The sequence below is a fragment of the Sciurus carolinensis genome, chromosome 3 (genome assembly GCF_902686445.1).
Source record: "Sciurus carolinensis chromosome 3, mSciCar1.2, whole genome shotgun sequence".
NCBI lineage: Eukaryota > Metazoa > Chordata > Mammalia > Rodentia > Sciuridae > Sciurus > Sciurus carolinensis.
In genome coordinates this window covers 40,006,900-40,077,112 of record NC_062215.1, presented here as the reverse complement: position 1 = coordinate 40,077,112, position 70,213 = coordinate 40,006,900, and the positions used below count along the sequence as shown (strand labels likewise).

The window sequence follows — 70,213 nt, the reverse complement described above, 5'->3', positions numbered from 1 at the left end:
CCCTTCTTTTCTACTTTTGAAAGACATTTTTTCTAGGTATAAAATTTGAGATTGCCAGTGGTTTTCCTTTTAGCATTTTAAGGGTGTCACTCTTTTATCTTTGACTTGCGTAATTTCAGATAAGACACATGCTATATAAATCCTATCTTTGGTCCCCTGTAATGTGTGCCTTTTTAAAAAAAACAATCTTACTATTTCAACAGTTTGAATATAGTGTGTCTAGGAAATCTTTGTTTTGGTTAAGTTTGTTTTATTTTGCTCAGGGTTCTCTGAGATTTTCTCTGAGATTTTTGTAGCTTGGTGTTCTTCTTTTTTAAAAGAAAAATGTAAGTCTTCATCTCTTCCATCTGTTTGATATTGTTCCAAAGCTCTGGTGCCCTATTATTTTGTTTTTATTCTTTTTTCTTCTTGTGATTCAGTTTGGATAATTTCCAGCAACCTTCAAGTTCGATGCTTCTTTCTTCAGCTGTGTTGAGTCTACTCGTGGGTCCATCAAAGTCATACACTGTTTTCTTTCTTGCCAAAGTTTTTCTTCTACATTTCCATTTTCCCCCTGGTAGTTTCTCTCTGCTGAAATTCCTCTTCTATTCATGAATGCCATTCACCAGAGTCCACTATTGATTTGTCTCTTGACAATAGGTTGTTTTTGCTTGCTCTTTTATCTTGTAGTTTTTGATTGAATGCCAGAGATTTAGAAGAGCAAAGATTGATGAAGTACTTATGCCCAGAAATGTGCATGTCTTTCCTTCTGCAGTCCATTACTGTGAGGGGTTGAGTCATCTAGTCATGAATCCAGCTGGGTTTGGATTTTGATATCACTGTTTACTTTCAGTGCACCACTGGCTTCAAGTTCCCCTGGTGCTATTGTGCTCTTGGGTGACAATGCAGGTCACAATATACCTGTTCCACCTTGGTTTTATGCTTTTCCACGAAACTCTGCTACAAAGTGGGTCCTCTCCATATTTCTGGCCCTCCCTCAGTGGTAGATCACTGTTAATTATCATGAGTGTGGGGGAAGTGGGGCTTGTCTATGATCCTGTTTCCAGTCTCAGTCTGAGGCAGGCCCTATGCTCTTGGGCCTAGAGATTGAAGCTTTTTCATTGATGCTTCTTCTCTGAGGAGTAGCCCTCTCATGAAGTGGGACAGTCTCCTGCCTCCCAACTGCAGTGGAGGCTAGTTGCTTTTCCTTTCCACCAACCTCAGTCAGTCTTCACATATGTGGTAAGGCCAGCAGGGTTTGCTGCCTCGACCCCAAATTTATGCCTTTTGTTTTCAGGGAAGATGAGTCTGGGTGAGCTTTGTGTGTTTCCTGCCATGGTGGCTGCTCCCCTTCCCAGGCCTGCATCCAAGGATATCTCTGGTCTCCGACTCCATGTGTGTGAGGACCCAGTGGAGGTCTATGGAGGAGAGCCTGCAGTGGGTGTGAACTGCCCTGTGCTATGATTTGGAAGTCCCCCACTCCCCCAGGACTCCCTGTGTTGAAATTGATCCCCACTGGGAGGTGTTACAATGATGGAGACTTGACCCAACTCTTGTGTTTAGAGGTGTGGCCTTTGGGAGTTGATCACAATGGCATCAGGTCATTAGGAGACCCCGTGACTGAATCCTGGTGGCTTTATAAGAGACCAGAAAAGACACACGTCTCTTGCTGTGTTATGCCCTGTGCTGCCTCAGGGCTCTGCCAGGAAGACCATCGCCACATTCAAACCCTGAAACCTCCAGAACTGTGAGATAAATAAAAACCTCTTAAAAAATAAAAAATAAAAAACTCTGTTCTTTAAAAATGAACCCAGGACAGACATATCCTGCCGAGTTCCACACTCAGACTGCCCTTCACTCACCTCTGGCAGTCTTTACATTTTCCACATTTTATAGATGAAGAAATTGAGTCTGGAGAGTTGAAGTAGCTTGCCAACGACACCCTCCACTAGGACTGGAGCTCAGGCAGCTGGGCTCTTTATTGTGTAGTCGCTGGCTTCCACTGCAGAGGTTAAAATGAAATCTTGACATGAGAGAGGCTGGAATCTTCTATTTTAACATGCGGTGATTAAGTCTATGACCTGACAGAAGAATCCACATGAACACACTGGCATGGAAAGCATGACGAATTCCAGCTGGAAACCAGGCAGTGAGCCCACTGGCTCCTGGTGAGTAAGACTGTGACACAGAGGCACAGCTGACACCATCCCTCCCACAAGCAGCCAACATTCCACTCTTAGAACCGACTCAATGAGTAGACTGAAGTGAACTCCCCAGGGTGCCCAAAGGACCCTTATTTCCCATCTTTACGGCCAGGCGTGTGTTTTACCTGGAATGTCCAACCTTGATGGCACAAGTGCACACCATGTTCTGCAGGCCTCTTCTCCAAGGTGGTCACATTGAAGAGCCTTCAACCATCCTGGCCCTGGCTCCCTGCCTTCGCTTCACCTGCCTTCATGTCTCCATAGCATAGTACAAGCCCACTTGTATCTGCCCTACAAGACTGTACTCTCTACAACGTGGACAGGTCTTTGGCTTTTGTCACTCCCACATGTCAAACATGTGTGCCATTAAATAGTTGTTGAATGAAAGAACTAAGTGTCAGACTGGATCATTTGTCATTTTAGAACTTTCAGTTTTAACAGTCCACAAAAATATGACTTCCAGAGATTCAAGATGGCAAACTAAAGGGAGGTGCATTCCTTATTGCCCCACAACTCTGGTTTCAAGCAAAAGAAAATCTGTTTCTCTGTGAGGCAGTCTTTGCTGCTCATTGATCCCCTGCTGTTTACCCCATTTCTCCACCTGCATCTGCCAGCATATCGACTACTTTTGAGTGCAGATTGCTCACTGACTGCTGCCTATCATCCACCATTTGCCTGTTTGCCTGCCTCTTGCCTGCCCATTGCCTGCCTTTCACCTACCCATCACCCACTGCCCGAGGTCCACCTGCCGATCATCCACCAGTAGCCTGCAGACTGCCCACAGACCCAGAGTGGATTGCCAGCTGCCTGCTGTTGCCTGCAAGTCCACTGTCACAGTACCTGCAGGTTTGGAAACACGTGGCTGCTGTGACTTTGGGACAACAGCCAGGACTTGCAGGACCCCCCAGCTCAACCAACAGCACCCTATACATACTTGGCACCCATGCTCTGTGCTGCAGCTCTCCATTTGCTAACACATTTGGAAGCCAGTACAGCCATCTCGGATTATCCGGGAAGTGGAAGCTGCCATCTTTAGGTGGGGCCAATCCCATCCTGAGACCCCTGCTGGAGACTGGAAACTCATTGTTAGGTACCTCTCATGCATCAGGCTACTGAAGACTGGGAGGTTTGAACAGTAGATGACTGTTATAGTGTAGATTTTTTTTTCTTTTTCAAAAATTTTAAGTTTTTCTTTATTTTTCTCACTGTATTTTCCTTTTGTTTACCTGTTTCCTCAGAGTCTCTTTCTCCCTTTTCTCATACTAACAACCAACTTCTTTGATTCTGCTTTCACTCTTCCTACGATCTAGTACTTCTATATACTCTTTTCTTATCCCATTAACAGTTTCATCCTACACCCCTCCCCATCCTTTTTCTCCACCACTAGAAACTGTAGACCTAGATAATAATTGAACTTACCCTCTCTGTTTATTATGACAATATTGTTAAGGTCTTCACAGGGGCTATTTGATTTAGGGCTGCAAATTATCTGTAATGGCTGCTGCTAATATTGATCTCCCCCTTAAAGAAGAGGTTTTGGAAACCTGCAGGGTCAATATAAACCTGTAGGGGGGAAACTGCAATACCCCAGATCTGCACTGTTAGAGGGGAAGATACATGAACAACATGAAAAAACAAGGGAAAAAAGTGTTCCAAACAAACCTAGATTCTATATCAATAGAATCCAATGACAGCATGGTAGAAGAAATGTGAGAAAAGGAGTTCAAAATATACTTAATTAAAATGATTCACAAAGCAAAGGATGAGATAAAGAGCAAATGCAGGCAATGAACGTTCACTCCAATAAACAGTTGAAAGACCAATTGCAGGAAGCTAAAGATCATTTCAACAAAGAGATAGAGATTCTGAAAACAAACAAACCAACAGAAATCCTTGAAATGAAGGAAACAATAAACCAAATAAACTCAATGGAAAGCATCTCCAACAGACTGGAAGACAGAAACTCAGACAATGAAGACAAAATATTTAATCTTTAAAATAAAGCTGACCAAACAGAGAAGATGGTAAGAAATCATGAACGGAAGCTCCAAGAACTAGGGGACATCATGAAAAGACCAAATTTAAGAATTATTGGGATTGAGGAAGGCACAGAGATACAAACCAAAGAAATGAACAACCTATTCAATGAAATAGTATAAGAAAATTTCCCAAACCTAAAGAATGAAATGGAAAATCAACTACAAGAGGCTTACAGAACAGCAAATGCACAAAATTACAACAGGTCTACACCAAGGCACATTATAATGAAAATGCCTAACATCCAAAATAAAGGTAGAATTTTAAAGGCTGTAAGAGAAAAACATCAGATTACATAGAGGGGGAAACCAAGATGGATATCAGCAGATTTCTCAGCCTAGACCCTAAAAGCTAGAAGGGTCTGGAACAACACATTTCAAGCTCTGAAAGAACATGATTGCCAACCAAGAATCTTATACCCAGTAAAACTAACCTTCAGATTTTAAGATGAAATAAAATCCTTCCATAATAAACAAAAGTTAAAAGAATTTACAAATAGAAAACTTGCATTATAGAACATTCTCAGCAAAATACTCCATGAGGAGGAAATGAAAAACAACAATGTAGGTCAGCAAAGGGAAGAACTACCCTAAAGGGAAACCCAATCAAAGGAGAAACCAAGTCAAGTTAAAAACCGAAAATAAGCCAAAATGACCAGGAATACAAATCGTATCTCTATAATAACTCTGAATGTTAATGGCCTAAACTCATCAATCAAAAGACATAGACTGGCAGATTGGATTAAAAAGAAAGACCCAACAATATGCTGCCTTCAAGAGACTCATCTCATAGAAAAAGACATTCACAGACTAAAGGTGAAAGGTTGGGAAAAAACATACCACACACATGGACTCAGTAAAAAGGTAGGGGTTTCCATCCTTATATCAGATAAAGTGAACTTCAAGTCAAAGTTAGAAGGGATAAAGAAGGGCATTTCATACCACTTAAGGGAATCATAAATCAGGAAGACATAGGATCATAAATATTTATGTACCAAACAACAGCACATCCATGTACATCAAAAAAATCCTTCTTAATTCCAGGAATCAAACAGAGCACAACACAATAATTCCAGGTGACTTTAACACACACTGTCAGAATGCATGAGAAAATGCTTTCCCCTCCAGAGTCCTATCAATAGAGTATGTTAGCTAACTTTGGATTTTTGCCAATGGAAAGAGAGAAAATGGTCTTTCATCTGAAGTTTTAATTTAATTTCTCTTTTTTAATGAGTGAAGGTAACTATCTTGTTTACTAATAGTATATTTTATTTCCTTTTTCTATGTTTGGAACGGATTATGATTTTATCAATTTACATGTTAGGAAGGATAGCTCTTTGTGATATGAGCTGTAAATATCTCCTTTAGTTGTCTCTTTAAAAAGTTTGTGATGCTTCTTTCCATAATAAATTGATTTTTATATAACAAAAAGTGCCAGTGAAATAATTTATGACTTGGGGATTTTTGACTCTTAGGTAGTTCTTGCTAACTCCAGATATGTAAAGAAAAATTTTTCAAGTTTTCTTATTATTTAATGGTTTGTTATTTAAAAAATATCTTTGGTACATAGGGAATTTATCATGGTATATGAGGTAAGGCAGAGATATTACTTTACTTATTCCTATAACATTTATTGACTACTTGTCCAGTGATTTGAGATGATGTCCTCTTTATACATTCAATTTCTAGATGTATCCGAATGTATTTACTTCTGGGTATTCTGTTTTTCTAATAGATCAGCATGATACTCTTAAATTATTTAGACTTTTAAAAATGCCTTATTGCGTTTTAGTGCTGTTTCCACTTGTATGTTTATTTTTTTCACTAAATTTAGCATCAGGTGATACAGTTTAAAGTTATTAAGTTTCCATTGAGATTTTGTTAAATTTATAAATTTACACAATAATATGATCCTTCTATTTGCAGAAAGTTATTTTTTTTTGCCTTCAGTGGTATTTTAATTTTTAACTGGCCTTACATTTTTATTGACAAACATATTAATATATTTTTTACTGTTATGAAATCTTTTCTTCCATTAAATCTTCAAAAGATTGAATATATGTAAACTGATTTTCGTATGTTGGTTTTGTACTTGATAATCTAATTGAGCTATCTTACTGTTTGTAATAGCTGTTAATATCTCAAACCTTATATATATATATGTGTGTGTGTGTGTGTGTATATATATATATATATATAGTTAGTTTTGCTGGGTGTATATATATATATACACATATATATGTACATATATACATATACATATATATCTTCAAATCTGAAGGTTTGTTTTGCTTTTGTACTTGATAATCTAATTGAGCTATCTTACTGTTTGTAATAGCTGTTAATAAAATATCTCAAACCTAATATATATATATATATGTGTGTGTGTGTATATATACATATATATATATGGTTAGTTTTGCTGGGTGTATATATATATATATATATACATATAAATGTACATATATACATATACATATATATACTAATCTTCAAATCTGAAGGTTAGTTTTGCTGGGTGTGTATATATATATATATACATATATATATGTACATATACATATACATATATATACATATATATGTATATATACATATATATATACACCCAGCAAAACTAACCTTCAGATTTGAAGATGAAATAAAATCCTTCCATGATAAACAAAAGTAAAAAGAATTTACAAATAGAAAACTTGCACTACAGAACATTCTCAGCAAAATATTCCATGAGGAGGAAATGAAAAACAACAATGTATACACACACACATAGACACACACACACACACACACACACACACACACACACATATGTATATATATATATATATATATATGACTTCCTCTCTGCTCTGGTTTAGTGTATCTCCAAAAGATCATATGCTGGAAACCTGGTTCCCAGTCAGCAGTATGGAGAGGTGGAGCCTCTGGGAGGAGCCTGGATCAGTGGACTCACAGGTTCTGGCAGGAGTGGCTTTGTTAGGAAAGTGTGTCCTCTCTACCATGCTTGCAACATGTCACCTCAGGATGCCTCCCACCACATTAAGATGCAGCGGGAAGCTGCTCACCAGATGCTGGCACCATGTTTTTAAACTTCTCAGACTTCAGAATCATGAGACATATATCCATTCTTCATGAATGTCAGAAAATGGACTAAGACACCTTGCTGGCTCCTACTTTAAACCACTTATGGTTTATGTGTACCACCAAGGAGGGACAGGGAGAAAACAATCTTCAAGATCATCAAAGGTCAGAGTTGGGGGAATTTCCCAATCATTCCTGGTAGCCTTCCCCTCTTCTCATTTTATAGATGAGGGACTGGGGGCTTCGGAGAGGAATTGCTAGTTCAGGGCACACTGTCAGAATGCTAGAGCCCCAGACCCCTCTCCCATCCTGGATGAGAAGTGCTTTCTCCACTACAGTGACTACTTTCTGTGGGTGACAAAACTGGGGTGGGAATGGGGTCACATGGGGCTTAAAAACAGTATTAGCATTCACAAATTTGTTGCATGGAGAATATTGTCTCAAGTGAGGTCCCAGGTCCTGAAGTACAGTGGGTGTAATTTCAGGGGGATGTGTGCACACTTGGAGGAATCCGTGTTCTCCCCGATGAACTTGTCCAGATCGGGGTTTCAGGTTTATTCTGGTCTAAGTTGGACCTCAGGATCTACGCAACACAGGATTCAACCTTGTGCCTGATCCTTTGACCCTCTGTGGATCAGTGGAAAGGATGCAGCCCTCACCTCTCCTGGGAGAATGTTCCTTTGCAGGTGAACATTTTACACCTTCTTAACTTTTTCCCACTGGTTTTTCATCTCAGAGGTGCCAAGAACCCAGTTTTACTAGTCTGTCAGTCCTTTAACTGAGCTAGTCCTTTTACAGCAGCAAGTGATCCAACCTGTCTTGAGCGCACAGTTCCTGCTTCCCCATTGTCTTGAAGTGGCTGAGTGTGGAGTCTATGAGGGTTCAGGTGGTCTTTCCTCTTGACCCCAGACTCTTGGGCCTCAGCACTCATCAGGATCCCCACTGTCCCCAGGCTTTTGCTTGTGCTGTCCTCTATATGAAAGCCCCCTCCTGCTCAACTGTCACTTCCTTGGCTGGGATCCCAAAGCACTAAATGTCAGGGAACTTACGAGTTGACGTATCATCCTTGTGACAGACAGCAAGAAAAGGGGATGTTTTACCTAGGTATGTCTGCAGATAGGAAGAATTTAAGGATTTATATGAGGGTTTAAGATACATTCATTGTTCAGGGCTCAGACCAGTTTCCAGCCTCCCAGGAAAAATGGAGCTGGCTTGTGAGATTGGTCAAGTCACTCTGGTCTTTGGGACAGAGAAAGCCAGGGGAGAGGTGGGATCCTATACCAACTCAGGGATGATTCTAAAGGACAGCGATGAAGGGAAACCCTCCCAGGGAGCAGGTCTTAAGAGCAGTCAGTCTTTCTGGTTACCCACTTTGCAGCAACAACAGAGCCCACAGTGCTGACCTGCATCCATCCACAGGAACTGCTAATAGCCTGACTGGTGGCAAGGACTTGGGAGAAACAGGACTGAAAGATAAGTGACAAGATCTGGATGGACAGACCTCTCAAAATGGACAGACTATGAAGATGTCTATATCCATGTTCCCTTTGTCCTCTTTGGTGGGAACACAGAGAATTCCTAAAGGGACACTTAAATGGCATGCCTGTGGGTGTGACCCACCTCTTCCCTCAGTCCTGTACTTGCTCAGGGGGCCTGTGAACATGGCCACTGCAGAGATGAAGGCCCAGCAGGCTCAACATCACGTGCTCACCCTCATCAAGGCCCACCAGGTGGCACTCCTGCCCAAGGCACCTCATCTGCCCAAAACAGTTGCCAATTCTGGGCCCAGCATCATTTCCAAGGACTCAGCCAGGCCTCTTTCAACATGAAGGGGTTGTTTGTCTTCACCAGAGTAGTCATGATCTAGGTATGAATTTGCTTGCTCTGCATTGGTACCTCCACCCTATCTCAGCACCCCACCAATAACTGCTCTCTGGTCAAAGTCCCTGATTCACAGCAGAGGATATGCAGCAACAGGTGCACATCTGTGGGACTTACCTGCTCTTCACACACCCATCTGGAAGTGGCTGGGCTTTCAGAGAACTCAGTAATGGTGAAGGGCTGGGGCTGTGTTGCAGGGAAATTTGGTGCTTTAACTAGAAACCATTATATGATTCTGACCCCCCCCCCCCCTCCCCAGCCAGCACAAGGGTCTGAGAATCAAGGTGTGAATGTGAAACTGCTTCTTAAATACACCCAGCTGGGCTGGGGGTGTGGCTCAGTGGCATTCAGTGGCAGAGTACTTGCACAAGGCCCTGGTTTTCAGCCCCCACGCTACAAAAAACAAAAATCTGACCGGTCACAAAGCCATGGCTGCATTTCTCCTCCGCTTATACATGAAGCTTTCTCTTCCTGGGGACAGCCTGCTACCAATGTACCTTCTTATGCCACAACCAGGTCAGCTAATCACACCCTGGCATGATTCGTACTTGAAGGTCCTCAGGTGACTCTCATGCACACCAGTCTGAGGGCATATGGCTGTTCTGAATCCTCCATGTTGTTTTCCTTCCCATGAAAGAAGAAAAGAGGGTTAAACAACAGTGGGTTAAGGAAGTGGAGCACAGGGACTTTTTAGGGTCCAGCACAACCCAGGGGCCAGGACACTTCCTGCTGCTATTCCCACTCTGCGGTTCACAATTCTTGCCACCCTGTGTTAGTAAGAGGAGAACAAGCCAGACTGCAGAATAAAATGTAGCTTTATTATGACATAGGAAAGACTACAAGCCATCAGGGAGAAGAGAGTCAAATAGCCCCTCAAAATGACAGGGAAAAGGCAGGTGTAAACATCTTGGTAATAAAATCTCCAACCACAACACAATCATTGGAATTTTTTTCTTACAATTTTTGTTTTCAAAGTTATAGTAAATGAAACAAGTCACTTGAATTGTCAAAAGAACTGCGATTTTACACAAGTAAAAGCATACACACCAAGCCAAAATACAATAGCACTCAGGTATATATGTCTCAGGGATGCTGCTACAAGAGGGAAGTCCAGGGGCTGTCCTAGTGCCCAGCAGGAGGGGAGCCCGGGCCTAGCCCCAGGCTGCTGCCTTGTGTGAGGAGTCCCTGACAGAGGGAGGCTGTCCACACGATCCTCAGGCCATCCCATGCCTCCAGCACTTCACACGGCTCAAAAACATTGCCTTCATATTTCTGAAGAGGGTGAGTTCATTTGTCTTACTATGAAGCACTGAAATGACAACCAGTATCTCAGAAATACAGGCTCTTTCTAGCACACTGGTTGACTGTGTATAAGGGGGTGTCACCCAATGAGTCCCCTTCATGGTAAGATGCACTTTGTGACAATCTGCACACCTCCCTACACAAGGTGGTCAACTAGGAAATGGTAAAACCATTCTGCTGACCTAACAGCCAGGGGAGGGGGGGGCTATAAGAAGTGATTTCTAAACCCATCAAATAAATATGCTGCTCCTCACAAAATAAATTCACATGAGCACATCAATGCTGAGGACCCAATGCTGAGGGTCCTGGCAGAGGGCAAGGCCCAACAGGAACTCAGTGTCCATGGGGCCACAGGTACAGAGCTAAGTGCTTAGAATGCCAAAGCCTTGGGGAAGGAGGGAATCAATCTGAACACAAAAGTCTCAAATAATGCTTACAAAAAGGAGCATAGTTCTATCTTTCTCCCCAGTTCTATATTCTTAGTGTGGTGACACAAGTGAGGCGTATGTCACGATGGAGGAAGCAGATTCAGCCCAACCAGAGGTGACCAGCCAGAAAGTCCAGCTGACTCACCTGCTTGCTTCACACCTGCATCTGGACACCCCACAAATCAGGGTGCTGAGGCTCCCAGTTCAGACTCCTACAGGTTGACTTCAGTTCAGTCTCTTTTCCAAAAGATTTGTTCCTGATTAAAAGACAAAAATCTGCTCCCAAGATCATCTTCATAGCACAGTACATAGAACCTGGCCACCTGGGGCTGTGCCTGAGAATCTGGGCCCATCCACGTTTTTCCAATAATGCTTATTTAACACATGTGTTATTTAACACATGCTTCAACTTATACTCTTCAAGCACAGAAACATGACAGACAATGAATTGGGAAGTGTTCAGAAACTGCACCACTGAGGCTTGGCCATACCTGCCGACTCTGTGGCACATGATCGTGTTTCCTGGGTTCTGGTGTTTCTACATTGATTAAGCAGCAGCTTCTCAGTTCAGGTCCCCTACCTGCCTTTGTGTGGCCTGTCAACTGTGAGAAGTTTTCTCATTTTTGAATAGTTTAAAAAAAAAATTTTTTTTTCTTGACACACGAAAGTCGTACAAAATTCAAATTTCAGGGCCCATAAATAAAGGACTACTGGAACACAGCCAAACTAACTGTTCACATATTATCTACAGCAGAGGCCCTACAGTCCACACAGCCTCAAATTCTCACTACTCAGCTCTTTATGAGAAGATACTTGCTAGCCCTGAGACTGCTCATTCCCTTCTCCCCAACACAAGGACCCCACAGTCCATGCAGACAGTGCTCCAGGACAGCTGGAGAGTTGGCCATTCACAAACTAGATTCGAACAATGCTTCCGTCCCCAGGTCCCCAGGTTGTAATTTCTCAAAAATGGACTAACAATCTAAGTTTGGGTTTGAATAGGTAGATACATGCAAGATATCTTACAAGGAACTTCCTCAACCAGCTCTGCGACAACCTCAATCACAAAAGCATTTCATTCTCACTACAACTGAAACCACAGCAAGTGTAGAGAGGAGGCACATGGTCTCCACTAGAGGCCGCTCAGCTTCAAATCCAACACCAGACACCAAGCGGCCCTGCACAGGCAGCAAGACTGAAGATCAGGAAGAAAAATGGGAGGAAAGGGACCATGGAACCACTGAACAATGCTCCATTTACTCCAAAGATCAAGACACTGAATCATGAGCTGCAGCCCAGTTCTCCCCTACTGACTCTGCCTGCTGTGAACCACAGAAGGGGAGAGAGTAGCAGGGCAGGGTAGGGAGGGGTGCAACAGAAACAGCACCAATTAAAAAGCAAGACTCACTCTTGAGAATAAAGAAATGGTCTAGATTTCAGTATAAACTCGACAGTCATTCACTTTACTATTATTACATTTATGAAATTCACCATTGTGGAAAAAGAGAAAAGGGAAGGGGAATAAGAAAATGTCTATTTCTAGAAAACTGAGAGAACATCTGAGCTGATGCTTCCACATGCAGTTGATGCTAAATTATCTGCAGAACAGACGTGCTTGGAACCCGCGCAAATACCCTCAGGTCCATGGGCTCTGGGGCTGCTTTATAGCTGCAGAAAAAAGGGGAGGACGGGAGCTCACACTCTACGCATTTAAAACTACAACCCAATAAAGGCGCTCGCAAGCCCTCTGTCCTTGCACACCATCTTTGCCTACAACTTTGATGGACCCATTATTTTCAAACGGGTGGGCACCTTTTTAAACTGTGTGCATGGTATGACAAAATGAAGCACCAGGCAGAGGCAACTCCATGCCATGAGAACGCCCCCAACCACAAATCTCCTAAAGTTTTGAGGAACACAGGAGAGATGCTAGTGATGGATCCCCTCAGCTCCTTTCCCAGGGCACACGTCCTGAGGCCTATGCTCCAGCAGTTCATGTCCACTCTGACACCTCGGCTCCAGGTGCAGAGGAATCCGTGTGCGGGCTCATCTATACAGGAGGGGTGCCATGGTGGTGTGATGTCAGGGAAGCTGGGGATCTTCTGGTGAGGCTTGCCAACTCCTTGCCCTCCTTTTTTCTGACCAGCTATGGATGAGGTTACTCATATTCCAGGAACTGTTTGTGGTAGAACAGTAGGTATCTGAGGAGGTAGAAAGAACACAGGCTTTATTCCAATTGCATGTATAAAGGCATTCAAATCAAACAGCCCACCCAGACAAAAATATGTGCATGTGGCCCTCTGCATGCATCTGACTTCTTGGTTGGTTTTGGTTTTTCAGTCCTCAGGGAGGACAGTCCCTTGCTGCACTGATCTGTTCCAATCAATGCAGCCTGACCACACCCTGCATGCCAGGGAGTCACTGCAGACTCACCCAATGCCTGCAGCCCTTTGACACTGTCTCTCCTGTCCTTGAAGAACACTGCCCTCATGGGAGGCCTACTGCTGCTATGAACGCCATGACAGGTGTAGCCTGACTCCTGCAATGCTCTCAAGGTTGCACTTTAATAACACATAAGCCCTTGTCTGAAAAACTCTGCTGCTCTGAGCTCATGTTCAACCCTGAAGGAGTTCCTGGCAGCTGGGTCAGCCTCATCCGTGGGCCAAGAATCCTGCTGCCCATTCAGGGATAAGGATCTAGGGAAGTTCAAGATAAAAAGAGGGGTCCCCTCAGTCACTGAAGGGGCAAAAGTTTTCTGTGCCCAAAGGAACAAATCCAGCAGAGGAGAGAGGAACTGATAAAGAACTGATTTGCCCAGATTACAGTGTGGGTGCTCCGTGAGTTAAACGACTCTCTATCCTCTCCCACAACCCAGCTAGGTAGGTGGCATCCTACTTGGAATGAGCCCTCATTACCTCAGCAACTAAAGGTGAACATCGAGTGTCACTCGAGGCACTAGAAACAGATATGGCTTTGGACCCAAATGACAAGAGGGGCAGAATGGGGTGGGACTGCAACCACGAGGCCTCCAGCCCCACACAGGGGCTACGCACCCTTCACTGTCCAGCACGTCCTTGATGCTGGCCTTGGTGATGATGGCATCGTCACACTTAAACCACTGATCTTTGTGCTGACGGATGAAGCTGGTGTAGTGGCCACTCTCCAAGGTCCCTTGATGGTTAACGACAGCAAACAAAGAGTACCTAATAGAGGGAGGAGTGGGGAAGACAATGGCTGACTAATAGCACCTCTGTTGGAAAGCACACAGCCCTGACAGGCCCAGGTGGCCACTGATCTGACCAAACCTAACAACAATTGCAGAGGGAGAGGGAGCTAGCTGAGTCTGCCTTCCAGCCCTCCCCAGCTCTCACCAGGGTGCAGTGAATTCCTGGAATCACACTTAGCAGAAATGGTGATAATCAGTGGGGAAGTAATGGTACTCACTCTACTTGTGCCACCTTTCTATAGTACCAACAGCAGGAAGAACAGAGCCCCTTAGACCTGAATGAAGTCAAGAAGCCTGGGCAGGGGACAGCCTCCAGCTGGAGGAGCATTCAGGTAAGAAATAGCCTTTGCTAACAGAGGTAAAAGGAAGCAGACCAGGAAGCAATTAGGCCATAGGAAAAGTGACTTCTGCTGATACTATTCCCCATGTGCCCACCCTGCCAAGGGAGGCAGGGAGACCCCTGCAGAAGGTCCAAGAAGCCCCACAAGCCATGAAGTACCACGTACTTGTTGTCGTTGTTGAGACTGTCCATGGGCTGCTGGTACTGCCCATTCATCCTGCTTTCTTTACTGTAACAAAGAGCAGCAAAACTCAGCATCACTGAAAATAATTCACCAAAGAGACATGAGGTTCTAACAATCACCAACACTGAGAACAGTTAAGTGGATGCTGCCAGAGGGTGCACTTCACATGCTGTAGGTGGAGACTATCCTCATGCTGTAGTGTGGGAAATGGGACTCAAGCTGGAGGCTAAGACACCCAGGAGCCCAGCAGCATACCTCCTGGCCGCTCGGCCTCCTACAGCCTCCACAGAGGGTACACAGTAGGCACTCTCTCTCAAGTAGATCCCCCAGGAGCTCCCTAGTGGGCTTTATGACTTTGTAATGAGCCATCCTCCCACTGACTCAGTGTTAAGTTAGACCCATCACCAGCTGCCTCAGCTGCTTCCGCAAAAAGAACAGAGACTGTTTACCCCTCCACCAGCACTTTGGTAAAATGGGAAGGGGGCCTACTGGAAATGAGAACTCTCATGTTTTGTTTAATGCATTCACCCACCAAATGCTAGCAGAAGCTTTAAGATCTCTGAGACCCTGGTATCAGCAACCATTTCATCACCTCCCTGGACACAGAAAATCAAGGTTATGACGACTCATTTTCCCAGAGTGGACTGTCGATACAGAGCTATCATTCTGACAAACTCATTTTATTTGGGACAGTGACCTATGGACCACAAGGACAGAGCCACCAAAAGAAAGGACACAGGAAGATGTTAATAACTAACAACAGATAATTTGCTTGAGATGGTCCAGTGAGTTGAACTATAAACCCTAAAAAAAAAGGTTCACCTCCCAATTCTTAGAACCTGTGAACATGACCTTGTTTATAAATAAAGGTCTTTGCAGATATCATTAAGGTTGTCCAGCCTGGATTATCTGGGTGGGCCCTAACCTTAATGATCAGTGTCTTTATGAGAGAGAAGTTGAGGGATTTCAGACAGACTCAGGAGAAGACCCTGAGAACGGAAACCAGTGGTGGTGTGGCCACAAAAGGACCTGGAGCCACCAGAAGCTAGAAGAGATGAGGAATGGAACCTTACCAGATTTTCAAAAATGGGCCCTCTCAAACCCCCTGATTTCTGGTCTCCAGAACCATGAGAAAATAAATTTCTATCACTGAAAGCCACCAAGTTTGTGGATGATTAAGTTTATGAAAAGTTAGATTTTTATTAATTGTGACAAACAGCATTCTAGAAAGGTGCTATATAACCACCCCAACAGGACAAGGTGACTCCTACCTGGAGGCCATGAAGGGTGTCATGTCCAGCTCCAGGGGAAAGGACACATATGTGGTGATCTTCCGCCTCAGTTTGGCCGAGTGCTCAAATCGCTATAGAAATGGAGGAGGGAGAGGGAACAACAAGGAGACTAAGTGACAGTTGGCTTGTGAGTTCGTGAGGGCTCCTTCCTCTGGGCATTCCATCTTACTTTCTGAATTGCCTTTGGTCACATCTAGGGCTTACAGATTCAACAACACAATGCTAGTCCACACACATCTGATTTATGAAGTTCACGTCAAGTCTGGAAATGATGACAACGCTCCATGATAAACACCAGCGGTACAAGAAAGTGATCTCAGGACAAACCCAGATTTTTGTTACAATCAAAAACCTCTTTCAGTAGCAGAAGGAAGCACTCACACCCTCTTGCTCCTTTGGCTTGCCTACTTACTGGCTCCAATTACAAAATGCCACTGAGCCTGACACTGGACTGCTTTCTGGAAAACTCACTTTGAGATGAAAGCAGGCCACAATGGGCAGCTTCTTCATGGTGAGCTGCTTGGTCGACTCCTGGTAGCTGTGGCACCCACTGCATTTGATCTTGGCACTGCTTCCCAAGTGCTCTGGTCTGGTAAATCTACAAGACATTTAAAAAATGTTTTTAGCTGGGCATGGTAGTGCACACCTGTAATCTCAGCAACTCCAGAGGCTGAAGCAGGAAGATCACAAATTCAAGGCCAGCTTGGCAACTTCCTGTCTCAAAATAAAAAGGGCTAGGTAGTTCATGTGCAGGGCCCTGGGTTCAATCCCCAATACAGGGGGAAGACGAGTTTTTAGGGAAAAAATGAAGGATAATGGACAGGAAAGGAAGAACAAAGGGATGTTTTATCACTACTGGTGTGCTAAGACTTGCTACAGAAAAATTTAAAGCATAAAATGTCTATCTGAGAAGTAATTCACACAAGTTAAGGTTGTTTACCATTTCACAATGAAAAAAACATGAAACTTTTTACATCATCTTCTCTCCAAACTTTTATATTATTGGAATTTATGACTAAATTAAGTTATAAAGACTCTTTTGGAAAAATGTTTTTGGTTATTTCTTTGCTTGTCTTCTAAAAGCTGATACTCCATTTTACTATTGGGACCTATCAATCCAACAAAGTTGATGCGTTTAAAAAATTTTTAAATATAACTTTGATCCTGCTTTGTAGCAAGATGAATCATAAAACTGTGCCCTTCTTTGTCTAAGGCATGCTTCACCTTAGCAAGGACTCTTCTGCAGTGACCTCTAATTAATGAAGAGCATCCTAAGTCTTACCACTTGCCTAAACCAATGAAGTAGAAAAAGGACACATTTTAAAATGGCTATTAAGTGCAAAACACCACAGATGTTTTAATCGCTTGCAGCAAAGGTCACATACATGGGAAGTGGGACCAGCTGTTAGTTCATGCTATGGTGCATGCTACTGGTTATAGAAAGTGAGGGAGCATCATGTTCTGCTCTTTGGCTCTCAAGTTTGTTTACTGGGTTGGGGTGGAGTGGGAGATCAGAGGTTTGTCATACAGACATGCTATCATGCGAAGCCAGGAGACAGAAATACTAAAAAGTTTTAAAAAGGGCCAACCAGTGCAAGCTCCTGGGCATCTGCAGCCATCTACAGGATAATGCTGCACATTCTCTCTATTCTCTACTCTGGATGGCAGAGAGAAAATACTATCCTCATCTGGCCCTGATATTTAGAGCTTTCTTCTGACCAGTTACTGCTTCTAAAGCAGCTTTCCACATGGAACATGTGGTTTTCCCTGCCCAAATGCCATGGCTGCCTTACCTCCGCAGGCAGTCCGTGAGTGTTGTGGTACCTGATGCATGGCTCTCCCCGTTCACCACGCTGCCCTCGCTACCTGGGCTCAGGGGCCAGAATGGGGTGGAGGAGCCAGGCAGATCCAAGCTGATGTCCCAGAAGGGGTCTATGGTGGTGGAAACTCCACTGCAGAAAAGATGGAAACACAACAAGAGGACTGAGGTCCACTGCAGTTTCTGAGGCTTCTGTGCTTTTTTCGTGGTACACCAACATTGCACTTTTGTTCCAAGAATGCCTGAGGGTGGGTGCTCAAGCAGGAGCATTTGCACCTATGTGGCCTGGGCTCCCAAGGTGACCCAAGGAAGAGACATGCATAAAGCCAGTAAAGCAAGGGATACTCCTAAGTTTCTAAACCTGGGAGAGTACCACCTTAATTTAGTTTTTTTTTTTTTTAAGACTAAACTTTCTGAGTTCTAGGTTCATAGGTTCTGAATCCCCAGGTCTATCTTGGCTGCATGTGGGAACTGGAGCAGCATCATTACCCAGAAACTGGTTACTGCCGCCCTGGGTAGTAACAGAGACAACCTGCCACACACCCACCACACACCCACCACACACACACACATCACACTGAACGTACACTGGCCAGGCTGAGCAGCCCATGCAGAATGTAAGATGTTGGATTTAGCAAGTCCAGCTCCTGCTTGGAGATTTAATTTATAGTATTAAAAAAGGGAACCTCATGGGCTGGGGTTGTGGCTCAGTGGTAGAGTGCCTGCCTAGCACGTGTGAGGCACTGGGTTTGATTCTTAGCACTACACATAAATAAATTAAAATTAAATTAAATTTTTTGAAAAAGGGAAACTCAGAATGGGATATTTGCTCAAGATATTTAAACAGAATATAAATATGAAACAATCCCCCACTAATAGAATTTGATAGTTAAGGGTCAGTGAGAAACTCCACAATGCTCAGAGGCAAGGTCCAAAACAACCTCTGCTATTTAAGAGAAAACTGTATCTGTGATACCAAGCTACAGAGACCCTTTTCCAGGACTCCATATGGACAATCCACTGTGGGCTCTCAACAACCATAGTAGATTGTGACCAGGGCTTTAGAAAACTGTACTGGAATAAAAACACCAGTGTGCACTGAGGGTGAGTGCAGGCCCTCTGATTTAACTGCCAAGTGATTCTCATTCAGGTTCTGAGGCCTGAAGTGCTAAGCAGTTAAGTAAGTGTAACTACACCTGGCAAGAGACAGTCACTACCTTGGAGCAAATAGAAATGGGAACCATGATGAAATAATTAGATCAACACATGGGATTAGGAGTCTGCCAGGGTGATCAAGCCATTCCTGAAGGGGGCTGTTTTATTTGGTTCCAGATGTCAAAGAAATGTGGGGGATAATTCTTAAGAACAACCTGTTGGATTGAACAGTGAAGAAAAACACTGACAGTCACATGTCCCACAAGGACCCCAGCCCGACAGGTTTTCTTCCATAGCCTCTGGTACTCAGTGTCACAGTCTTTAGTGACTCTGCTTTAGTGTTAGTGTTTACTTAAAAAACTCTTCAACGTAATGGTTCTGCTGCCCAGGACATGCGCTAAGACCTCAGTATGGCCCATGCAGATTCTGATGCAGCAGTTGACTGTCTGGCTGAGAGCTGCACTTACTGGCAGACCTGGCATGTGACATCGGACTGCAGTCCGCCTGTGAAGATCTGGTCGATGATGCAGTTGCAGTGGTTAGGGTTGTTGGCCTTCTTCCCGTTGTCATCACCTGAGGACAGAGAACAGCTTTGTGATCAGCATCTGTGCACCTCCAGGACAGCAGACACCAAGTTTCCACATCTATCCAGCAGAGACAGGAGGAAAACAGGAGTGCTGACACTCTAAAAGGTATGTGAAGACATTTGTGATTTCAACAGACTTGACAAAGGGGCCCATCACTGTTTTAACTGATGAGAGATCTAAGCACCTGATTTTCAATGCTCTTTGTTTCCTATCCTCTACAAAAGATCTCCTTAGCAGCTCTGTCAGCAACAAAGTGTCTGACACCTAACAGCTTGGTAGGGTTATTGATTGTTTTTCATGTGCAGAATAATCAAATAAATATTTTTCTAGAGAGGAAGTCCCCAACCCATTTTCCCTCATCAGTTCTATACTTCCAAACTCCTATACTTCCGAACTCCTGTGTCTTCCCTTTTGTTCAGTATGCAATCTACAAGCAAATACAAAATTTAAGTAGCAGAGTACAAGATATATTTGAAATGTATATTCTATCTAACTTTCATTCAGTTAAACAAGGGGGATAGTGATGTAGTCATTTTTACATAGATTATGTGTCAAAAAAGTAGAATTAGCAGGCCGTATAGCTCATCTCATAGAGTGCCTGTCTATCATGCTGGAGGCCCGGGTTCGAGTCCCCAGCACTCTGGGTTTGTGGAAATTACAAACAAAAGATACCAAAAAAGTAGAATTATTACAGAAGAATGGCCAGTCTTCTTAGAGTCATCCAGAATTAAGATTACAGAAAAACACTTCCCAAAAGAACCTCAAATTCACAAGGTAAAATGTTACAAGGGGTGGGAAGATATACATATACAGGAAGATGTAAAGAAAGATGAGCTGGAAGATGACCCAGAGGTGACAAAAACTTATGAACAACACACAACCAAGTGTATCGAGGGCCCACAACCTGTATGTCAAAAAAACTCTGATAACTACCTTTGTTTGTTTGTTTTGTTTTGCAGTGCTGGGGATGAAACCCAGAGCTTCACACATGTCAGGCAAGCACTATATACTGAGCCACATCCCTGCCCATGACTTCATTTTTAATGAGAAGGGCTGACATTTCTTTGCAGGCATTTTTAATGGAGTTAGGTCAGAAGCAGAAAACAATGGTGTCAGTTTTTGGTTCTATAAACATTTTAATAGCAATGCATTTTCAAACAACTTTTAATAGAGATTTCTCTTATGGAGATTCTTAATTACTTTCATAAGATGCTTGCAGTAATAATTTAATAATCTTTCACAGTGGCTCTTTCCTGTTTGTGTGGCATACATTATTTGAGAACACCCAATAAAACCTAAGCTATTCAGCAAACTTCATTTGATTCTTAGGTAAGCACTGTAAGTGTGTATGCTTTTAGTGGAAAAAAATTTTAAGTACCAACAAAACAGAACCAAAAGTCACAGCTGATCCGAACGAGTCATCTAACGTCAAGTGTAGGGGCTCTGAACTGGTGCCACAGGCTCTACGGTTACATTGGTGTGAGGTGCCACCACCCCTGAGCACAGCCTCAAGAGACTGAAAGGCACTAGCAAAGCAAGCTGCTTGTTCTTTAAAAGACACCAATTAAAGAGAAAAGCAGCTGGGAAGGTACCACCTACAACTTAGCTGCAGGGGCCCAAGAGCCCAACGGGAAGCAAGTATCTATCTCCTTATCATAGCAGTATCTTCAGAGGTGAGATCTGAACCTGCACCCTCCCTCAGACCTACTAAACCAAACGCCAGCAACGTTAAGAAGCCCTAGATCCAAAGACCCATATCCACGCTTCACTGCAACCTGTAGGCCCTTTGAACTGGGAACTCCACCAGAACCAGAAAATCTGTGATGAAAAAGGGAGGGAACCAATTGTGGTTCAAGCTATCCCACCATTCCATCGGAATCTCCACTTCCAACCCTAGGAGCCACTGTGCCCTCTCCCACTTCAACCATCAAAACCCACACATGCCCAAGAACCTGAGAGGGAGCACCATGCACGAGGCCAGGCTGTGGGACTATGTTAAGGCAGAAGCCATGTTCCATTAAAATCCCAAGAGAGAGTTTAAAGTAAAAGACCTTTGGTAAGAATCAAAAGAGGATTGCAATCACAGTCTGGGATGCACCAAAAGGTGAACAGGCTTGGTCCCCTGATCCCAGCGCTCTATTATAGAGCAGTAAATCATTTGCTCTGGGGTGTTCCCATGGGAGAGGGATGGTTCTAATCATCAGTCATATTCAGAAGCTTCAGACATGATAACCCAGAGGAACCATAGAGCAGCCACAACATGCCAAGGTCTCCAAGGAAGGTCCAATTAGGAAGATCCAACTGAGGGCTGAGATTTCACTGTTCATGATGATGGGTTGTACAGGACACCCACCATGCTGTTGCATCTCCAATAATGCCAAAGACATATGAAACTATTTCCTCTTCTTCTAAAAATAAACTACAAGGAACCTTCTTTAAGAAAATATGACCATATACAGTCTATGCAGCATACGGTGGAGTGTTCCCCCAGTTTTGGATGTGCATGCACTCATCCTCTCTTTGCTCCCTCTTGAAGGAAAACGCCTGTCCTGACCCCAGGAAAGGCGCCAGGGGACAGGGTGCAGTGCCAGTCCCACCTTTGCAGTGCCGGTGGAGGACATCCAGGGCAGCGATGAGGAACTCGTGCGCATCCTGCTGCTCGTAGCCTGCCAGGTGGCGTGCGTGGGTCCACACCAGGTGTAGCAGCTTGTACGGGATGTGAGGGGACCGGTGCCCAGAGTAAAACTGCTCAGTGAGAAGTAAAAGTGAAAAACTTGTGGGAATACACACTGGACTTGAGCGTACAACAAAATAAAAGTATTTAACAGTTGTCTAGGACGGGTAATGTCTAGCTGAAAGGGCCAGGGATGTAAGTCAGTAGTAAAGCAACACTGACTTCAATCGCTGGTACAAAGGAAAAAAAAAAAAAAAAAAAAAAAAGACTTTATCTGTCCAATGTTAGCTTATACAAACCAAACCTCAGGTCCAGGTTTCTGCTGACATGAGCATTTCAAATCTTACCATCTGACCTACTGTGAGCTTTGCTTAGAATACATGTACAATATACCTTTCTTATAATTCTGAACAAAATGACATTGTAACCAATATACCATTATTAATGATAGACTAGGGTAGGTGTAGCTTGATGGTAGTGCTTGCCTGGCATGCACAAGGCCCTGGGTTCCATCCCTAGCACCACAAAAAACAAGTAAATAAAAAAGTCACAAAATTAGCTTTGTTCTTTCAGATTCAGAAGAGTTTACACACTCAGGAGTTCCTTCATTTGACAGTAACCGGCCGTTGTTTACACAGCAGCAGTATAAAGTGGACAAGGAAGCAAGACTGTTCAATTCTTCAACAGGCTTAGGGTTTACACTTGTAAGATGTTGAGAGGTAGACAGCTGCTGTAAGGAAGAGATGCTAGTACTGGTTGAGCATCCCTTAAACTGAAAAGATGAAATCCAAAATACTCTATAACCTGGAACTTTAGAGTGCATGGTACATTTTGGATTTTTGGATTAGTTAAGATCAATTAGTAAGGTCTATGCAAACATAATCCAAAACACCCTGAGATCTGACACACTTGAGGTCCCAATCATTTTGTATTCTGGTCTCCAACAATTTAAGTCTATTCAATAATATAATCCCCACAGATACCAGTATGTTGCAGGAGTTAGAAATGGGTTAGGCTAGGTCTATGGCTATACCACTATAAACGCACTGATTTCACCTGATCTCAAAACTAAGCAGGGTCAAGCCTGAGTACTTCAATAAGATAAATGGGTTATACTAGGATAGAAATTGGCAACCTTTTTATGAAAAGAGCCCAACAGGGAGTAACTTCAGCTGTGCAGCCTACATAGTCTCCACTCAGCTACTTAACTCTGAGGCTGGGCTCACATATTGTCAGTGGCTGACAATATGTGAGCCAGTGGGTGTAGCCATGTTCTGACAAAATAGCAAGATGACTGATAAAAGCAAGGAAGGCTGGGCCTGCCTGCTCCTGTGAGACCTGTAGGGTAAGCATCTGCCCCATTTTTAAGCTGGGGTAACTGAACCTGGTCTGCGACCCCAGCCCAGACATGTATTGACCCTGGGGCCAGAGTTCTGTCTTGCATTCTAATCTCCAGTTAGACCCAGACATGGACGGGCACACCATGAGGGCAGCTAATCAGATCAAGGGAACAGAGCCACACTTGCAGAGCAGAGGCTCACAAAGAAAGGAGGCCTTTGATGAAGCACATCTGGAAGGCTATGGCAACAGGAAACCCACTTCCCTTGAGAACGAACCAATAAAGAGTCAGCACATGTCTCCAGGCCTTCCTGAGATCCAGGGTGGAAAGAATATAAATGTGAACTGCCAGTGTTTACGGAGATGAATGTCTTCTACCAGCTGATTCTGCCACGCCCCTTGCAAGGGCTCCTTTTCTCATCCTGGGTCAGTAATGTGTCTCCAAAGACCATACCCAAAGCCTCTTACCTAGCAATCTCTTTTGGAAAAAGTGTCTTCCATAGTTTAAGCACATATTAAATATTTACTCACTATATAGGGTTCTGAAAATTTACCTTCCCTTATCATGGTCAATCCTATTTTATTTTCTTTAAAAGGCAAAAGAAAGCAGTTACAAAATATTCCACAGAATAATATTGCAGAAGTTGGCAGCACTCACCTCCTGGAATAGTGAGGACATCTCACATACCAGGCAGGAGCTGGGACTCTGCATCTCACACCGGTGCCTGTCAGACAGGAAGAAGTCACGCAGGAGTGGCGTGTGGGTCAGAGCCTGGACAATGCAGTTCATGAAGCACGTGTTTCCAAGGTTGATTAGCCCTCGCAGACCTGAACAGGAAGTCAGAGAGAGTGGGAGCTACTTGTGCACTCAGCCATGGGTAGGGTACTGCCACAACCTGGAGGCTGCATGATCACTTTCTTTTATTAATTCATTCAAGAAGAAAAGATCAAGAAGAAATGTAATACATTTCTCATTTTTATATGAACTGTGTTGAGAAACGTTCACCACCATTAATGCCCTCTTTCTCTTCGGCCATTATGTTTTAAAACCATTACCCAAATGTGTTTTCTATAAAAAACACGCTGGAACAGAGTCCCCCAAAAAACAAAATGCTTTTAAAAAATGTTCTAAAACATATTTTTTCACTTCTTAGAATACTTGGTGTACACCCTCACATACAGCCAGCCACGTCACTTCTCTCCCTGAAGATCAACCTGGTTAATAAACACTTGGGTTCCTTTACACATGCAAACTCTTAAAAGGTGGGAACCATCTCCACTCATTCCTCTGTACCCCAAGCCCTTGGCAGTCCCTGCAGAGAACAGGTGCTGGAGACCTGGATGTTGATCAGGTCAATCAATGACATGCAGTTTAAGCAGGGCTTAAGCAGATTCCTGTTGCATTATGTAATCTTGAGGAAGAAACCTAAGAGTGGAAATAGACTGCTGCTTCTGCATGATGTCCACCACCCACCTATGGTGCAGTTAGAGGTGATTTTTCTCCTTTTAGGGTTGTGTTTCAGCAGTTCCAGCTCCCTTTTGGTTGGTTCCCAGGTTGAAAACTTCTCTCCAGCACCTAAGCAGATGAAAGACAATTCCAAGTGCTGTTGGATTAATTTTCATCAAGAACGTTTATAAATAAAAGTTGAGGGGTTCTGTACTATTTATCAGGCTGTATTTCAAAGAGGGGCATCCCTAATATCAGGGCTTTCTAACACCCTACTGTACAGGTGGGTGACTGGCTTGCTTATAGGGGCTTCTCTTTGGTGGTGGCGGGGGGAGGTTTGTGAATACACATTTCTTGCAAAACGGCCTATTGAAGCCACCCCCATATGAATGCAAGATGATTCTTTTTTAAAATGCCTCCAATTCCTGAGTACAGAAATGGCAGTATCAATCTCACTCAGTTCCTGGGTACTTCTCCGACTATGACCAAGTTCTGCCTTTGACAGACGGGAGGGAACCACAGGATTTAGAGACAAAGCAGGTAGGTAGATTTAGGCAAAACCCAACCTTGCATCTTCCAAGCCTTCCGCTGTTCCTCTTTGGCAATTATTTCCATGTCTTTGTCATAGATGTAGTCTTGACACAAAAAGCAATAAATACCTCCATATGTGAGATCGATGGCTGCAGAGGAAGAAGGGTAGAGACAGGAAATTCAATTTATTATGAAAGGCAATGCTTCAGGACTCAAGCATATAAGTCAAGTTTCTTAGACAATGTGTGACATTGACAATAAGGGCAAAATTTCACTGACTGATATTTTAGGTTCATAAAGATTCCTGGCCACCTGACAGGGAACAATGCTTTAATACATTGAGAATTCCTGGTCCTATCATGAAAAGGAGAGCAAGAGATGTGTGCTGTTTCTTTGTTCTATTCTCTAAGAACAGAAGTGAAAGTTTCTAACCAGACAAGCCTAACTTCTAGGCCAGAGCTGTCTCCTGGGCAAGGATTTTGTGCACTTTCTCAACAGCACCATCTGGAAAACAGGACCAATACCTGGGTTCTTAATCACTTTATTCTAAGGACAAAGTCCTTTGAGTACCTGGAAGGCACTTTCTGAACTCAATAATTAAATAAAAAAAAAAAAAAAAACAGGGTGTGTGCACAGGCTTAATTCATTAAGCATTATCAGATGTACAGAGGTAAGGTAACAATAAAAAGCACAGATTTAGAATAACTTGGATCAATCCTAGCTCTGCCACTTACTAGTTACAAACCTTTCATAAATTACTCAACTTCTTTGCGTCTCTTTGGTAACATGGTGATAGTAGAGTAGGTAGTATATCTCTTAGGTTTGTGTGATTATCAAATCAGGACATTTAAGTACATCTCCTGATAAATAGTAATATCTTTAAAAACAGATTTTACAATACACTGGTCCCTCAGCATCTATGGAGGATTAGTTACAAGACACCCTTGGATATTAAAATCTGTAGGTGCTCAGGTCCCTTATGTAAAATGGTGTAGTGTTTGCATATAACCTACACACATCCTCCTCTATACTCCAGATCATCTCTAGATTACTTAAAATACCTAACTACATGTAATGCTATGTAAATGATTATTATATTGCATAGTTTAGGACATAATGACCAGTGGGAGAGTCTGCATGTATAGAGTACGGACACAATCTCCTCCCCAATCCCAAGTATTTTCTATTGTAGTTGGTTGAAACCATGGATACAGAACTGCAGAGGGAAGGTCAATTTTCATTAATGTCTTAAGTTACTATGACTCAGATTAATACTCTGGTGAATCTTCAAATTCCTCTAAAGTATTAAAACAGCAATTTAAGAATACCATGGCTACTCTTCGCCCCTCTCAAAAACCTGATAAAATCTCAAAAAACTATTGTGAAGTCCTCAAAAGAGAAGCTACAGAGAGCTCACATGGCTGCCCTTTGACACTACATACTTATCAGCAGTATACTTCCTGGTGTGTGGACACTGAAATAAAATCTTGTGAAAAACCAGTTTACTTACAATAAGGACAATGCGAACTGTCAGGAGGGCAGAGACATTCAACAATGTACCAAGCATATAGGTGAAGAAAAATACTAGTCTAGGGAAGGCGTGTCATTATTTTGGTGTTTGTCCAAGTCCTAGATCATGCCCTTTCTCAAGATACTGTTAGACAGCAATGGCACTGTATAAAACTGACAGACAGTCAACAAGGGTGCCAAGACCATCTGGGGGAAGAATATAGCCTCTTTAGAAAATAGTGCTGTGATAGTGTGATGTTCACACACAAATGAAGTTAGATCCCTACCTCGTACCACATGCAAAAATTAACTCATAATGGACCACAGACCAAAACATAAAAATAAAAACTCTCAGAAGATAACACAGAGATAAATCTTTATGAGCTGAGATTTGACAATGGATCCTTAGATTTGAGACCAAAAGTATGAGCAACAGAAAGCCAGATATGATAGAACTCACCTGAAATCCCAAAAATAGGCAGCCAGATATGATAGAACACACCTGAAATCCCAACAACTTAGGATGCTGAGGCAGGAGGATTCCATTTGAGGCTGGCCTCAGCAACTTAGTGAGACCACGTCTTAAAATCAAATAGACAGGTAGGGTCAGGCGGGTGGTGCATACATATAATCCCAGTGACTTGGGAGACTGAGGTAGGAGAAGTACAAGTTTGAGACCAGCCTCACCAAATTATCCAGGCCTTAAACTATTTAGCAAGACCTTGTCTCAAAATAAATAAGAGGTTGAGGTTGTGGCTGGGTTTGATTCTCAGCACCACATACAAAAAAATGAACAGAATTAACATCATCAATTAATTAAGCATCAACAATTAAAAAAAATTAAAATAAAAAATAAAAAGGGCTAGGAATGAAGCTCAGTGACCAAACACTCCTGGATTCAATCTCTGGTACCAAAAAAAAAAAAAAAAAAAAAGTCAATTCCAGTAAAGGAAAGGAAAAATAGGGAAAATTGACTTCATCAAAACATCAAAATTAAAACTTTGCCACGCCTGGTGGTGCACACCTATAATCCCAGTCACGCAGGAGTTAAGGCAGGAGGATTCCAAATTCAAAGCCAGCCTCAGCAACTTAGTGAGGCCCTGATCAACAAAGCAAGATCCTGTCTCTAAATAAAATGTAAAAAGGGGGAGGAGATGTGGCTTAGTGATTAAGAGCCCCTGAATTCAATCTCTGGTACCAAAAACAAAAACAAAAACAAAAACTTTATACATTAAAGCACATCATCAAGAAAATGAAAAGACAACCTAAAGAATGGGAGAAAAAGAGGCTGGGATGGTGGTTCAGTGATAGAGCGTTTGCCTAGCATGTATGAGGCACTGGGTTCGGTTCTCAGTGCCACATATAAATAAAAAAAAATTAAGATTCATCAACGACTAATAAAAATATTTTTAAAAAATTTTAAAAAATGGGAGAAAATATTCATGAATCATATATCCATCCAGAATAGACTGACATATAAAATATTAGGAACAAAAAGAATCCCATTAGAATATTGGCAAAAGGACTCAAACTAGTATTTCTCCAAATATACACAAATGATCCAAAAGGTATATGAAAAAAAACATGTTCAACAGCATTGGTGATTAATAAAATGCAAACTGGGCTGGGGAAGAGTGCTTGCCTTGCATGCCCAAACCCCTAGGTTCAGTCTCTGGGACTGCAAAAGAAGAAAAAAGAAAAAAAAAATGCTTATCAAAGTCACAAGAGATATTACTTCATATCTACTATGATAGCTATTTTAAAAAAGAAAAGAGGAAAAAAATGTTGGCTGATGAGGATGCACAGAAACTGGAATCCTCATACATTGCTGGTGGGAGTATAAAATGATGTAGACACCACAGCAAAGTTTGGTGGTTTAGCAAAAGTCAAAACATAAAATTAATAAATGACTCAGCTGTTGCATTTCTAGGTTTATATATAAAGAAAAATGAAAACATATGTTCACCTCAAATTACACACACATGTTCATGGCAGAATTATTCGATAAGAGCTTAAAAGTGATGGGCTGGGGCTATAGCTCAGTTGGTAGAGTGCTTGCCTTGCATGCACAAGACCCTGGGGTTCAATCCCCAGCACCACCACCAACAAAAAAAAGTTTATCATCTGATGAATGGAGAAGGAAAATGTGGTATATACACAATGGAGTATTATTCAGCCATACAAAGGAATGAAATGGTAACACACACTACAACTTGGATGAGTTCTGAAAATACCCTGAGACAGAAGTCAGACACAAAAAGTTACATACTATATAATTCCATTCACAAGAAGAAAAACTCAGGACAGTTAAATCCTTGAGAGCAGATCAGAAGCTGCGGAACTGGAGGTGAGAAAGAGATTACTTAATGGACATGAAGTGTTCTGAGGAGTGAAAAAATTTTGAAATTCAGAGGTGGTGGAAGTATACAACACATTACATATACTATGAATTGAACATTTTAAAATGGTTAACTTTATGTTGTGTGAATTTCACTTCAACATAAAAATTAAAAATAAAAAAAACCTAAAGCAATACCTACAGTCAGTAGTTACTTGGGAGAAGAAATTCATAGTCAAAAGTATTCTAAACACAAACCCTTGGACTGCTCCCGGGTCTAAAGCTGATGTGCAGGTGTCTGGCTACCTAAAACCGACCAGGGCCTCTCCTGTAGAGATGGTGTCTGCTTTTGTCTTTATAATCAATTCACTTGGGAACTCTCAAGCCAGCAGTGCTCAGGCACTCAAGAAGGGCCTCAAGGAGAGGGAATAACCATTAACTCGGAAATGAGCTGACCCCACCTCCCACTCCATACTCACCATTCTTTTTGGGCAAATGACATAACTTCTAATGTGCACAAAGCTAAAGGTGTTATTTTTAGCCCTTTGAGACTCATACAGGCAAAATGCAAGCGCCCTTTTAATTCAAACCAAAGATCTTCAATGAAACTAAAAGGTATGAAAACAAACTGCTCTAAATTACCTGTGTTCCTGCCTCTTACCTGGAATTCAAAAGCCTGAAATGTATGCCAGCACAGGAGACTACACCAAATTAAAGTTCTTTCTTAAGTGTGTGCTTTTTCACATTACCTTAAAGCAATATTATAGGGCAGCCGGACATAGAAAGTAGAGCCTTTCACTAGACCCTTCTTGTCCCACATATTCTTCTCTATCCTTCCCAAGGCCTTTGACAATGACCCTATGGCTTCTAACATTCTATCTATAAGAGTATAAGCCGCAGTGTTCAGGTCTCCCTGCTGCTCCAATTAAAAACTGGACACCCCATGGAGTAATACTGAGATTCCTTTCTAAGGATCCACTTCAGGAGGCACTCTAATGTATTACTGAATATTCCTGAGGATTCAGAAGGACTTGCCCACAAGGAAATCAATCTTGTTCCTCATACACCATGAGGTTGCTCAATTGAATTTCCCTTGAACATTCTGCAAAACACCCTCCATGAAATGAAAACCAAATACTATCAGTCTAGGAAGTTGTTCTGGGACAAGGGAAGGAGCAGCATAGAATCCGTCTGTCCTCAACAGGGAAAGACTGGGAGTTTACACTTATTCATGCAGATTACACTTCACAACTTTCCTTTCCTGCTCTCCCCTCCCTCTCCCTGCACACTTGCAGGATGCTTTCCCATGCTCCAGGCCATTCTCTCAAGGAACAGCAAGCCAACCCCACTAATTCACTCAAGTGTGGCCATCTGAGGAGGACTATAATTTAGGCATCAGAGCAAACCAAACAGGTTTCCCCCATTAATGTGGGAAAAGGGGAAAGAAAAAGTAGTGGAGGAAGGGACAAGGAACTTTTTGCTAAAGAAAGCATGTAGGCTTTGCAGTCTGACAAGTCTGTACTCAAAGGCTGGTACTGCCATGTCTCAGTTCTGTAACTTGAACAAGTTCCTCCACCCTTCTTTACTCAGCCCATGTTACCAGCTGTTCAGCAGAGTATCTATTTTTTTCCCTGTAAGGCACCCAGCACAGCACATGGTTCATCAGTGGACAAGTAATGATGCTGTTGAGTCTGCAAGGCCGTCTAGGTGGCACAGCATTGGGCTAAAACTCACCTGTACCTGGTCACTGAACTGTCTAAACTTAACAAGGCACACAGAAAAAAAAAAAGCACATGTTCATCCAGCAACTGTCTTTTATGCTCCACAGCTTTTGTTTTTTGCTACTGGGAATTGAACTCAGAAGCACTCAACCACTGAGCCACATCCCCAGTCCTATTTTGTATTTTTTACTTAGAGACAGGGTCTCACTGAGTTGCTTAGCACCCTGCCGTTGCAGAGGTTGGCAATCCTGCCTCAGCCTCCTGAGCCGCTGGGACTACAGGAGTGGACCACCACTCTGCACCTGCCCAGCTTTTTTTATCATGTTACACTATAAGAATAATCTTTTGGGGGCAATAACACTCATTTTCAGATACTGAAGAGTTCTGAATTAAAACCATCAGTCTCCCACTGGGCATGCCTGCAATCCCAGAAACTTAGGAGGGTGAGGTTGGAGGATTATGAGTGCAAGGCCAGCCTTGGCAACCTAGCAAGACCCTGTCTCAAAAAATAAAAAGGAGTGGGGATACAGATCAGTGGTAAAGTACCTCTGGGTTCAATTCCCAGTACCAAAACAGAAACAAAAAAAAAAACCTTCAATTTCCTATCACTCTCACAACTTTCAGCCTGTGGGAATTTGGTCACATGGCTTGTTTCTTCTTGTTTTAATGAGATATCATTCATAAACCATATAATTCATTCAAAGTGCAGTCTTCCCCTATATCCACAGGAAACTGGTTCCAGAATCTCCTGTGGATGCCAAAACCCTGGGTGCTCAAATTCCTTACATAAAATGATGTAGCATTTGCATATAACCTAGGCACATCTTCCCATTTACTTAAAGTTATCTCTAGATTACTTATTATACCCAATTCAATGTAAATATCATGAAGAGTGTAATTCAGTGACATTAATTATGTTCATAATGTTGTATACCATCACTATAGTTTCAAAACTTTTTCATTGTCTCAAACAAAAACTGTAACCTAAGTATTAACTTCTTACCCCATAATCATCAACTGATGCAGAGAAAATAACTGACAAAATTCAGTACCCTTCCATAATAAAAACAATGAATAAACTAGGAGTAGAAGGCAAATTTCTCAATATGATAAAGGACATATGAAAAACACACAGCTAAAATGACACTCAGTGGTGACAAACTGCAAGCTTTTCCTCTAAGACCAGGAACAAGACAAAAATGCCTTTTGTGCCACTGCTGTTCAACACAATACTGCAAGGACTAGCCAAGGCAATCGGGCAAGGAATGGAAATAAAAGGCAGTCAGACTGGAAAGAAAGTACTGTTTGCAGATGACATGATATTTTATGCAGAAAACTTTAAAAAGTCTACCCTTTCCTGAGGAAATAGTCCACAAAAACTAATAATTCAGCAAAGCTGCAGGTTACAAAAACCAACACACAAAAACCAACTGAATTTCTATGTAATAACTATGAACGATATGAAGAGGAAATCAAGAAAATAATTTCCACTTACATTAGCATCAAAGCTAGTAAAACACTTCAGAATACACTTAATCAAGAAGTGTTATCATACACTAAAACCCACAAAACATTGCTAAAAGTTAAGAAAAAAATGAAACAACCCATGTTCATAAACTGGAAGACCTAATGTTAAGATGACAATACTAGTCAGGTGTGTACACCTGCCAATAGTGCTAACTACTCAGGAGGCTAAGGCAAGAGAACTGCTTGACCTCAGGAGTTCAAGGCCAGCCTGGACAACATAATGACACCATCTCAACAATAAAAGGGGGAAAAAATGACAATTCTACCAAGTGATCTATAGATTCAATGAAATCTCTACTACAGTCTCAAAGATATTTTTGCAGGAAGAGACAATTCATTTAAAACTCAAGTGGAATCTCAAAAGACCCCAAACACCTAAACAACAGTGAAAAAGAACAAAGTTGGAGGACACGTTTCCTGATTTCAAAATTTACTACACAAAGCTACAGTAATCAAAATTGTGTGACACTGATTAAAGACAGACATACAGACCAATGGAATAGAGCACCCAGAAATAAACCCTCATGTATACAGTCAAGTGATTTTTCAAGAGGGCATCAAGATCTTTTGGACGAAAGCAAAGTCTTCTCAATAAATGGTGCTAGAAAAACCATGTCCCTAACTAACATACAAGAGTAAAACTTTATCTAACACCGTATATAAAAATTAAGTCAAAACCAATCAAAGACCATCAAAGTCACTGAGTATAAAATTTAAATTGTAGGGCTGGGGCTGGGGCTCAGTGGTAGAGCAGTTGCCTAGCATGTGTGATGCCCTGGGTTCGATCTTCAGCACTGCAAACAAATAAATAAATAAAGGTTCATTGACAACTACAAAAATTTTTTAAAAAGTTAAATTATAAATTACTTAGAAAAAAACAAAAGGGGAAACCTTCATAACTTTGGATTCGACAATGATTTCTTGGACAAGACACTGAAAGTACAAGCAACAAAAGAAAAAAATGGATTTGGCCAGATTTTTAAGTTCTGTATTATCAAAATTTAAATCCAAAGCACTGAGTCCTTTTTTCTTCACATAAATGTTGATACTGCAAGAGACTGAAAAAATAGGTTTCAGAACCAATAATATTTTCTTCTACAAAAAAATGAAGACTGATGGCTGGAGTTGTGGCTCAGTGGCAGAGTCTTTGCCTAGCATGTGTGAGATACTGGGTTGGATCCTCAGTACCATATAAAAATAAATAAAGGTCCATCAACAACTAAAAAAAATATTTTTTAAAAAATGGAGACTGAGGGGTTGGGGTTATGGCTCAGTGGTGGAGCACTTGCCTAGCATATGTGAGGCACTGGGTTCCATTCTCAGCACCACATATAAATAGATGAGTAAAATAAAAGGTCTACCAATATTAAAAAAAAAAAAATGTAGACTAATGTGGTTCTTCAGTGGAAGGGAAATTTATACAACACAATTATAAGACAGCAGGTGGACACAGGAGCAGAATCAAAGACGTGGTTACTGGAAGTAGCATCACGTTATAATGGAAACACAAAACACATGGACTAACACATACCAGAGGGCCACATCTTCCTACCTTTCCATGATTTTGTTTCCTAAAGTAACATTTATAAAAGCTTACTCATTCTAGTGGAAGAGCAAAGCTGATCACTCAGGTTGCTAAAATGAATGACTATCACAGATTTATAAAGTGATTTTTATAGATCATGTTGGGTTAATAGTAAGATTCTCCAGAATACTTTTAAGTAAAAATATTTATTTCCAATTCTCCATATTCTTTTAACCAAAGTGTATCTGGCTCTAAATTGATCTGAGATTCAATTACAGTAGGAACATGTCATCTGTATTATTCCATCATAGCCACACTGACCTGATTAGCACCTTTTCCCTCACCTCAATGTAAGAAGTCATCACTGACAGCGGGGACCCCCCTTTGGGTTTGTAGCTGACCAGAGCCTGATGCACCACTGGTTCTCCTTCCTGACAGGCCAGTTAGCTCATTGTTACAACCTGAGTCCCCAATTTCAAGCAGTCTTTTTGCAAACAGTTGCTATTAGATGGAAATCAGATCCACTAGAGATGATTAAATTACTATAATTTCATCTATCTCAAAAAAGAAAAACAAAAAAATAAAACAAAACAAATAAAACCTCACAAAACTTGAGATAAATTACAAAGCAACATGGTAAATGGCTTAGGGGAAGGTGTTAGGGATTGAACCCAGGGGCACTTTGCCACTTAACACCATTCCTGGCCCTTTTTATTTTTTGAAACCCCAGTCCTTTTTATTTTTTAAGCATGTGAAAGATAAATTTATCTTTTTAAAAAACTTTTTTTGTAGTTGTATATGAACAGAATGCCTTTAATTTGTTTGTATTTATGCAGTACTAAGGATCAAACCCAGGGCCTCACACATGCTAGGCAAGTGCTCTGCCACTAAGCTACAGCCCCAGACCAAGATAAATTTATCTTGATGCCACACAATGTTAATGCTAAGTTGCTGAGGCTGGCCTCAAACTTGTGATCCTCCTGCCTCGATCTCTAAGGTCGCTGAGAATACAGGTGTGTGCCATGGTGCCCTGCTGATAATGGATTTTAGTTTTGTGAATTTTTGTATTTGCTTTATATGAGATGCTTTCCATGTCACCCAGAAATTAAGAAATGTTTCCTTTACAATGAAAGTGCTGCTGCACACAGCATGATGCTGAGGTGATAGCCTCTGTGTGCCCACAATACACTGTAAACACATCACATAATTCAGAGGCCTGTTCTGTCTTCAGTCATCTCACTTCTTTCAAGGAAATGATTACGGAAGACACGCTACCTATGTTAGTCTCAGCCAAAGTTCAGCCTTTCCTGTGTGCACTGCCTACAGGGAGTTTGTGCAGCAACTTCAAAAACATGCATCAAGTTGTTTCTGATTAGGATATTTAGGTTAATATTTTCCAGAGAGCATGAGATTACAGAATTTTAGGAAAAGAAGACAAAAAACATCTTTTGCCATGTTCACATGAAGCATTTTCCAAAAACAGTTTCTCTGGCTTAGACCTCTGAAAATGGTCTTCTAAAGGAGAATATAAAGACCTCACAAGCATTTAACTGACGGTGCTACTTTGCAAGAGAGAAAGAAATACTTAATGACAACAGTCAGAAAATAAAGGTGTGTGGCACACATCTGTAATCCTGGTGATTCAGGAGGTTGAGGCAGGAGGATTGCCAAGTTCAAGGCCAGTCTCAGCAACTAAGTGAGGCTCTAAACAATGTAGTGAGACCCTGACTCAAAATAAAAAATAAAAAGGGTTGGGGATGTGGCTCATTGGTAAAGCACCTCTGGGTTCAATTCTCCAGTACCAAAAAAAAAAAAAAAAAAAAAAAAATTAAAAAGGCAAGAGTAAAACTCAGTTTTATATAACTTCAGAATGTAGGAGTTTGAATTTGAATTTTTAAAAATTTTTTAAAAAATTTTAGTTGTAAATGAACACAATAACTTTTATTTTTATGAGGTGCTGAGGAACGAACCCAGTGCTAGGGAGGTGCTCTATCACTGAGCTATAACCCCCAGCCAAGGAGTTTGAATTTTTAAGCATATGAAAGATAAATTTATCTTGATGCCACACAATGCTGAGCTAGTCTTTTCATGAACTTGCCTACTTTGGTTCCTTACTATGTTTCAAAAGGAAAAACAAAGATCTGATACTCATTCATAGAGAAAGCACTGAAAAACACAAAAGTTTCAAAGAAAGTTAGCCAAACACAACAAACAGCAGTTGTCATTTATTATTTAAAGTCACATAAAATGTTAACACCAACTTAAAAACCCTTTGGGCAAATGGCACATCAACCATCTGAGGCTCAGTTTATCTCCTTCATTTCCCCTATATTTACAGGAGAGAGCTGGGTAATGCCCGTTCCTGCCTCAGGAGGGCGCCTTACCCAGGTTGTGCCGCTTGGACTTGGCGTGTTCGTGGATGTGTTTCTTATTGAAACAGCCAAAGAAGACGCAGTAGAGGCAAGAGTGGAGACGGTTCAGGTGGACGCCACAGACATGGCAAACGCAGGACTTTGCCTGAAATTCAGAGAAGAGAATCAGTAAGTAGTGCACGAAGCAACAGGAGAGCTCAAAGAGAAATGCCAAAGCCAAGCCAAGCAATCCTGAAGCAAAGACAGGGGAATTTATTGCAAATCACTCTGCTCATTCTTTCAAGTTCCCTTAAAGGGACTTTACTTCATTTATGTCAAAATTAGCTCCATATTTAAAGACAGCCCATGACCTCAACTGTCAAAACCCAATAAGTAGCCAGGTGTGGCGGCACACACCTATAGTCCCAGTTACCTAGAGAGCTGAGAATTGTGAGATGAAGGCAGCCCAGCAACATAGCACGACCTGATTTTGGAAAAACAAAAACAAAAACAAAAACAAAACAAAGCCTAGAAAGCTAGTGGGATATTTACCACATTCACCTTCCCAGTCCCAACAGGCACCCTGAGTCAGCTCTGTCCCACTCCAGGCCAGCTACTCACACCCTGAGTATCATCTGAGGTTTGATAACCCTGATTGCAAGACCACATACTTTTAGAAGCAAAAGGACAAAACAAAAATCACACAGACAGCTGGATGTGGTGGTGCACACCTGTAATTCCAGCAACTTGGGAGGCTGAGGCAGGAGGATGTCATGTTCAAAGTCAGCCTCAAAAACTTAGCTATACCCTGTCTCGAAATAAAAAATAAAAGGATAGGGAATATGTCTCAATGGTTAAGCACTCCAGTGTTCAATACCTGGTCCCCACACCACCCCCACCCCCAAACACACACACACACACACACACACACACACACACACACACAGAGAAAATAGGAGGTTGAACTAAAGCAATATACACAAACAAGAAAAAAGTAACAATTTATTACTGAGAAATAGACCACAGGAACATAACATTTTAACAGCAGCAAGTATGAGTGCAGTGGTAAACAATTCTTATGTGTCCACAACACCCAAAAGGATGGCTGACTTCTAGCACTACAGGGGACACCTAGAAAGGAGGTGACATCTCAAGGAATTCCCACTGGGCTATTCTGGTACCACTTGAGTAAACACAAATACCAAGAAGAATGAATTATTTACACTGAGAATTCCAAGCCCATGTTGAAATTAATACTAGAGATACACACACATGAATTCTCTCTCAGTCATCCTCATAAATGAATTCCAACTAACAACAGTTACAGTGGAAAAGACAAAAATATAAAATCTTCATTCTATAATCATAATAATAACTGAGTCAAGAAAGAATCATCAATGGACTCTGAAATCATTGGGTAAAAAAAAAAAGGTAATCCACAAAAGCTAAAACAGCAGAAACAGACCAAATACCAGCCAACCGACGACGGGGTGGACAAACTGTGTGATGGAGTGTGATTCCCCACGAACAGGAACAAGGCTGGAGCTACAAGGTGGCAACCCTCGAAAACATGACTCACAACAATATGAAAAAAATAACACAGGGTAATCTACACACATAAGCTGAAAGACATAAATGAAATACTATGATGATTAAGAGAAGAAAAGCATATCTGATTGTGGAGGGTTGAGGAAAAAAATCAGGAAAGTCTGCACACAAGAGATGGAATTTGAGCAGAACACTGTGGGGCACAGCCCTTGAGACCAAACACACGGCCTCACACCAGCGGGCAGACAACTCACTGCACAGTCCAGCTCAAAGAAGTTAATGAACATGAAACAGAACCTTAAGAAAAAGCACATAGGGTTCAATTCTCAGCACCACACAAAAATAAAGGTATTGTTTCCACATCTACAACTAAAAAAGAACAAACACAAAAGTCACACACAACTTGCACGCACACAACTTTCAACTGGTCTATGAAAAGCAGGTAAGTCTAAGAAGGTCTGGGCTTGGGTTGTGGCTCAGTGGTAGAGCGTTTGCCTAGCATGTGTGAGGTATTAGGTTCCTTCCTCTGCACCACAAAAATAAATAAATAAAATAAAATAAAGGTATTGTGCCCATCTACAACTAAAAAAATATTTTTTTTAAAAAAAGAACTAGACTTACCTTTTTTTAAGGTTTTTTAAAATACCTTTATTATTTTTATGTAGTGCTGAGGATCAAACCCAGGGTCTCACATGTGCCACGCAAGCACTCTACCACTGAGCTACAACCCCAGCCTATTAAGTCTAATTCTTACACATTTCCTGCAGTGACTTTTTCAAGGGTCCAAATTACTTTTCTACCACTATGAACTCTGATGTAATTGAAGCACCAGCCAGAAACATTCTACTCTCCATGAAAAGTACATACAGGTATATTTCCTAATGTTGTCCCAAGACAACCAAGAAGTCATAATATCCCAGTAATTAATGAGCACACCAGTGCCCAGATCCTGGTTTCTGATTTCCTTTTCTAATAAATGGAACCAGGGATCCTTGGAGAAATGGCCGAGTCTAATACCAAAGCAGAAAATATACAAGATGACCCTGAAATATTTTGCAATACTGGAAAGTAATGGAATGCTCAAAGACGACGAAATAATGTGGAATTACTCAGAAGGCTGAGGTCGAGTGAGCCCAGGAGTTTGAGGCCAGTCTGGGCAATGTAGTGAGGTCCTTGATCCATTTTGAGTTGAGTTTTGTGCAGGGTGAGAGATAGGGGTTTAGTTTCATTCTGTTGTATATGGAATGTTTATATTTATTTAACATCTACAAGTCCACACTTATATAAATGATTGAATAAACACATAAATGGGTGAGAATGGGCAAATCTTCCAAAGAAGACTGAAGAACTCCAATGTATAGCTACTGGCCAGGCATAGCAGCTCAATACCTGTAACGCCCCCAGCTTCCCAGGAGGCTGGAAACAGGAGGACTGCAAGCTCAAGGGCTGCCTGGGCAACTTAGCAAGACCCTGTCTCCAAATAAAATGAAAAGGGCTGGCGATGTACAGCAGTGGTACAGTGCCTCTGGATTGTTTCCCAGCACCAAAACACACACACACACACACACACACACACACACACACACACAGAGGAACAGAACTACCCACAAATCTATGACCTATGCAGTGACTTCCTTCCAATGAGAACAGTGTGTAGAGGAAAGAAGAGTTACTCTGCAGTGGACAAATTTGATAAGACATCAGCCATGTGGTCAAGTTCACCATCAATAGTGGTAAAATGGCAGGCACGGTGGCGCACGCCTGTAATCCCAGCCTCTCAGGAGGCTGAGACAGGATTGCAAGTCCAAACCAGCTTCAGCAACTTGGCCAGACACTGTCACAAAATAAAAAATATAAAGGGCTAGGAATGTGGCTCAGTGGTAATAGTGTCCCTGGGTTCAATCCCTGGTTAAAAAAATAAATAAAAAAAAAAGTGGTAAAACATCCCAACAGTATTATCCTTTTTAAATAAAAAATATATATTTTTAGTTATAGGTGGACACAATATCTTTATTTTATTTTTATGTAGTGCTGAGAATTGAACCCAATGCCTCATGCATTCTAAGCGAGTGCTCTATCACTGAGCCACAACCCCACCACCCCCCAATTGTATTATCCATGATACAATGTCGTGAGAAGGGTACTTTACCTGGTCTTCCTCCCCTAGAGCCATAACAAGAAAATCTAAACAAACACAAACTGAGGGACATCCTATAGAATACCTGACTACTGTTCCTCAAAACTATCAAGGACACCAAATACAGAGCCTGAGAAACTTACTATCTAGGGAAGCCTAAAGACATGATGACTAAATGTAATAATGGGATTCTGGGGCAGAATAAGGACATTAGGTAAAAACTAATGAGATCTGAATGAAGTATGGGGTGCAGCTAATTATGTGTCAGTATTGGTTATTAGTACTGCAATGAAAGATGTTAACAATCAGAAACCGGGAAAGGGGTTGTGGGACTTTTTATCTTTGTAATTCTTCAGTAAATCTAAAAAAAGTAATATCCTTTAACAAGTTGACTAATTTGCACAGAACAAACAAGCAGAAAGAAAACTGAGGCAAACTGAGAAATATGAACAAACTATATCAAAGATGGGAGTGTATCACTGTCAGTATTTTGTTGTAATGCTGTACTACATACAGTCCTGTATGTTACCACCACGGGGAGTGGGAGAGGGATCTGGGGAGAAGGTATACAGAGAGGATTGCAATTATTTCTCATACCAGCCCACCAATCTACAATGATCTCAAAATAAAAACTGTAATTAAAAAAGTACATTATATGCTTGTGTGGAAATGTCACCATGAAATCCACTAATAGGTACGATTAATATGACTGAACAATTATACATAAAAAGTTTTTTTAAAGTTTCCTCAGCAAAGGAAATAATAATTTGAAGAGAGAGCCTATAGAAAGGGAAAAAAATCTTTACCACACGCACCTCAGGGCACTAATCTCCAAGACATATAAAGAACTCAAAAAACTTAACGCCAAGAAAACAAATAATGCAATCAATTAATGGGCTAAGGAACTGAACAGATACTTCACAATAGAAATACAATAGATCAACAAACATGAAAAAATGTTCATCATCTCTTGCAATTAGAGAAATGCAAATCAAAACTGCTCTAAGATTTCCCCTTACTCTAGTCAGAATGCCAATTATCAAGAATACAAGCAATAATAAGTGTTGGTGAAGATGTGGGGGAAAAGGCACACTCATACATTGCTGGTTGGACTGCGGACTATTGAAATCACTTTGGAAAGCAGTATGGAGATTCCTCAAAAAACTTGGAATGGAACCACCATTTGACCCAGCTATCCCACTCCTCAGTTTGTACCCAAAGACTTAAAATCAGCATACTACAGTGATGCAGCCACATAAATGTTTATAGAAGCTGAATTCACGATAGCGAAACTATGGAACCAACCTAGATGTCCTTTGACAGATGAATGGATTATAGAACTGTGGTACATGTACACAATGGAATATTACTCAGCCTTAAGGAAGAATGAAATTATGGCACTTGCAGGTAAATGGATGGAACTGGAGAATATCATGCTATGTGAAATAAGCCAATCCCAAAAACAATAAGCGGATGCTGACTCATAGTTGGGGGTGGGTAGAGAAGAATGAAGGAACTTTGGATTGTACAGAGGGGAGTGAGAGGAGAGGTGGGGTGGATAGGGAGGGGATGGACAGTAAATTGTGAGACAGACATTATTACCCTATATATATGTATGAAAAGAATTTTTAAAAAATATTTATCACTGTCGAAGAAAAAGTTAATGAAAATAAAGTTTGTTTTTTTTTTTTTTAAAGTTAATCAGGAGTAGTATGCACATTTAGTCTCAGCTCTCAAAGGGGAGGACGAATTGCTGGAGCCCAGGAGTTCAAGACCAGCCTGGGAAACGGGGCCACACCCTCCCCTTTAAAATAAAAGTATTTCCATTCAAACTTTTTCTCAGAATGGAATGGCCTATCCCCTCACAGATGGTATAATGTTTTTGCTCTGATGATTTGAGAAATCAGCTCCCCAATAAATAAAGCAAACTGTTGATTCCTCAAAGAAACAAAGTTTGAAAAGGAAAAAAGTCAACTAAAAAAAGGACATGGAAAAGAGAGCTAAAATAAAAATAAAATGCAAGAGGGGAGAGCTCTCAACACTGTTCTTACTACCACCCTGAGCCAATGAAGACTAATTTAGTCATCAGTGGAGCTAGTGACACAGGTAAAATTCAAGGCCCTAAAAAATAGAAAGGTCTGGGGATATGACTATTTTGTTTTGTGTTTTGTTTTGTTTTGTGCAGTACTGGGGCTGGAACCCAGGGCCTCGCACATGCTAGGCAAACAAGCACTCTGCCATGAGCTATAGCCCCAACCCTTTTAAAACTTTTATTTAGAGGCAGTGTTTCACAAAATTGCGGCATCCCTGGCCTCAAACTTGCAGTCCTCCTGCCTTAGCCTCCTGAGTCCCTCGTATTACAGGTGAGCACCAACACATGAGGCTGGCCCATGGTCTTCCTTGTGCCAGACTACATGTCCTGGAAGTTACATCATTCTGTTTAAGCCAATAAGAGCAGAACTTTTAGTGTCCAAAAATTATTTCTGCTCAACAGCTCAAACACAAGAGATTCGTTCATATCTGAAGAGAAGGATCACAGATTTCAAGATAAAAACTTAACTACCAACAAGTGATGACCAGCACAGAATACAGACTTCCCTAGGACCTGCCAGAAACTTGTTCTAGGACCACCCCACAGCAAACTCCCAGGATGTCAAAGTCCCTTATGTAAAATGGGATAGGTTCTGCACAGAACCTAAACACATCTTCCCCCATCACCTCTAAATTACTTAAAATACCTAACAGAATGTAAATGCTATGTAAGGAGTTGTTTACTATTAAGCATGACAAGGGAAGAGGCTGCATATGTTTAGTACAGACTCAACTTTTTTTCCCCTAGGATTTTCAATTGTGACTGGTTAAATATGGACTCCGAAGATCAGGAAGGTGGACAATAAATTATTTTCTAAAACATAGCACAGTAACTCAAGACAAATAATCCAAGACCATTTTTCACCTAAAATAACCTCTTTTTTGGGGATGGGGCTGTGGCTCAGTGGTAGAGTGCTTGACTAGCATGTGTGAGGCACTGACTAGCATGGTTGAGGCACTGGGTTCGATTCTCAGTCCCACAAATAAATAAATAAATAAATAAATAAAAATAAAGGTCCACTGACAACTAAAAAAATATTTTTTAAAAAATGACCTCCTTTTCTGCATCACAAAGGCCTATACCACCCCTCCAAACACTGACTGCACAAGCTGCTTCTCTTTTTATTGTCCACCAACTGAAAACTTCTATTTTGCCTGTACACTATATTACGCTTTAATACTTTACTTGGAGTTTCTGTATCTCTCCTTTTAACCGCCCCTGCCTCTGCCCTGATGTTTTTTAAAACCTGAAAGTGAACTTTCAGATGCACCTCAGATCTGATGTCTTGCCCTTGCCCTATTATTCCTTTTTTTTTTTTTTTTGGTACTAGGAATTGAACCCAGCAGTGCATAACCACTGAGTCATATCCCCACACCTTTCTATTTTTTAGTTTTTTCGTTTGTTTGTTTTGAAACAGGATCTCGTTTAGTTACTCAGGGTCTTGCTAAGTTGTTGAGGCTGGCTTTGAACTTGCCATCTTCTGGCCTCAGTCTGCTGAGTCGCTGGGATTACAGTATGCCCATGCCCTGCCCTTGCCAAATTATTCCTTCTTTAAACTGATTGTCAGCTTTAAGTTTAAGGCAGAAATTATCTTGCTATTTCATACCTATTGTTTTGGGAGCTAATTCTAACTTCAAGTTCTGAAGGCACAAACCCAGGGGTGAGTCTGCAAACTCCTTCATTACTTCAGAGTTGACTCAGAATTAAAGAGAAAATGGGCAGTTCAAAAAAAGATCAGCCCCCTTCTTCCAAAGTGTGTCCATTTCTTATTCCTTCAACAGTGCTATTAAGACACATTAATGGGAAAATGCTCCCTCATGATATGAATTCACCCTTTAGCCTCCTACCTATCACTGCCCAGATAGTTTTCCTTCCTCTCTAGCCCTTTTCCCAAACCAAAAACTTTCCCTAAGCATTTTTACCAGAAGAGTAGATTTAGGATCCAAATTCTGGGCCTTGGAAGCCTTAGAGGACAGGCTGTAATAAAACTTAAGAGGGAAAAGAGAAACAATTATTAAAAAAAAAAAAAAAAAAATTACTGTTTTCCAAAGTGTCCACATACTCAAAATACAAGGTATAATATGTCAAGTCACAATAACCAGTAGAACTATTACACTTCCTGACTTTTTTATAGCCAGTTTCTATGTTTACACACAAACCCTGAAAGGGTAAGAAATTTGTTACATTTAACACATACCAGAAATGCAAAGGGAAGAGAGGTAATACTGAGTTCTAAACCCTGGGAGCATTTTTACATTCAATAATACAAGAGTTGTGCTGCAATTCAAGCCTAACTGGGGAGAAAGCTAACCAATCTGATCATGTTTTCCCTCATTCCCTATCAAAAGAAGGATCAAAGTTTGGATACAAAAACCATAACCTGCTTCACCTTGGATGAGAAAATTTGTCACTCCTATTCATCCAGAGATTCATTCCAGTGGTTAAACTATAGCTGAGAATGGCAACCCCAAAAGGTACCTTTGCTTGATTACAAAACTATGATTCAGGGCCTGCCCTAGTGGCCCATGCCCATAATCCCAGACACTGGGGAGACTGAGGCAGGATGACTGCAAGTTGGAGGCCAGCCTCCACAACTGAACTAGTCTATCTCAAAGAGGGTTGGGGGCGGGTGGAGAAAGGCAGCAGGCAGGCTGAGGGTATAGCTCAACAGTAGAGTGGATCGGGAGCCATTTGCAGTACCACCAAGAAAAATAAATAAATAAAACTGAAGTATTGTTAAAGTTTGTATCTTAAAACCAAATACATCTTAAGCCCGCAGATCAGCTGAGAATCCCATACAACATGGAAAATGTATATTATTCAAAGTTAATCTCTGTAAGTTGTTTCTCAAACTAACTTTTCCTTAAGTGGGCCACTCAGTGTTAGAAATAGTTACATGGGATGTGAAGTAATACAAGAAAATAAATCCCCCAATCAGAGAAAAACAGATTCACAGTTCATTGTTGGTAGACTGCTAGCAGTGTAATAACTGACAGTCCTGAATTTCAAGGGAAATATTTATCACCACCCGTCTATAGCTTAAATTTTTACAGGAGAACACAGATGAGGTTCAATAGCTTTCGAACTAAGCAGCTAAAATTAGAAACTAAAAACATTAATCTGAGTCATACAGCAAAAAAAAACTTCATCTTTTAGAAAGTTAGCTTGGGAGGCTGAGGCAGGAGGATCATGGAGTTGAAAGACAGCCTGAGAAACTGAGCAAGGCACTAAGCAACTGAGAGAGAACTTGTCTTAAAGTAAAACACTAAAAAAGTGTTGGGAATGTGGCTCAGTGGTAAAGCACCCCTAGGTTCAATCCCAGGTACCAAAAGTTAAAAAAAAAAGGGGGGGGGTGGTGGGGATTCTCTATTTATTCCCATATAGAAATGTATCTTACACACATCACATGTCTTAAGTCAGAAAGGAATAAAACAGCTTCAACAAGATTGTCAGCTGCAGAATACTGGTTTCAATTTGGCACTTTTTAAGGGTCATAATTCCATTAGCAAGAATCTCACTGACAATAAAAAAAAAAAATCTGTTTCATGGGATCTTAGTTCATTCTATATAACTATGCCCAGCATCATTACTGTCAAAAACAAAAAGAAAGATAGCATGGACTACGAACCAAGCAGATCCATTAGTTTTCCCATTAAAAGTGCTATTCAAGGTGGAAACTGATAATGACTCCCAATTTAGGAATGTCATTTGCAAAACTGTAAATTGTAAAAAAAAAAAAAAATTCAGATAAAAATGATATTTTGATTTCCAAATCATTAATAAGCCTAACCTTGGATGCACATAATGATTGAGGTCACAAGCACTAAGGTAACACTGTGACTTCCTGAATGGCTACCGGAGATGATTGGCTCCCTGTAAAATCTCATTGCAGAGGCACCAAGCCCCACCTCCCCCATCAATCAAAAATTTTCTTTAAAATTCACTTCTCGGTAGCTACAACACAAATCCTCAGTGGACGTGGCGACGCGGTCATCCAAGGATTCCACCTGCCCGTCCTGCTCTCCCCGCCCCACCCTCGTCCACTCCACAACTGAACCAGGGAGAGAAAGCGATGCCATCGCCCTGTGTCTGTCCCAGCAGACCCTGGCCCTGGGGGCGCTCTTCCCAGCACCGTCGAAACACCCTAACGACCCCGGTCCTGGGCACAGGTTCCGCGTTCCAGTATTAGGATCCGAGCCCTGACCTTCACGAATGGACACTCAGGTGTAATGGTTGGTTTCAAGACAGCTGGCCAGGCTGACTGCCGCAGACCATCCCCAGCCCGGGAGTCTTCCTATCATTTCTCGGCGCCCCCATCCCCTCCCAGTCCTGGAAGATTCCCGAAACAGATCACTTGCTACAACGCCGGAGACCCTCCCCTGCAGTCGTAGGCTTCCCACTCAACCTGGTGGAAGAAACCCCCCTCCCAGTTTGCACTCGCCCTCCCACGCCCCGCCCCTCCTTCGTCCCCACGCTCCGTGCCCAGAGGGGGAGGTGGTGGGGGGATGGGAAATGAGAACGCCCCTGCCCCTCCCCCTCGCCTGCTGGTGCGAGCGACCCCGGGAAGCAGCTGGAAGGTAAAAGGCTCTTCCTTCTAGTCCCCATCAGGGCTCCAAGACCCCTAGCCCTGAGTGCCACACCGCGCTACAGAACAAGGGGTGTCCTGGAGCCAGCCCAGGCCGCGGAGTTTGCGGGGTCGCACCTTGCGCTTGCGGGCCTCCGCTGTGCCGCTCCACACGAAGCACTGATAGATGGCCCGCAGGTTCTGTTTCCAGTTGTCCACCTTGAAGCTGGTCAGGTGCGAGCAGCCCGGCGGCGCCACCGCCAGCTCGGCGTCCATGGCCTCGCCCTCCGGCTCAGGCCGGGAGACCATGGTGGGCAAGGCCCGGCCTCGGACAGGGGCCGGCGGCGAGGGGGGCGAAGACGACGCCAGCGCGGCGGGAGCAGCTGGGTTGCGCGTCCGGTCGGCTAAGGCACGGGCGCCGGGAACAAAGCGGCGGCCGCGGCGCCGGCGGACAAAGACAGTGCTGCGCGAACGCCGAGGGGAGGCGGCGGCGGTGCAGGCGCCGCCCCCGAGCTGCGGCGGCCGCGGGCCCCCAGCGCAGAGCTCTCCGGGTTCGCGGGCGGAGATTACGTCACCCCCTGGCCAGCGGGCCGGCGCTGTAATGCGCAGACTCTGAGCCGCACCAGCCCCGCCCCCGTTATCCCTCCTCCTCCTGCTCCCGCAGGGGGTGGAGGGGATGGAGTGAACAAAGGCCCATCCCTATGTCTACGCCATTGGTTGCCGACCATCCCGCGGCATCTCCCGCCGTTGTCATAGGCTGACAAAACAGTCCGTCTGGTTCAGAACCGCCTCCCGGATCACCGGAGACTGGACGTGCTGGGTCTCCCACTAAGAATTGCGGAGGCGGGGGCGTGCTGAGGATTGGGTAACGCTGGATGTCCGTCAGGGCGTGGAACCGGTTTGCACCGGCCTGAGCTCTGCCGCAAAGAGGCGGGGCGACCTGCTGAGGGCGGCGCGGTTCCGAAGTCTGTGCTCCCTTCTCTCCCTAGGCGCTTCCCTGGTTCGTTGTCAACTGCCTTGGCAACAGGAACCCTCCTGTGGACTTTTACAGGACCCTACCACCTTTGTAGCCTATGTTCGGTATTGCAGTGCCATGGATGTTAGATTAGAACAGCTAACTACCTGTGTGGCACTGCTTCAAGGATGCAGTTTGGAGTCACTCCACACCAGAAGCCCGCAGTCCAGGGAAGCTCCAACCCAGCGCTGTACAGTTGAAACAGGATGCCAGTCACTGTACCGAATTATAAATTTCATAATAACTATATTTTTTAAAACTGAAAAAAGCAAAACAAGGCGAAATTAATTTTAGTAAGATAGCTTAGCCAACCCAGTGTAGCCTGAATATCATTTCGCCATGTAAGCCATATTGTAAAATTGTTACAATAGTGAAATATTTTACAACTTATGTTGTCTTCGAAATCTAGTATGTGTTTAAGGCACATCCAGTTTGTACCAGCCACATTTCAAGTGCTAGAGTCTACTATGTGGGACAACACAGGTCTAATGAGTGTACTCAGCATTCTAATCTGTGGGTTCCACATCTGAGGATTCAGTCAACCCAGGATGTGGGGTGCAGGGGGATTTCCGGTACTGAATGCTTATGGACTTTTTTCTTTCCATGAGTTCCTAAATGTCATTGTTCCCTAAACAATGCAGCGTGACAGCTATTCATACAAGCCATTACAGTGTGTTAGATATTAGACGATATTAGATCTGTGGTTTTAAGTATGTAAGAGCCAGGGGGCAGTGGCACACGCTAGTAATGCCAGTAACGCCAGTAATGCATGAAACCTCTGAGGCACAAGAATTGCACCTTTTGAGATCAGCCTGGGCAACTTAGCAAGACAATGTATCAAAAATTTTTTAAGCGTGTTGGGGAGATGTGGAGGGAAGGGAAGGGAGGGAGAGAAATCTAGGGAAACCTTGGTGCGGTGTGGTGCTGCTCTTCTATACTCATCCCATTGCTTGATACTTTGCTGCTTTCTTCCACAAATTGTAGAAAACTAATTGCTGTCCAGAGCTGTTGCCAGTTTAAAATACAGATAGTGCATACTATTCTTAAAGCTACAGCATTTAATTTGTTGACTACTGGGATAAAGCATTTGTGTTGGGGGCAAATCGCCAAGCACACTTTTGCCTCAGAGCCATTGAGTTTATAGTCGCAGTCACTTTTGATTGGTGCCATGACTCAGATGGGCTCTTTTACCACCACTTAGGCAAGTGTAATCCCATCTGATGCCCAGACCCCTCCACCCCACAACGATGGACTCACCTTCTACTCACCTTGATGCTCTCCTTCACATCTACCACCAGCTTCAAATTGGTGAGTTTTCACCTAGGTCAACTTAAACTCTCCTCTACTGACCTGAGATGCGACTGTTGATTGTACAGTGCCCTCAAGGCAGTTGAGGAATGGGGGTTCCCCCAGCCACGACATTTACAGTTACGGCTGGCCCCCTTAGTTGACCTTATCTGATGGGTGGGTCCCCGATCTTTATGGTGGAAATTCTTTCTCAAGATTGAGGCTCGTCTTCACTTTCTCTCTCGAAAATCCTGACGACAGGTCCTCAACTCTCTCAATTTTTGCCCAGCACACACTGATGGTCCCATGACAAGCCCCATCACTGTGCTGCCTTCTGGTCTCCAACCAACTAGTCTGTGACCTTGGGATTCCTTGGACATTGACTTGATTGTTTCTCAGTCTCCACCATGGGATCTAGGTCTTCCATCCCGGCAGACTCACCCTTGGAACATTTACTAGAAAATCTTAAATCCCTTCACCTGATCCCTGACCTAGAGCCATCAAAACTTATTTACTTGTGTAATGATATTTGGCCACAGTATCCTTTAGATAATCAATCAGAATGGTCAATTAATGGCACCTTGGAGCCCAACATTTTACAGGGCTTATACAACTTCTGTGAGCAAGCAGGCAAGTGGAAAGAGATTTATCTTCAAGCCTTTTCTTTGTTGCATGCTGAACTTGATCTTTGCTCTTCCTGCAAACCCTAACACCTTCTTTTGGCTGGTTCTCCCCATCCTAATACTTCCTCCTCCTCCGACTTTGATCTGGCTGAAGAACCACCCCCATACCAGTCCCCTGCAGCTGAGGCCCCTCTGGCCCCTCCTCCTCCATGTCCTTTGCCCTGTTCTGTTTCTTTCCTCTCCCCCGCTCAGTCCACCCAGTCCTCCGGCCACGTGGTCCTGCACACATGTTCTAGCCCCCTTACAGGAGGTGGCCAGTGTGGAGGGAGTGATCAGAGTCCATGTTTCTGTCTCGCTGTCCAATCTTTCCCAGACAGAGAAGTAGCTAGGCTCCCTCACCTCAAACTCCACAAACTTTATTAAGGAATTTCACCCAGTCTTACGACCTTACCTGGCATGACATTTATATGATCATGTCCAACACCTGACCCCTGAGGAGCACAGTAGAGTCTGGGAACAGGCACACAGTTATGCAGATGAGGTTCACCAGTCAACCCCAACCCACCCAATTGGAGCTGAAGTTGTACCACATAGGGGGCCCGAGTGGGACTATAACGGGGACTGGGTGTTTATGGTGGGACGAATTCTAAACCTGCATCCTTTCAGGTTTCTGAAAGGCCACCATTAAACCCATTAATTATGATAAACTTCAGGAAGTAATACAAGACAAAACTGAAAACCCATCTGCCTTTCTGAGTCACCTCACAGAAGCCATGCTCAAATATACTACACAGGACCCTGAAACTCTGAAGGGACGACAGCTACTCATGACTTATTATTTTGCCTCAAGTGTGGAAAAGAGGGCCTCTGTGCACAAGCCTGCCCCAACCCCTGGCAGCCCCCAGGTCCTTGTCCAAAATGCCACCAACTGGGTCATTGGGCAGTGGATTGCCCTGGTGCTCAGAGAAGTGCCAGGTCACCCTCACCCCCTTTCCCCACTGACTTACTGGTATTGGCAATGGATGATTGAAGGGGTCCAAGACTTCTATACCTGACGACCACCACCATTCAGGAGCCCCAGGTGACCCTTACAGTGGCAGGCAGGCAGATCCCTTTCCTTAGAGATACTGGTGCCATCTTTTCAGTGCTGTGGGAGTTTGGGGGACCCATTTTTCTCTGCCAAATCCTCTATTGTCGGGGTAGAGGAAAACCATACCATCCCCTAAAAATCCCTCCAATAAGTCGCCCTATTGGACAAATCTGTTTCACTCATTCCTTTTTGATAATACCTATGTGTCCCCTTTCCCTCCTGGGAAGGGATATCCTAGCCAAATTGGGTGCCTCTATTTCCTTCTCACCCACCATGTGCCTGCACCAAGACTCCTCTGCTGTTCCTGTCCTCATGACCCTGCAGGAATATACAACTCAACCTGAGTCTTCATATCCCCTTCTTCCCTCCCTTGTGGACCCCGAGGTCTGGGACACCCATGCACCATGTGTAGCCAAATGCTTATCTGTACTAATTCGCGTGAAGGACCCAACATCCTACCCAGTCCATGCCCAATATTCCCTTCCCTATTGGAGCTTCTTAGGGCTTCAACCAGTCATCCAGGATTTAAGGCAGAAAGACTTTCTTCGCCCCACCAACTCACTTTATAACACTCCCATCCTGCCTGGTAAAAAGCTAAATGGAGCCTACCATTTGGTGCAAGATCTCCTCATCATCAACTCAGCAGTTGTTCCCATCTTCTCCATTGTGTCCAATTCCTACACATTGCTTTCCTCTATCCCTTTCTCCACCACACACTTCTCTGTGTTGGATTTGAAGGACACCTTTTTCACTGTCCCTCTTCATCCTGACTTGCAGGATCGCTTTGACTTCACCTGGACTGACCCTCTCACTCAAGTTTCTTCTCAGCTCACCTCCATAATTCTCCCACAGGGATTTTGGGACAGCCCTCACCTGTCTGTTTGGCCAAACACTGTCTCATGATCTTGCCTCTCTTACTTTCTTTTCCTTCTCTCTCTTACAGTATGTTGATGATCTTCTATATAGTCCCTCTCTCAAGAACTCCTAAACTTCTAAATTTTCTGACTGACAGAGGGTATAGGGTCTCTCCAGCAAAGGAACAACTTTCCCAACCTCACTTTATTTATTTAGGAGTCAGCCTCTCACCTGGATTAAAAACCATCACTGTAGAGAGAAAAGCATTATTGCAGAACCTGTGCACTCCATCTACAAAGGAAGAAATCCTTTCCTTTCTAGGGTTAGCAGGATATATACAATCCTGGATCCCAAATTTTTCCATCCTGGTGGCCCCCTTGTATCAGGCTTCAAAGGGCATTCCCACTGAGCATCTCCTCAACCTGGTAGAAGCCCCTTTCCAGACCCTTCTTCAAGTCCCAGCCCTACACCTCCCTAACATCACTAGACCCTTCTACCTGTTTGTTTCTGAGAAAAGTGGGTTCGCTCTGGGGGTCTTAGGGAACATGTTTGGTCCCACCCTTGAGCCAGTAGCATACCTATCAAAAAGGCTAGACCCTACTGTAAGAGGCTGGGCACTATGTCTTAGGGTATTGGTCGCAGCATTTGTCTTAACCCAGGAATCAAGAAACTTTCCTTTGGGGCTCCCACTGAAGTGCTCTCACCTCATCATCTGTCTGAGCTTTTAACTTCTAAGGGTCTTCAAACTCTACCACCCTGTCAGCTATTAGTCTTGCAAACTGCTCTTATTGAGGACTCTTCCATTTCCTTTAAGATACGCCCTCCTTTAAGTTCAGCCACCCTCTTACCCCCACCTTCCAACATACATGCTTCAGCAACCCATAGCTGCCTTGAGATTCTGGAAGTTAGTTCCCTGCCCCTCCAATGTTTTGGAGGGGACCTTAGACAACCCTACTTTCATATGTTTCACTTATGGGAGCTCTTTTCTCCTTGAAGGAATCCTTCGGGTTGGATATGCCATTGTCTCCCTGGAAAAGGTTGTATTCAGGACCACTACCTAATAATACCACCAACCAACAGGCAGAACTAGTCACCCTCCTGAAGGGAGAATCTCTCACAATCTACACTGACTCCAAATATGCTTTTCACATTATTCTTTCCCATGCCGCTATTTGTAAAGAGAGGGACCTTCTTATTACAAAAGGGAACTCTATTACCAACTCTAGCTACATCCTAACCCTCCTTGAGGCTGTTCGCCTCCCAGCAACCATAGATCTTGTACATTACTGAGGTCATCTGACAGACCAATCGTTCTTCTCTTCAGAGAACAACAAGGCAGATGAGGAGGCTAAAAGGGCTGCCCTGTCATCCACACTAGCCCCCATTATGGCTCTCCATGATCCCTTACCTCCACCACCCACCAACAGGGAGCTACTTTCCTATCTCCATTATTTGTTCCACTCCAACCTTTCTTCACTCTTACAGTTTGCTAAGACTCATCTGCAACTATCCTCCTCTGACATCTCATTTCTGAAAGCACTCTCCTCCACATGTGAAGTTTGCCTATGAACCAACCCTACAGCTGTCAGGACCCCCACTTTTCCAACTCACCAGGCCCATGGCATCATTCCAGGAGTGGGCTGGCAACTTGATTTCACTCACATGCCCACAGTAAGAAAGTCTAAATATCCATCTTCTCAGGATGGGTTGAAGCCATCCCCACCTCCAGCAAAAGAGCACTAACCATCTCTACCTTCATCCTTCATGAAATCATTCCTTGCTTTGGAGTGCCTACCTCCTTCCAGTCAGATAATGTGCCTGAATTCATCCCTCAAGTTTCCCAACAACTTGCCAAGGCCCTTGGGATCTCTTGGCATTTCCACATTCTCTTTTACCCAAAGTCATCAGGCAAAGTAGAAAGAGCAAACCAAACTCTTAAAAATGTCTTAACCAAGCTCTCTTTAGAACTTCACCTTGACTGGGTTAAACTCCTGCCCCTTGCTCTTCTGTATCTTTGTTCACTACCAAAGAAACTTGTTAATATTTCCCCTTTCGAACTGATGTACTGTCGTCCCATCCTTCCCCCTGGGCTAGTGCCCCTTTTTTCCCCTCTTCCTTCTCATATATCCATTCCTCTCCTAAACCACATTTGAGCATTCCTATGGGGTTACACTGACTCCTCCTTGCCTAAACCTTTGTCTGGTCCCCTGGCTCAATCTCTTCAAGTAGGAGATCAAGTTCTTATCTCTTCTCCTCAGGAGGCTACAGCCTCTCTATCTCCCAAATGACAGGGACCTCATATGGTGATCCTGGCTACATCAAGGGCTGTCAAAGTGCAAGATTTACCAGGATGGTTACACATTTCTTGGGTTAAGCTCTACTCTCAGTCCACAAACCCCTCTCCAGCTTCTAACACTCAGGCTTCTTCCAGCTGATACTCGGTCACCCCAGTGGGACCTCTCTGTCTTAGGCTGAAGGCCATCAAGCCCTTCACTCTTCTTCCTGTTCCAGAGGCCGAGGACCAGAACACTGAGACACCAACCACACCCAGCCATGAAGACTGGACTGCCAGCTACATTCTTGCCTCCCCTTCTATTCACCCTGTCTGCCATTTTCCCAACTATTGGATTTTTTTCCCAATAGATCTATCCAGGTGCCAGCCATTTCCTCCCTCCTGGATTGCCCACAAGACTGCTGGAAGACTGACTCCTACTGTCTGCAGGGACATATGTTCACAGCCAATGCTCAGAGAATCCACTCTTAACACAGACTCAATTTAACTAACCCTCTCATGTCACAGGGATGTTGAATATACATGACAGTGGGGTTCTCTCATCTCCTGGCTAGTGCTCTTTGACTTTCAATAGCATCCCCTTAGAGCATGTGATCAGGACCATCTCTCTTCCAGTTTCCTTCCAGGTGCATATCTTCCAATGGAAGTCACCCTATGGATTCACTAGAGAAAGGGAAGTGCTCTCAGGAAGAGTACTGCCTCTATGTCAACCAATCAGGTATTAATCAGCTGTATTACAGGAATATCAGGGCCTCACAGGAAAGAATCGGACCCTGGCTACAAGTGCAGTCCCCAGAGGATGCAGTCCCCAACCCCGCCTGCTGCAATGACATCTCCCTCCCCTGAATCAGCTCTATGCCCACACCTAGCAGGAAGTAGTTACTGAAGATAGATCTTCACCCATGCACCCAAAGGAATCTTTTTATAAAAACAAAAATGGGGGAATATAAGCTGCAATGACTGCTAACTCTGTTGGCTGCCCGGCAGGTAGGTGCAGCGCTTTGTCCGTGTGGACCTGCCAGGTGTTGGCTCCCCCAGGCAGCAGGTGGGCACTAGGTTTGCCCTGCAGTCTGGCCCTCGCCTTGGGCCTCAGGCTGCCTAGGACCAGTGCACTGTACGACCTGCCCCTTCGCGGCAGCTATTCCTCCCCCTCCCATCTTAACCAGCCATTGGTCCACTTGTCAGCCTGCACTCAGCAGCCATTGGCCTGATTCCTAGCCTGTGAACTTCCTCATCAGCAATTGGCTCAGTCATCATTAGCCTGCAAAATTTGACTACTTAAGAAAAGCTCCCTCACCATACTTTCTCTTTCTCTCTCTCTCTCTCTCTCTTTCTCTCTCTCTCTCTCAAATCAAAGATAGTCAAGTCTGGAATTAAAAATTATGTGGGACTGGGGTGTGGCTCAGTGTTGGAGCACATGCCTAGCATATGTGAGGCCCGGGGTTTGAACCCCAGTACTGAATAGAATAAATAAATATAAAATTATATGTGTGGATGAAATTGGAGAATATCATGCTAGTGAGATAAGCCAATCTCAAAAAAACAAAGGATGAATGATCTCTCTGATAAGCGGATGATGACACATAATGGGGGGTGGGAGAGGGGCAAGAATGGAGGAAGGAGGGACTGTATAGAGGGAAGGGAGGAGTGGGGGGAAGGAAAAAATAACAGAATGAAACAAAAACTATTACCCTAGGTAAATGTGTGATTACACAAATGGTATGCCTCTACTTCATGTACAGAGAAACAAGATATATCCCATTTGTTTACAATAAAAATAAATTTTAAAAGTTATATGTGATTCAGCTTTACAAATACTGAAAGTGAGGAGTATTCTAGGATTATTGGGTTTACAAATGATTTAGTTTTAAGCATGTATGTTCAGCATTCAGACTCTAATATTGATCAATAGCATTTTTTAATCAATATGGTCATCTGACCTAAGAAGAATTACTATGTGCTCTACTTGAATTAATACATAATGATTTTAAATGCCCTATAATCAAAACAGGCTTACTCATAAAAAATTCAGAATATGCTTCAGAAGCAAACTCTACCAGAAGAATGTACAGTGCTCTTTAGTACTTTTTTTTTAAAGGGAAAAATTGGAACCAACCTAAATGACCATTAATAAAAGAATTGTTGACTAAACTATGGAATGGCTATTCTAGGGAATACTCTGGAGCCACTTATAGAATGTAGTGGATAGCAGGGTATGATGGCACATACCTGTAACTCTAGAGGTTGAGGAAGGAGGATCACAAGTTCAAGGCCAGTCTGGGAAAATTAGCAAACCTGTCTCAAAATAAAAATAAAAAGGGTTTGGGGTATAATTCAGTGGTAGAGCACTTCCCTAGCAGAGAACACTGGGTTCAAGACCCAGTGCCACAAAAAAGAAAATAAGATATTCATAAAAATAATTTAAACAGAAGTAGTTCTGGGACTGAGGCTGTAACTCAGTAGCAGAGAGCTTGCCTAGCATGTGTGAGGCGCTGGGTTCAATCCTTAGCACCACATAAAAATAAACAAGTAAAATAAAGGCATTCTGCCCATCTACAGCAACAACAACAATTTTTTTTTAAGTTTTATAAATATCATTATGGTTTGAATATGGCTTGTTCTCTCCAAAACTCATGCTGAAATTTAATCCCCTTTGTAAGATATTAAAAGAGTGTTTAGAAGTGAGACCTTTGAAAAACAATTAGGATTAGATAAAGTCATCAGGGTAGGACCCCCATTGCTGAATACAGTGGCTTTATAAGAAGGGGGAGAGAGAAGAGAATAGATTGGCACACACTCTCCCTGATTCTCACTGTTCCACCCCTGGGGACTCTGCCAACAAGAAGGCCTTCACCAGATGGGGCTCCTTTACCTTGGTCTAGAACTGTGAGTCAAAATAAATCTCTTTTCTTTATAATTTACCCAATCACTGGTATCGTGTTATTAGCAACTGAAAATGGGATAAGAGAAGCACTAATGTAAAAAGTCTGTAAAGCCTAAGTAAATAAAACAAAGTATAGAAAATTACAGATATATGCTGACACTGATGAGAAAACTATACTATGTGTGGGTATGTATTAAAAGTCCAGAAAAAAAAAATAACCCATTAATAATTGTTAATTTATGGTGAGGGAGAAGTAAACTTGGATCAATCTATAATGTTGGGTAAAGTCGTGCATGGTGGCACACGCCTGTAATCCCAGTGGCTCAGGAGGCTGAGGGAGGAGGATCTCAAATTTAAAGCCAACCTCAACAACTCAGTGAAACCTTGTCTCTAAATGCAATGTACAAAAGGGCTGGGGATGTAACTTAGTGGTTAAGCACCCCAGAGTTTAATCCCCAGTACCAAAATGTGTGTGTGTGTGTGTGTGTGTGTGTGTATATACATTTTATATATATATATATATATATATATATATATATATATATAAAATGTTGAATTTTTGTATAATATATATATTATATATAATATATATAATGTGTGTATGTATGTGAATATATATCTATATCTATCTATATAAATTTAAAATGTTGGTTTTTTTTTTTTTTTTCTTTTAATACTGGGTGTTGAATCCCAGGGGCACTCTACCAATGAGCTACATCCCCATATCTTTTCATTTTTTCATTTTGAGACAAGGTCTCACTAAGTTGCCCTGGTTGTTCACAAACTTGAAATTCTCTTGCCTCGGCCTCCCAAGTAGCTGGAATTATGGGCATGCACCACCACACCCAGCAGCATTGATTTTTTTATAATGAAAATTAATCATATATTATTTTGTACTTAAAAATCACTAAAATGTAAAAAAAAAATGAAACATCATGACACAAGACAGTATAAAGAAATCAAGACCCAGAGAACAAAAATTTGTTCAAATTTACATATTCACATGATTCTTCAGTCCCAGTCCAAAAGTTCCATTTATGCATTTATTTGTCGACCCAAAAAACAAGTCAGACTGCAAAATTACAATCCTTGCCCCATCATGTGCAATTTGTGTAGCCTTGGGCAGATTGTCTCATTTCTCAACCCATTTATTTATCTATTTAAATTAGAGTTATATCAGCTCAGAGCTTATAATTAAAGGGGTTTGGCAAGGAATAAATGAGATGATCCATGCTAAGTTACTAACATATGCTTGTTGCTTATTAAGGATTCAAGAAACATTTGTAATTATTGATCTGGTATTTGAGATGATTAAAACAATTTCCTACTTTAAAAATCTCACAATGTAGTGTGATTAGAAGCAATGTTGCCAATATTAACAAGTGTCTTAGTCCATTTTGTGCAACTATAACAGAATATCTGAGATCTCATAATTTATGAAAAACAAAGATTTAGTTGGGTATTGGCATCAGATCTCTATTTTGCTTCTGCCAGTATTCTGCCCCCCCACACACACACCATTTTACAACCCAGATTGTCAGTCTGTGAACATCCTAGTCAGCCATTGGTCAGCCGTCAGCCTGCGAACATTCTCGGCAGTCATAGGTCCAGATTGTTAGCCCGCGAACTCTCTAGTCAGTCATTGGTTCCTTGTTATTAGCCCGCGAAATTCCACTACTTAAAGAATAGCTCCACCGCCATTCTCTCTCACTCACTCTTACTCTCACTCACTCTCACTTGCTTTGTCTCTCTTTCTCTCCTCCTCACTATCTTTCTCTCTCCTCCTCACTCTCTCTCATTCTCTCTCTCTCATTTTTTTTCTCTCTCTCACTCTGTGGACAGATACTCTGCCTGTCTGCTTAATAAAATCTCTTGCATGAGTTCCTGCGTCCAGAGTGGTTTCTAAGTGCTTTCATCAGGTATGGTAGTACTTGACTGTAATTTCAGCTACTTGGGAAACTGAAGCAAGAGAATCATGTGTTTGAGGCCATCTTGGGCAACATAGTCAGACCCTGTCTCAAAAAGTAAAAAAATAAAAATATAAAGGGCTGTGCTGGGGATGTGGCTCAGTGGTAAAGTGCTTGCCTAGCTACACAAGGCCCTGAGTTCAATCCCTAGTGTTACCAAAAGCTTGGTCCTTGTCCCAATGCCAATTCAATAATGAAGATGCAGTTTGAAGAAAAAGGAAAAAGGAGGTTTATTGCTTTTCTAACAAAGAAGAAACACAGGGGACTCCTGTCCCAGAGGCTACAATTCTGCCCATCAGGGGAACATGGGGGTTTTAAAGAGGTGATTCAAAGGCCACATTCCATGTGTTCTCTGTTGGAGTTGTAATTCACTTGTTAATTTTGGAGATAGTCATTTCTGAGATCTTCTGGTGCCATCTGAGATCTTCTGGTGTTCCTGTGATGGATGTGTGCTCAAGGACAGTTAATTCTGCCTATGATGGGGAAGAAGGGCAATCCTGTTTCCCCTGAGATTAGGGAGGGGAAGAGATTGGGGAGGAGTAGGGAAACAGGAAGAGAAATATGTCCTTTTAAAATGTCATAGCTTGGTGTAGTGGTGCATACCTGTAAGATCAGTGCCTCAAGAGGCTGAGGCAGGAGGATCTTGACTTCAACTTAGCAAGGTCCTAAGAAACTCAGTAAGACCCTGTCTATATAAAATACAGAGTGTAGACCCAGGAAATGAAAACTCTGATAGAAAACCCACAGTATTTCTGGCCTGAATAGCAGAGGGAAGAGTACAATCAGAGCCACTGAAAAATGAGATATTCAGAGAGGGGGAGCCCCAGAACCTATGTGCAAACTATGTCCAAGTGCTAGTTATCTACCAAACCACTCATGTGGGGCAAATTCCATGCTGCCAAACTAGAACAAAAATTAATTAGCACAGATTTGATCTACTGTCCAAGAAACCGTTAAATACTAAGTTCATTGCCTGCTAAAATAGAGATATCAACTATCTTTGAAAGTTTATAATAAAATTCATTAAAAAATATTCAAGATAAGACTGGGGATGTAGCTCCGTTGTAGAGCTCTGGCCTAGCATATGTGAGACCTTGGGTTTAATCCCAGCATTGCATGGAAAAAAAAAAAAAAACATAAAAATTTTAAAAAGAGGATGGCCTGAATAATACCTAGGATATAATTTGGAATTATTTGACATATGTATGAGGCATAAGGAAATGGGGAGGAGGGGTATGAGGAGTACTGTAATGGAACCCAGGGATGCTCTACCACTGAACCCTTTTTATTCTTTGAAACAGGGTCTTGCTAAATTACCCAGACTGACCTTGAACGTACAATCCTTCTGCCTTCCTGAGTCACTGGGTTGCCTGTGCCACCATGGTCAGAAGAGATAATACAATAAAAAGTGACCAACCTCCATCAATAATGGAACAAAAATGACCAACCCTAAGATGTATGAAATGTTCAAATTGGTGTATAAAAATTTCAGGGCTGAGGTTGTGGCTCAGTGGTACAGCACTTGCCTTGCATGTGTGAGGCACTGGGTTTGATTCTCAGCACCACATATAAATAAATGAATAAAATAAAGGTCCATCAATAATTAAATATATATTTAAATAAATAAATAAATATATATATATATATAAATAATTTTTTAAAAAGGAATTTCAAATTGGCTATGGTAACTGCTCAATAATGTAAAGGAAAAGATATTTTAAATGAATGAAAAGATTGGAAATAGCAATGAAATAGAAACTATAAAAGCATCAAGTGAAAGTTCTGAAATTGAAATACCACTATCTGCAATAAAAAGGTTACCAAATGGGTTTAGGGACAGAGTAGAAATGACATGGGAAAGAGTCAGTAAACTTGAAATTATCCTGTTGGAAGAACAGAAAAAAAAAAAAAAAGAAAAAATATCAGTAGATCTTCAGAGACCTGTAGAACAACATCAAAGTCCCAATATATTTGTATTCAAATTCCAAAAAGGTGGGGTTAGGGGAATTTAAGAGAGAAAGAAAAGCAGCAAAAAACCAAACTCTTGAAGAAAGAAATAAAGGCAGAAATTTTCCCGAATTTAAGGAAAGCTATAAACATACAGATTAAAAAAACTCATTGAATCATAAGTTGGATAAAGGTAAAGAAAACATGCCAAGACAAAATGAAGTTTCACTACTAAAAATAAATAATAAAGAGCAATTTTTTAAAAATTTTTTGGTACTGGAGATTGAACCCAGGTGTGGGGAGTCATCCATGCCTAGCAAAATCAGACTTGGCTGAGCCATGGGATACACAGGCCTGTCTCCCAGGAATTGGCAGCCATGAGAAACTGTTCCAGACCTCCAGAGAGTAAGGGGCCTTCTATGGGAGTGACTTAGTATCTGGGGATATGCTAGTTCCCTAAGCTAATGGCTTCCCTAACTTCACCCCAACCTGTTCCTCACAGAAGAAGCCCCTCCTGGTCTGGGCCCCTTTAGGTAAACTATAAGGTAACTATAAATTAGGTAACTATAAATAAAAGTGAAGATGGGGTTCTCCATCTTGTTGGAGGCCAGATCTAGTAAGGCCTGATCCACCACACACTCTTCCTTTTGAAAAGAGTATTGACTTTAGTGTGTTTATTGATCAGATAAGTTTATTGGTCATTGATTTATTGCCAGCACTGCCATCCTCAGGCAGTTAGCCCTTCCCTCATCCATGCTGGATGTGGGTGAAATCCCCATATCCAGGGGCACTTAGCCACTGAGTCACTTCCCCAGCCCTCCTTGTTTTGAGGCAGGGTCTCTATAAATTGCTTAGGGCTTCACAATTTGCTGAGGCTGACTTTAAACACCTGCCTCAGCCTCCTGAGCTGCTGGGATTACAGGCCTGGCTAAAGAACAAATCTTAACAAGCAACAAGAGGAAAGAAAAGATGTTATACACAGAGAAACAATTATTAGTATTATTATTTTTATCTTTTAACTTTTTACAGACTGCATTTGGATTCATTGTTCTCAAATGGGGTACATCATTTTGTTTCTATGGTTGAACACCAATTATTTTTATCTTATCAAAAAACACGGAGGCCAGAAGACAGTGGAACAATATCTTGGAAGTTATAAAAGGAAAAAATTGTAAAAACCCATCAGTAATAAAGATAAAATAGATAATTTTCATAAAAAACAAATCTAAGAGAATTTTCCCCCACATTTTTTATTGGCACATTATAGTTGTTTATCATGATGGCATTTGTTGTTACATATTTGTACATGCACACAATAGAATGCTATGATTTGGCCATTATCATTCTCCAACACTTTCTCCCTCCCTCCCCACATCTCACCCTTCCTTCTGTCTCTTCCCTCTACTGATCTCCCTTTGACTTTTATGAGATCCCCACACATATCTTTTTTCTCCTTTATCCTAACTTCCACATATGGGAGAAAACATATGACCCTTGGCCTTCTGAGTTTGGTTTATTTTGCTTAACACAATGTTCTCAAGTTCCATCCATTTTCCTGCAAATGACATAATTTCATTTTTCTTTATGACTGAATAAAACCCCATGATGGACCCCTAGGCTGGTTCCATAGTTTGGCTATTGTGACTTGTAGGATGCCTTTAATTCTTAGGGCAAATACCAAGGAGTATGATGTTCGTGCCTAGTCTTTTCAGTAATCTCCATACTTATTTCCATAGTAGGTGTACTAATTTACAATCCCACCAACAGGATAAATGTGTTCCATTTTCTCCACATCTTCTCCAGCATTTATTATTGTTTGTATTTCTGCCATTCTGTTTTGTTTTGATTTGCATTTTCCTAATTGCTGATCATAGTGAATATTTTTTCACATATTTGTTGGTCATTTGTATTTCTTATTTTGAGAAATATCTGTTTAATTCATTTGTCCAATCGATTATTAACTGGATTATTTGATTTTTTAGTGTAATTTTTTTGTTTTTGTTTTGATTCTGTGGATTGAATCCAGGGGCACTTAACAACTGAGCCACATATTCAGTTCTTTTATTTTTTAATTTTGAGACAGGGTCTCACTAAGTTTCTTAGGACTTGCTAACATGGTAAGGCTGGCCTCCAATTTGCCATCCTATTGCCTCAGTCTCCCAGACCAGTGGAATTACAGGCATGCATCACCTCACCCATCTTGGCATGAAGTATTTTGAGTTCTATATATATCCTAGATATTACTCCTCTATCAGAAGAGAAGCTAGCAAAGATTTTCTCCCATTCTTTAGGTTCTGTCTTCACATTCCTGATTGTTTCTTTTGCTATGCAGAAGCTTTTTAATTTGATGCCATCCCATTTACCAACTCAGCATTAATTCCTGAGTTTTAGGAATCCTCTAAAATTATTTTCATCCACCAAATATACACTACCAGAAAAGAGAAATTCTATGGGTCAAAAGGAAAAAAGTACCCGATGGAGTATTGGATATTCAGAAAGACATGGAGAGCATCAGAAGTAGCAATAATCTGGATAAAGAAGTATTCTTTCTCTTACTTTGTTTAACAATATATTGACCATATCTTGGTTTTTTCACAGCTGTGACCAAACGACCTGACAAGAACAATTTTAGAGAAGTAAAAGTGTATCGAGGGCTCATGGTTTCAGAGGTCTTAGTACATAGAGAGCCGAGTCCATTGCACTGGGCCCAATATCATGATGGAGGAGTGTGGAGGAGGAAACCAGCTCAGGACAAAACCACAAGGAAGCAGAGAGAACTCTGTTCACCAAGGACAAAATATATGCCCCAGAGGCACTCCCCACTGACCCATCTCCTCCAGCCAAACCCTACCTGCCTATAGTTGCTACCAGTTAATCCCTACCAAAGGATTAATTCACTGATTGGGTTAAAACCTCTGTTAATCCAATCATTTCACCTCTACATTTTCTTGTATTATCTCACACATTTGCTTTTGGGTGACACTTCATATCTAAACCATAACAGACCATTTAAAGCAAAAATTATAACATTATTTTGAAGGGTTAAAATATATGTGTATATTGATATATATGGAGAGAGACAGAAACAGAATCCATATGACAAGTATTAAGCACAGGATAGGAAGGAGATGTAAAAGGACTTATTAGATTATAAACTTTCTATATTTTACAATATTAGATTTAAGTAAGTTATTCGAAGGTATGAACTGATGTTGTAATCCCTGAACAATTTCTAAAAAATCATGAAAAGAGACAGTTGCAGTGGCACATGCCTACAATCCCAATGACTGAGAATGCAAAGACAGGAGGATCACAAGTTTGAGACTAACCTCAGCAACTTATGGAGACCCTGTCTCAAAAAAAAGTGCTGGGGATTGTGATGGGCTGACATATTTGACTCCATGGAAATGTTATGGGCCAGGCTATTCGGGCAATGACTAAACAGACTCCATTTTACCTTGAGACTCCATGTTATGTAGGAAATACTTCTTCCTTCGGAATACCTCGCATCTGTACCCATCAACAGTTGCTTAGCATGTCATGTTTGGCAACACAAAATGCAATTCTTGTATAGTGAAAAATTTTTCTGTTTTTTGTGATGGGCTGACAGATCTGGCTCCATGAGAATGTTATAGGCCGGACTATAAGGGAAATGACTAAACAGACTCCATTTTGCTCTGAGACTCCATGTTATGTAGGAAATAAGCTTCTCCCAAGGGAACACCCTGCCTCTCTACCCATCAACAATTGCTTAGCTTCTCCCATCGGAGCAGCCCACCTCTGTGCCCATCATCGGTTGCTTAGTATGACATGTTTAGCAATACAAAATGACAATTCTTATGTAATGAAAAATTGCTCTCTTTTGATTCCTATTGCTCCTAAACAATGTACCATATGAACGGTGGTTGTGTGGCTATTATTAACCATTCTTTAGTTTGTACCTAGTTAAGGGTCATTTTGACCCACTTCCCCCTCTGTTGATGATCTCATGATGTTAGTTTGTAATTTCGAATCATAGCAACACTTAGGATTGATGTGATATTTGGTATAAGAACCCCTACAACCTTATGTTTGGGGCTATTCTCCCAATAGCCATTTTTTTGGGGGGTGGCATTGTGTGAGACAGTCATCCGGCTGGTTTAATAAAGACTCTCAAATTTGGACTTCTCAGTGATGATCGGTCTGCTCTTAAGTTGCGCCCCTTAACATTTTGCTTCCTGTTTTCCTAAGCACTGTACCATGTCAACAGTGATGTCAACAGTGATTGTTTAGATGTTGGTAACCATTTTTTAATTTGTACCCAAGTAAGGTCATTTTGACCCACTCCCCCTCTGCTAGTGATTTCAGATGTCACAATGTTAGTTTGTAATTTTGAATCATAGCAACAGACACTTATGATTGGTGTGCTGATTTATGGTATAAAACCCCCTGCAACCCTATGGTCTGGGCTGTTCTCCCAATAGCAATTTTTTGGGCATTGTGTGAGACAGTCAGTCAGTTGGTTTAATAAAGACTCTCAAATTTGGACTTCTCAGTGGTGATCGGTCTGTTCTTAAGTTGTGCCCCACAACAGGGATATGGATTAGTGGTAGAGCACCCCTGGGTTCCATCTCCAGTACAAAAATAAAACAAAATGAAGGAACTATAACACTGGCATGCTCAAGATCCTAAATTTGATGCCTTAAACTGGAAGAAAAAAAAAAAAGGAATAATTCACAAAAGATAGGAAAGGGAGAAAAGAAGAAAAATCAGAGAGAACAAAAATCAAGTAATAAAATAGTGCATTTAACAACAAACATATCAATTATTCCATTCAATGTTACTAGACTAGAGGACTTCCACTTCCATCCATGATAGAGTACAGTTTAGTTCTAAAAACAATGGTTAACAAAAACCTGACTAAACATAGGAAAGGAGGGTTTTCAAACCCTGGAAAACAGGAAGTGCAGAGCAGTGATCCCTGACAGAAAGGAAACAAATAAGACTACCAGGTTACCCCTGCGACTTACTGCCTGGAAAGAGTGTGAAGCCTCCAGATCAAGGACAGGGAGCCCAGGGTAGGGTACTGCTGAAGGTCCTGGTCCTGGGTAGACTGAGAAGGTTGGCCACTCTGCCAGCTAGAGACCAGTTCTCTCCAGGAAGTGAGAATGTAGAGAGGTAAGGGTGACTAGAATTCACAAGTGAAAGACTAGAAAAGAGTGCTGCAGGGAAGAGCATTCCAGAAACCCATGGCTGGTTCCCCTCATCTTCAGATTCCTGGGCAGCGCAAGCATGCAAAGAAATCACCTGAGACAGGGAAGTCAGCCAGAAATGAGCAGGTAAGACGACCCTGGAGACAGTTCACATTCCAAGCAACGGAGGTGGAGAACTCTTATGGTTGGAGTACTTGGAAAGCCGTGGCCTCTGTGGTAGGGGCCCAGGAGCTCTGGGAGAAAGTTGTTCTGGTCACTCCTTACAAGGAAAGGATCTTGAGCCCACGCCTATAATTTCCGTGACTCAGAGGTTGAGGCAAAAGGATCACATATTCAAGGTCAGCCTCAGCAATTTGGCTAGACTTTGGTTCAAAATAAAAAAAATAAGAGGGGCCAGGGATGTAACTTAGGGGCAGATGCACCTGGGTTCAATCCCCAGTATCATAAAACAGAACAAAATAAAACAAAGACAGGAGATTAAAAAAAAAAAAAAGCTATAAATTACTTCCTATAACTGATCCAAAATGAAGCCCCCCAAATATTTAAGGAATTACAAAAGTCAAAAAATTAAAAGTGGTGGGGAAAGGAGGAGAATGAAGAGAAGGAAGAGAATGCAACCGGGCAGGGTGGAGCACACCTGTAAAAACAGCTACTCAAGAGGCTGAGCCAGGAGGATAGCAAGTTCAAGACCAGCCTGAGAAACTTAGCAAGTTCCTGTCTCAAAATTTAAAAGAAAAATGAAGTTGGGGTGGGGCAATGAGATGAGGGTGAGGGTGTGGGTGGGGATGGGGATGGATGTAGCTTGGCTCAATGGTAAAGCATTCCTGGATTCAGTCCTTCTTTAAAAAGAAAGAGGAAGGAAGGAAAAGAAAGAAGGTGTCAGAGGGAGAGCACCAAACAAGATAAAATTTTCAGTGTTTGACATCTAATAAAAAATTACAGAGAATGGGGGTGTAGTTCAGTGACAAAGAGCTTGCCTAACATGCGGAGGCCCTGGGTTTCATTCCAAGCACTGAAAAAAAAATAAATAAATAAATATAAAAAAGAAAAGAAAAGAAAAGAAAACATTTAAAGAAACAGGAAAAAAAAAAACACTCATCATGAAGAGCAAACAGGATTGAAACAGACCCCCAGAATGAAGTAAACAACAGATTTAGTAGGCAAGGACATTAAAATGGCCCTTATAAATAAATATATTTCATATGTTAAAAAAAACTAAACAAAAGATTGAAAATATTAAATTTTTTGCCTTTGTCACAAATCTGAATATTTATTGTTCCAAAATAAATGCTAAAAACATAACTTGAAACAAAAATGTCAACATTCAGACTCAGAAAAGGTGTGACTCAATGCCCCTCACATGTAACAAGGAAACTTCCTCAAAAAAAGAAAGAAAAAGGAGAATATATTACATTTTTAAAAAAGGAAAATATAAAAAAATTAATTGGAGGACTGGATTTGTGGCTCAGCAGTAGAGCACTTGCCTGGCATGTGTGAGGCCCTGGGTTCTATACTCAGTACCACATATAAATAAAATAAAATGATCTATTGACAACTAAAAAAAAATACACACACACACACATATGAAATGAATGGACAGAGCTGAAGGATAGGCTCATGCAGCCAAATATACATGTAATGAGAATATTACAATGAAGGGGAGAAGATTCTTATACCCAAGTTGTTCTAAACACTCTTAGAATTTTTCTGAGAACTGAATCAAGGATAACTTTTTAAATTTCAGTTAATTAAAATTGAAGATTCATGGCTAAGTCACGCTAGCCAGATTCTGAGTACTCAGTAGCCACACATGTGCCAGGCAGAGTGGCACCTGCCTGTAATATTAGTGATTGGCAAGGGTGAGACAGGAGGGTTGCAAGTTCAAGGCCAGCTTCAGCAACTTACAGAGACCCTATTTAAAAATAAAAAATAAAAAAGGACTGGACCACTGGAGTGGCAGAGCAACCCCTGGCTTCAATCCCTCGTGCCCGTCCCCACAAAGGGCCACATGTGTGCTTGCTTCTGCAGCACATGTACTAAAATTAGAATGTTACAGAAAAGATTGCATGAAGAATGGAGGAAGGAGGGACTGTACAGAAGGATAAGAAGGGTGGGGGGTGGGGGGAAGGAAAAAATAACAGAATGATTCAAACACCATTACCCTATGTAGATGTATGATTACACAAACGGTATGCCTCTACTTCATGTACAAACAGAAACAAGATGTATCCCATTTGTTTACAATAAAAATAAATTTAAAAAAAGAAAAGATTGCATGACTCCTGCACAAGGCTGATGTGCAATTTTTTTCAAAAGAAAGAAAAATATTAGCCACGTGTGGCTACTGACTACTGTATTGAACATAACAGTTAGGAGAATAAAAACATCACTCAGCTTTGAAGAAGAAATTGGAGCAACAAAGATTTTAAAGGCAAAAGTAGGGCTGGTGGTATAGCTCAGTGTTATAGTGCTTGCCCAGCAATGCAAGATCCTAGTCCATCTGCAGCACAAAGAGAAAAAGAAAAAAGAAAAAGGATGAAATTTACATAAACTACTAGGATATGAGTCTTGGGGACACCAGGCAGAACTTGGTGTCAGCTCACTGATGGAGATGCCTATGCTGGGCAAGTGTTCCGTTTACAGTTTTTGTTTGTTTGTTTGTTTGTTTGTGGCAATTCTGAAGATTGAATCCCAGGGTGCTCTACCTCAGCTACATCCCCAGTCAAAGGGGATTTTTTATTTTGAGAGGGTCTTGTTAAGTTGTCCAGGCTGACCTAGAACTTGTGATCCTCCTGCCTCAGCCTCCCAAGTTGCTTGGAGCCTGGTGTTGTCTAGAGCTTCTTGAACTGTCTGCAATCTTAAAGAATAGTGAAGATTAACTTTGTTACAGAAATTTGTCATGGGCACGCAAAGGATGGGATTTGTACAGAACAAGAAAATGATTTCTTCTGAGCTTTTAGAAAGTCCTTGAAAAAATACATATCTTAGGCACACAGGAGCCCTCCCTTTTCAACTTCCCTACTCTAATTTTGTCTGAGTTTGACAACAAGATTTCATCTTGTGGTGGCACACACATGTAATTCCAGTCACCCAGGAGGCTGAGACAGGAGGATAACAAATTTGAGGCCAGCCTGGGCAATTTAATGAGACCCTGTCTCAAAATAAAATCAAACAAGGGCTGGGCATTTAGCACAGTAGTAGAGCACTTGCCTAGCATTTGTGAGGTACATCCCCAGTATGGCCAAGAAATAGAGAAAGGAGCTGGGCATGGCCGTGCATGCCTGTAATCCCAGCAACTCAGGTTACTGAGGCAGGAGAACTGCAAGTTCAAAACCAGGGTCAGCAACTTAGTGAGGCTGTAAGCAACCTAGTGAGGCCCTGTCTCAAAATAAAAAATAAAAAGGACTGAGAATGTGGGTCAAGGGTTAAGCACCCTTGGGTTCAGTCCCCAGTAACAGAGAGAGAGAGAGAGAGAGAGAGAGAGAGGTGTAGGTTTGTTTCATCAACTTTCATGAGGGAAAACAGGGTAACTAGGTAGCTTTGAAGACTGAAGGAGGAAGGACCACAATGTGAGGTGTAGGAGAATGACCCCAGGACCAAGCTTGAAACTGATGTTTGGAAAGCCCTAGTCATGTCTCTAGTGCCTGCAGACTTCAGAACCATCTTTATCTTGCAGACAATCACCTCTGGGTGTCTGTCACAGTGACTGAAGTCTGTAACTATTGTGAACCTACAGAAAACTTCTTTGGTAGCGAGATACATTGATCTCTAAAATTCTAGACTGACAGAAACCGTATTGAGGGAGAATGGAACTTTCTACTTTATTTTTTTGTGGGCCTTGTGCATGTGAGGCAAGCACTCTACCAACTGAGCTATATTCCCAGCCCACAAGAATGGAACTTTCTTAGACATAGAGGACCAGCAAGAGCTTCAGATAAGAGGTTTTCAAACATAGCATCTTATATTTATTTTAACTTTGTTGTTTCTAAGGGAACAGGATTCTGGTCTACTTTCTAGCTCAGACATGTTGTTAACCTTTTAGACATACCCTATTTGCTTACACCTATCAAAACATTGCTTCATTTAAGTTTTACTTACACTCCGCTCTCCTCTAAATCCTATAAGGACCCCGCTTCTACCTGTGGTTATGTTTGTTCATTTGTTTTTTTGTTTTTGTTTTTCTTTCTTTTCTTTCTGGTTCACAATCACCCAAGGATGACAATCAATCACCAAGCTACATCCCC

General features: G+C 42.0%; 1 protein-coding gene across 2 annotated transcripts; it reads right to left on the bottom strand.

The window, feature by feature from the left end:
- Window positions 1–9,978: 9,978 nt before the first annotated feature.
- Window positions 9,979–47,388, bottom strand: Usp22 (ubiquitin specific peptidase 22). 2 transcript variants are annotated; one of them, XM_047544895.1, is made up of 13 exons: window positions 46,955–47,386; window positions 36,509–36,641; window positions 25,540–25,653; window positions 25,001–25,102; window positions 24,185–24,354; window positions 22,112–22,259; window positions 19,395–19,500; window positions 17,747–17,905; window positions 16,425–16,551; window positions 15,933–16,024; window positions 14,644–14,706; window positions 13,965–14,114; window positions 9,979–13,112 (listed from the first exon to the last, which is right to left on the bottom strand). In XM_047544895.1, the coding sequence occupies exons 1-13, from the start codon at window positions 47,123–47,125 to the stop codon at window positions 13,070–13,072; spliced, it is 1,578 nt and encodes a 525-aa protein (XP_047400851.1). In that variant the 5' UTR covers window positions 47,126–47,386; the 3' UTR covers window positions 9,979–13,069. The 2 variants fall into 2 exon arrangements, with proteins under 2 accessions (XP_047400851.1, XP_047400852.1); XM_047544896.1 differs by lacking the exon at window positions 17,747–17,905 and having other exon boundaries at window positions 46,955–47,388.
- Between the last annotated feature and the right edge of the window lie 22,825 nt (window positions 47,389–70,213).

Excerpts from the sequence above, each read along its gene's own strand:
- Usp22 (XM_047544895.1), bottom strand. The coding sequence starts at position 47,125 with ATGGTCTCCCGGCCTGAGCCGGAGGGCGAGGCCATGGACGCCGAGCTG. Across the intron at positions 24,355-25,000 it reads CACCTCTAACTGCACCATAG|GTCTGCGAGGGCTAATCAAC; the intron begins GTGGGTGGTGGA and ends CTTCCTGTTCAG. Across the intron at positions 14,707-15,932 it reads ACACCCTTCATGGCCTCCAG|TAAAGAAAGCAGGATGAATG; the intron begins GTAGGAGTCACC and ends TCTTTGTTACAG.